Consider the following 70,133-nt stretch of genomic DNA (forward strand, 5'->3'; position numbering starts at 1 on the left):
CCTCACCTGATCACGCTCCTTACCTCTGGGAGGGAGGTGTAGGCCTCAAGACATGATGGTGTGTGCTTGTGTACCACAAGAGTAGGGACTCTTCAGATCCTGGCTAACTATGGGATTTCCCTCCTGAGATCCCGAGGGCTTTGCCTAACTAGGAGCACAGACACAGGAAAGAATGGAATGAACTTACACTAAAATGTCACATTAGGGAAGGCCGTGGCAGTGTACACCTAGAAGCTCAGCACTCAGGCTGACTGACGTGGGAGACGTTCTGTAGCTTGGCTACAGAGAGACATGATGCCCCCGCTTCCAACCTCCAGAAAAAGGTTAGGGATGTAGCTCACATCCTGCCTCACACATCTGGAGTTGGATCCCTTGAACTGCACAGGCTGTTGCACATCTGTAACTTCAACCCCCACGAGGCAGAAGCAGAGGGAGGATCTCTTCAAGTTCAAGGCCATGCTTGGTTTATGCAGTGGTGCTGGGATCGTCCCCAGGGGTCCTAAGAACTCCACCAGCTAAACTACCTCCTCAGCTCCCATCCCCGGTTTTCTTTTTTAGCTGGGTTCTCTGGAATGAGCTAAGATCACAAACTATCCACACCACCGTGTGGCCCAGCCAGGTAGAGAAGGGGTCCTTTGCCCAGACTTCCCTCTCCAGCTGACAAAAGGTTAGGTGCAATCAGCACTGACTCCTCCCTTTCCTTCTGGAACATTCCTCGCAGCACTCAAGGGCTTTCCTTGGTACTAGTCATCTAGCTTGGGCTTCCCCAAGTCCTGGGGGGCAACGTGGAGATCCCAGGACACTAAGAGCTTAGACCTCGGGGCCTGGCAAATGGAAGTCCAAGAAGGGAGTGTTCTCTCACGCTTAACATGGTGGGTGTCTAGAGCCAGGTTCTAGTCCCTCAGCAAGCCTCTCTCCTCCTCCTCCTCCTCCTGCACAGGAGCCAGGCTGCTGACTCTCCTGCCGGCTCTGACCTGTAGATCCTGACTCAGTTCCTGTCTCGGTCACCACCCTTTACCTCCAGGCTTCTACTTCCCAAGTCCAGAAGCCCAGGCAGGCAGGAGGCTGCAGGTCCTGGCAGAGCACAGGACTCCAACGGGGCTGTCTGAGTCAGCAGGACAGGAGACGGGGCTACAACACAGTCCAGGGGGCTCCTCACCCTGGTGGCCACTGGCCGGCCACCTTTCTGGGGTGGCCGGCAGCAAGAGGGATTCTTATTAGAGTCTAGAAAGAATCTACCACAACTGGCAAAACCATTTCTTTTCTAGTAATTTCTTAGGCAATTTCTCGCTTTGGAATGATCAAATTCAGCCGTTGACCAGAGGTCCTTGTGGTTGGTTTTAAGAGTACAGTTACGGAGCCTCTGGGAAGGGACAATGGAGGACGCTTAGGTGATTCAGCTGTTTGCCTATTTTTCTTCTCAAGTGTTGCTGTTTGAGGTAGCCCCCCTCTGCTAAACCAGTCCAGGGTATGAGACTATGGAATTTATAGAAACAGGCCCAAATGAGGTCAGCATGTAGAATTGCATTCCAGCTGGGTCATAAGAGGCCTTGGGCAGGTCCCTTCCTGCCCCTTCTGGGCTAAGGCCTCCCCACCAGTAACAGGAGGCTGGCAGCCCTGTCCTGGGTATGGCATTCTTCAAGTTTAGGGCTTCTTCAACCCCCTCCCTCTTCCTGCTGTGCTAACACAGCTCTGTTGGCTAGGTGACCTGGGCTCTCTCATTTGTAAGAAGGCTGAGATCACCTTTCTCTTTGGTTATGGGGAGAAAAACAGCCTAATACTTAGCAAGCCCTGATAAATTAAGTGGTAGCAGCAATACCGTCCACCTGGGCTTTTTTCTTTTTTTTTTTTTTTTTTGAGCTGAGGATCGAACCCAGGGCCTTGCACTTGTTAGGCAAGCACTCTACCACTGAGCTAAATCCCCAGTCCCCCACCTGGGCTTTTTTAAAAAATAATTTATTATTTGTATTTTGTGTATTTGGGTGTTTCGCCTACATGTCCGTCTGTGAGAGCATCAGATCCCCTGGAACTGGAGTTACAGATGGTTGTGAGCTCCCATGTGGGTGCTGGGAATTGAACCCCGGTCCTCTAGAAGAGTCATCAATGCTCTTAACCACTGAGCTATCTCTGCAGCCCGGCAATTTCCTTTTATGTCTACTTACTGTGTGTTTGTGTGTCCATGTGTGTCCGTGTGGAAAGCAGCTGGGGAATGGGAAGGAGACACTATGGACTACCTTGGGTTGGGCTCAACTGGGGAATGTCAGCTTCAGACTGGAGTTTGACACCCCCCACCCCACCCTTGTTTTGGACTAGGCATGGTTTTTCAAAGTTCAGAGTTCAGCTAAGCCTTGAAAGTCTCCTGGGAGGAAATGAGTTCTGGAGAGTGAGCCAAGAGGTCACTTCCCCATGTCCCTCCTGGCCTCTGTCTCCAGAGCAGCACTGCCCAGCCAGAGCAAAGCCAGAAGGGAGGCAAACAGTTGTTCTCACACGTCCACAGCAGGCTCCACCCACGGCCCCAAAGGAAAGTGGTGCGCACACTCCAGGCTAGAGGGGAGGTCTTTATTTCTGTTACAAAAGATAGTGGACAGCAGGTGAGCAGCCCCCATGCTGGGTGCAGTTAATCGCCCCAGGTCTGGCCCGTTTCCCTTTGGGTCCTTGGAAGAACATGGAGCTGTGTAGCCCTTGGTGCCCGGGGCCAAGGATACAGGCTCACACTTCACATCCTCCCAGGGGGATGGGGGCGTGGGAACAGTGTTGAGCCGGTGTGCTCAGAACAGTCGCCAAACCTGTTCCGCAGCGTCGTGACACCCAGATAGCTCCTGAAGAAACCTGCTTGGCTCCCCTATGGCTCTGCTGACTTGGGGGGGGGGGGGGGGAGGCTGTAAGGCAAGATTCCTGAAGAGTCTTGACACTTCACAAATCTGGGGGGCATGATGGAGGAGGGAGGGTGAGGTTCAGCAGCGGTACAGGATTGTATGCTGTGCTGAGGCTGCAGTATGGCTTTCTACACTCTGGCCAGCAAGGAGTGGGGGTGGGGGCCAAGAGGTCAGCACCTGCCCACTGTGGGGGGCTCTAGAGAGCACACAAGTAGGACAGGCTGGGGGACAGACCCTGTAGGCACAGATGGTGGCAGACGGGCCACAGGTTAGGCAGGTGAAGGTACAGGGTGCCCGGCTCCCCCCAGGCCACTCCTGAAGAGGCAGAGAATGGTGGTCCTCAGGAGCTCCTTCAGCCCCCGAACATACTGGACGATCCCGCAGGATGGCAAAGAAGGAGAGAGAGGGTTAGCGGATGGATGGAAAGAGGTAGCCTGCAGGGGCCCCAGTGGGGTCAAAGGCTACCACAGTAGCTGCCCCTCTCCCAGAAAAGGGCCAAAGCGCAGGCGGCAGGCAAGAAATCGAGCAGGAGAGAAACCGGCAGGCAAGAGAGCTTGGCAGGGACACAGAGCAGGATGCAGGGGTGTTAGTGACCTGACTGAGGGCCCTGCACACCAGTACACTAACAGCACAGGCCTAGGCCCCTCAGAGCACGTGGGCCACCCTCCCCAGCCCCACCCTTCCTCTTCTGAAAGGACGGGTACTCCAGTGCAAGAGCTTTCTGCTTGGGGGGCCCCTGGGGACCTACCACCAGCACACACACCAGCAGACACACCAGACAGATGGATGGACTCCATGGGTTGATGAGCATGCAATGAGGATGAGATGGTGTGTGAGGGGAGTGGGCAGTGCTGGCTGACAGGTGAGACATGGTCTTACCAGCTAACCCTCTGCAGAGAGGCCTGTTAGCTCCCCTCAGGCTGTGCAGGAGATGGCAAAGTCCTGACAAGTGTCCTCCTGGAGGAGATACCAGAGAGGTCGGCCTGTGTTAGCATCTGCTGTTCTGGCTACCTAGGAGGTTGGGCTGGGGCAGGGACAAGAAGCTCTAACTGGCCGCCAGGCGGTGGTAGCACACGCCTTTAATCCAGCACTCAGAAGGCAGAGCCAAGCGGATCTCTGTGAGTTCGAGGCTAGCCTGGTTTACAGAGAGAGATCCAGGACAGGCTCCAAAACTACTTAGAGAAACCCTGTCTTGAAAAACCAACCAACCAACCAACCACAACAAAAAGCTCCAACTGGGCTCTACTGTCTCCACATGGTTTTGGCCAAGTGATCGATCACTGGGATCAGGATGGAAAGTCAGCAGGGAAAGAGTTCAGTAGGTACCAATCCCTGAGGCCCCCAGCCCCTCTGCTGCAGAGTTCCTCCAGTCACCTGCCTGCCTGCCTGCCTCCCATTTCCCAGGGAAGACCCAAATGTGTCTGAAAGAACCCAGAGCTAAGCTGCAAGCCAGAGACTCCGCAAAACAAAAGCCAACAAAAACCAAACCAAAGGAAAGCAGCTCTTACAAACACAAGTTTTATTACAAGCGGGAACAAAGAATAGTGGCATCAACAAAAGGCGTGTTAGGGAGCCCTCCTCCAGCCCCTGTCTACCTCCCAGGGCCACTGCAGGGTGGCCTCGGAGGAAGCTGTCTCTCCCAGGCACCACTTTCCCTCTGCCAGGGACCCACTGGCCTCAGGAACAAGGAATGGAAGTTAAGTGACTTCCTCAGCTATGATCCCAGGGCTTCACCCACCGGAAAGGCCAAAGCGGGGCCCAGAAGAACAAGTCTCTATTTTGATTAGAAAGTACAGCTCCCAGCAGAAGGAGGATTTGCTATGAGTTCCTGGCCGACCCACGTGCCTCCTGGTCTATTCTATTTCCTCCTTCATTTCTAGTCAGCAGAAACGCATCGTCTCCTAGACCCTAGCACTGGGGCCCACATTCAGAGCAGAACACCAAGGAGGAGCTGTAGCTGGCAGAATGGCAGCTGTTCCCCAGACCCGTCACCCCACCCACCACACCTAGCCTCAGCCTGTTAGGGCAGATCACAGCTGGGAGCCTGGCCTGGGGGCTGGGTGGCAGAGTCCCTAGCCACTGGTTGCCTGTCTGATGGCCGTGGCAGAAGGGAAGAGGGCAGGAGCCCAGGGGTCTCTGGTGACTAACGCACATCCTCCCAGTCCCCATGCCTCAGGCTGCTTCTGAACACAGGGTCATAGGGTCATAGGGAAAAGCCCAGGGAATATGGAGATCAGCTGTATTTGTACACAGGCGGGGACACACACACACACACACACACACACACACACACACACACACACACTCAATCACTCACAGCTAGATGTGCTGTAAAAAATGTATTAAACCGCCTAGCCTTCTGAAAACCCTTGACTTGGCACTACACAGATAGTAACACATTAACTCCTATTTTTTAAAAAGGGTATGTAAAAAAGAGGTCTATAAAATTGTGCAAAATACCCAGCATTAATAAACCCGTTTCAAGTATTGCCAGCATGATCTAACCCACCCACCTCTAACCCTGACTTGGAAGAGATTTGGGGGGCACAGGAAAGGATCCTTAGCATCTCCATGGGCTGGGGAAGGCAGGATCCCCATTCTACTATGCTGCCCAGGACTCTGGAGGAGCTGAACTCTTGGGGGCCATGGCTGGTTTGACCTCCTCTGACACAGGCTGCCTCCCACCCTCTGCCCCTCTACTAGTACCCGGCTCTGTCCCATTGGTCAATTCCATATAACCCTCCCCGCAAAAAGCCCACCAAAGTAACCATGATCACCACAAAGGGAATGCAGGAGCCAAACAAAGCAGTTCAAGGAAGGACGCTGGCCTGCCACCTGTGGTGCAGGGCCAGTTGCTCAACAGTCCTGCTCCTAGAAGCCTCTTGACTCCCCAGGGCCCATGCATGCCTCCAGCTGGGAGGCTGTCCACTCAGTTCACACCGTCACTCACACTGGGCCTCCCTGGGCACAGGCAATGACTTGGCACGGTCCCCCTGGGGACTTCCAGAGGCTGTGGCTCTCTTCTCCTGCCACTGATCAGCTCAGGAACCTAGGGTCTGAACTGCGGGAACCTGGGTTCGGGGAGCAGAGGGCCCAGCTATGGGACAGTTCAGAGAAAGCCACGCAGGATGGGAAATAAATACAAAAAGACTGGAGTCTTTGGCAGCTCTGCTTCCCTCGGATGGTATGGGGAGGGTCCCGGCAGGCGTGGAGGGTGGCAGGTGGCAAGCACTGAGTCACATTCAGGGGTGGCCTCCTACCATGCTGGCGTCTGGCTTGGCCCCGCAGGGTGGCTCGTCACTTCTGATGGGCGAGGGCAACACAGCATCAGACTGCACGAATCCCCGCCGGTCAATCAGGCTTCCAAAACATAAGGACAGGACATGAACTCCCGACAAGGCTCCAGGCCAGGTGGTATGACAACACAGACATGTCTTCTGAGAAAGATCCAGCCCTAGGAAAGCTGGGCAAATGGAAGCTGCTTCCCATTCAGGAGTTCGAGACCCTCCCTCTGGGACCGGTGAGATGGTTCAGAGGGTGAAGGTGTCTGCCACCAAGCCTGAAGGCTTGAGTTCAACCCAAGGACTCACGGCCTCCATATACACACCATGTATGTGTGTCTGCACACACACAAGTAAATACATGGAAGATAAGACCTTCTGGACACTTAGCTTTTCCATATGATTCATTCACTAGTTTGGTTTTGTTGTTTATTTTGTTATTATTACTATTTTTAGACAGGATCTCATTATGTAGCTCTGTAGATTGTCCTGGAACTCATGATGTAGACCAGGCTGGTCTTGAATTCACAGAAATCGACCTGCCTCAGCCTCCCAAGTGCAGGAACTAAAGGCATGTACTACTATGCACAGCTTATTATTATTTTTTGAAACAGGGATTCACTCTGCAGCCCTGGCTGGCTTGGAACTCACTATATAGACCAAACTGCTCTTGAACTCACAAAGATCTGCCTGTTTTGGTTCAGATTAAAAAGGCAGGTGCCCCTGGGTGGTGGTGGCACATGCCTATAATCCCAGCACTGGGGAGGCAGAGCCAGCCTGGTCTTTATTTCTTTTCTTTTTTTTTTTTTCTTTCTTTTTTTTTTTCTCGAGACAGAGTTTCTCTGTGTTGCTTTTTGCGCCTTTCCTGGAACTCACTTGGTAGCCCAGGCTGGCCTCGAACTCACAGAGATCTGCCTGGCTCTGCCTCCCAAGTGCTGGAATTAAAGGCTTGTGCCACCACTGCCCGGCTGGTCTTTATTTTTATTTTTTTAAAGATTTATTTATTTATTATGTATACAGTGTTCTGCCTGCACGCATCCCTGCAGGCCAGAAGAGGGCACCAGATCTCATTACAGATGGTTGTGAGCCACCATGTGGTTGCTGGGAATTGAACTCACGACCTTTGGAAGAATGGAATAGCCAATGCTCTTAACTTCTGAGCCATCTCTCCAGCCCCTAGCCTGGTCTTTAGAGCGAGTTCCAGAACTACACAGAGAAACCCTGTCTCAAAAAAAAAAAAAAAAGAAAAGAAAAGAAAAGAAAAAAAAAGGGGGGTGGCCACACTTAGTAGTGTTTTTGGTTTTTGAGATAGGACCCCAAGTAGTCTTGCTACTTGAGGATGTAGCTGAGCATGACCTTGAACTTCTGACAGGCCTGCCTCTACCTCCTAAGTTTATTCATTGTTAATCAAACTGACTCAGCTGTCTGGGTGCCAAGAAGCCAGGCTGCAAGAGACAGAAAAGTAAGAAAGAACAGCTATTTGGAGGGAGGCCTTGTGCTCTGTCTCCCTAGAAGGGCACATCTGCAAAAGGTCCCCTCTGTACCCATGGCCATTTAATGCCTGTTCTGGAGCTCTGGTGCCCCCTGCTGTCAGCACCAACAGGGAGCCTCCCAGCATGGCTGAGACACTAAGGTTCCGGGAGAGGGTGGTGACTTCACCACATACAGGAAGAGCATGTCACCAAGTGTGGTCATGACAGTCACTGTGGTATCTTTGAGAAGTAGGGTTACACAGACTACCCTATGATCTTTACTATTTTGTGCTTTTTCACTGTGTCTCCTAGGCTGGCCTTGAACATGAAGCAATCTCCTGCCTCAGCTTTCAAGTGCGATTACAGGCATATACAACCATGCCTGGTTGTACTTATTCTTAGTCTACAAATGAGTACATGTGATTAAAACTAACAGCTAACAGCCTTCCTCAGAATTTCTGAGTCATCCAGCAGAGCAGAGGATGGCAAACAGGGAATCCATGTATGTGCAGGAAGAAAGGCCTGCCTGCTAAGGTCCAGAACCTCCAGAATTCCCAGGAGGGGTCCAGACGCAAGGCCACCTCCCCTGTGCCCTCTCTTACCTGGGAGGTAGAGGGCCACAGAGCACAGCACAGCAGTTGGTGATAATACTTTTATGGCTGTAGGGGTTGACAGACGTCTCACCGCCCCTCTTGCTGGACCAAGACCCTTTGATCTAGAAAGAGGAAGAAGCCTGGGTAAGCTCCCTTCTTCCAGCCTCCCTCCCTGGAGACGTGTTGGAGATGACATATTGAAGCATCAGCCACTGAGCCCCCTCCTTGAGCCCTCTGCACGGAGGCAGCGCTCTCCTGTGGAACTATCCCATCATGCCTGCCTCCTTTCTCTTCGACATCCAGAAATGGGACCCAGAGGCTGGGGAAAGTCCCATTTTGAAACCAGTTCTGGTTGGAACCGGAGGGAACAGTCTTCAGTGGAGGCTGTCAATGAAGATGTGGGGACTTCCAGGTGTAGGGAGCTCTCTAGCAGAGACTAGAAGGCTCCAGCTAGCACAGAAGACAGAACCAAAAGGAAGTCTCCAGAGGAGGATGCTTGGGTAAACCACCTCTCCCCTGGCTGCCCATCTGTGACGATAGTTTTACATCAACCGGATTCAAGCTAGCATTATCTGAAAGAAGGGACCCTCATTAAGAAAATGCCCATAGGCCGGGCGGTGGTGGCGCACGCCTTTAATCCCAGCACTTGGGAGGCAGAGGCTGGCAGATCTCTGTAAATTCAAGGCCAATCTGGTCTACAGAGCGAGATCCAGGAAAGGTGCAAAGCTACACAGAGAAACCCTGTCTCGAAAAAACAAAACAAAACAAAACAAAAAAACCAAAAAAACCAAAAAAAAAAAAAAAAAAAAAAAGAAAGAAAGAAAGAAAGAAAGAAAATACCCATAAGATCTGGGTGTAGACAATCTTGTAGGGCATTTTCTTAATTAGTGATTGATAGGGGAGGGCCCAGCCCATTGTGGGTAGGGCCACCCCGGGTTGGTGGTCCTGAGTTCTCTAAGAAAGGCTGAGCAAACCATAAGAGAGCAAGCCAGTAAGCAGCACTCCTTCATGGCCTCTGCATCATTTCCTGCCTCCAGATTCTTGCCCTGTTTGAGTTCCTGTCCTGACTTCCTTTGATGAACATTGCTGTGCAAGTGTAAGCCAAATGAACCCTTTCCTCAACTTGCTTCTGGTTGTGGTGATTTGTCACAGCAATAGTGACCTTGACTATGTCACCAACTGAGGGGGGGGCAGGATGGAGGGCACAAAGCCGCTGAACCACTCTGACCCTACCACTCAACCCCACGGCCTCAGACACATCATTTCTGGACGGTAAGACTCAGCACTACTGAACAGTCTGCTTCTGGGAAGTCCTCTGCTGCAGGCATGGAGCGGCTCAGCAGGAAGTTCCCCACTTGCTGGGCCAAGCACCCCTTTTTGCTTAGACTGCAGTGATGCCCCACAGAACCATTGCTGGGGACACCCAGCGGTGGTGGGGGCGGTTTGGGGCTGATGTCATTTCCGCCCTTATCAATGTGTTCAGTTTTGTTTTTCCAAACTAGTGTGTAAGAGGTCATGGGAATTTTTTTGGGGGGGAGGGTTGATGTTTTGAGACAGGGTTTCTCTGTGTAACAGCCCTGGCTGTCCTGGAACTTAGTTTATAGACCAGGCTGTTCATATGTGTCCTGGGATAGCCTCCAACTTTCTATGTAGCCAAGGATGACCTTGAATTCCTCGTCCTCCTGCCTCCACCTCTCAAATGCTGGGATAACATGCATGTACCACTACTCTTGGAGGTGGCTTCCTCCTTGTTCCTCTGTTTTTAAAGACTTTATTACATATTTGATGTGTGTGGGTGTCTTGCTGCATGTGCGTCTGTTTATCACAGTGTCAGGAGGCACGAGAGGGCACTGGATTAGAGTTACAGCAGGGTTATACAGACTGCCGTGTGTGGGCTGGGAAGAGCAGTCAGAGCTCTGAACCACTGAGCCTCCAGCCCTCCCCCCCTTCTTTGGATCCTGAGACTGAAGGCAGGGTCTGCTCCATTCTAACCTTGAATTTGCAATTCCTGTCCCAGTCTCTAGAGCAGCTGGGATTACAGCCCTGTGCCACCGGACTAACAGAGCCCCTTTCTTTCTCTTCCTTTCTTTCTCTCCCCAACCACCCTTTTACTTCTCCCCAAGTCAACATCTCCCCACATAGCCCAGCCGAGCCTCAAGACAAGGATCCTCCTGCCCCGGTCTCCTAAGTGTCGGGATTACAGGAATGTACCACCATACCCAGTCTGCAATGGATCCATTTTCTTTTGGATGGAGGATCAATGTTATGCAGCAACCCTGGGAACACACACACTGTTTTCTCTTTGTGGGCTGAAGGACAGTGAGAGGAGGGCATGTCTGGACTGGGGACAGCGGGTGCTCAGGTAATGCTGGCTGGTGATGGCTTACAAGTGAGCGGGTAGGAGGGATCAACAGAGCCACGCTGCTCTGTGCTCCTCTCAAGGCACGGGACCTGCAGCACATGGGAACCCTGGCTCTGACACTAGGCTCTGCCTGGGCCTCCCCAGCAGGGCTGCACTTGACCCCCCAGGCTCCCCAGCTTTACTCACATCTTCGTTCGTAGTCAGGTTGGAGGCGACGAGGTAAGTGTGGAACCCTGAGAGGCCCAGGATGGACCAGATGGAGAAGAAGCAGATGACCAACTCCAGCACAGTGGGACCATCAAGGACACATGTGTCGGGGAGGGTGGAGACCCTGGGACCCCGTGCTCACCCTTCCTCACTCACCCTTCCCTGGAGCCATACCCCTGAAGAGCACAGGAGTTCTAACCTTTCTGTGATGTACTCATCATTTCTCAGCGGATCACCTCTGCACCCACAAAACAGGATGGGAGTTCTGAGGAGCAAGTCAAGATGTGGCTAGGGATGGCATGGGGAATTCTAACCACAGGCTCTTGGCTACCACATGGTCCAGGGAGCTTGGCACCCTAAGGAACATGCAGGCTGGTGACATGACTCAATGGGTAAAGGCATTTGTCTCCAAGCCTGCTGACCGGAGTTGGAACTTCCAGTTCCTCTGATCTCATTTGTGTGCTGTGGCACATGCGTGTTCTCCACTGCCCCCATGCAAGATAAAATAACAAAGATTTAATTAAGAAACACACTTGAGGGGCTGGAGAGATGGCTCAGTGGTTAAGAGCACTGCTTGCTCTTCCAGAGGTCCTGAGTTCAATTCCCAGCAACCACATGGTGGCTCACAACCATCTGTAATGAGATCTGGTGCCTTCTTCTGGCCTGCAGTCATACATGCTGTATACATAATAATAATAAATAAATAAATCTTAAAAAAAGAAAGAAAGAAAGAAAGAAACACACTTGGGCTGGGTGGTGGTGGCACATGCCTGTAATCCCAGCACTCGGGAGGTAGAGGCAGGTGGATCTCTGTGAGTTCGAGGCCAGCCTGATCTACAGAGCTAGTCCAGGACAGCCCCCAAAGCTACAGAGAAACCCTGTTTCGGGGAAAAAAAAAAAAAAAAAAAAAAAAAAGAAGAAACACACTTGGGGTTGGAGAGATGGCTCAGCAGTTAAGAGCACTGGCTGTTCTTCCAGAGGACATGAGTTCAATTCCCAGTACCCACATGGCAGCTCACAACTGTCTGTTAACTCCTGACACCCTCACACAGACATACATACAGGCAAAAACAGTGTGTGTGTGTGTGTATATATATATGAAAAGAAAGAAAAGAAATACACTCTTTGCCAGGCCTTTATAGACAGGGACAGTTTCCTGAGGGTGTTTGCTCAGCCCCTCCCATGACAATCCATTCAGGATCAGCTCTAGGCTGGGTGTGGACACAGTACCTAGTAGAGTGGATTCTAGGGAACGTGGCCCCACCATCCCCACTTGGAGACCCACCCACGAAGAGGCCTCAACCCCACCCAGGGGACAACTTGGCAAAAGATATCTTGCTGGTGTCTCTTTCAGAGTGGAGAGAAAGTTGCTTTCTCGAGAACCTAGGAAGGAAGGACAGATACAGCTCAGGGTGGTGACCACTACCCCTTGCTAGGGCCAAGCTCACTGGCCAGCCCTCCTCCGCCCCTGTTGTCCCCCACTCACGCAGAGTCAGGTGGGTGACCACGCAGGCGAAGATGAAGGCCGTCAGGAAGGAGAGAGAGAGGATAAATGCATAAAAGAAGCGGTAGTTCCGTCTCCCGACACAGTTGCCCACCCAGGGGCAGTGGTGGTCAAACCGTTCTAGAAAGGGAAGGAGTCAGTGTGGGTCTCCAACCAGCATTGGTGCCCAGCCCTCCCCCAGGCTGCCACTGTCCCATCCTCTCGCCCCAACAGCAGCTGACCCCTGTCCCTCCCTTGGACACGCTCTACTTGTAGCCCTTGATCATCAGATCCCACCCACTGCCTGACACACTCCGTCTATTCTTTTAGCTCCACAGTAACTCCTTCAGATGTCAGCTACAAAGCCACTCCCTTAAAAACGTCTCCTATGGCCTCAAACTAGGTAGGGGTCCCCTGTCACCTGCTCTGTCACTCCTCTCATACAGCTTTGCCCTTGAGTGTTGACATCCATGCAAGACATGGATGGCCTCAGACCCCTGAAATCTCCAGGATCCAACGGAGTGTCTGGTTCAAAGATTCATAGACCAGGGCCTATTACCAGCTACATACCAACAACTCTGGGCCTAAGGCCCAGAGAGGGCTGGGCCGCTAGGTAACTCATGGAGAGCTGGCACCAGAGGCCAGGGCAAGGGACTGAGCTCATACCAGCGCTAAGTCCCTGGGGGTGGGAGTCACACCCAACTGATGAGGAAAGTCCCTGTGGGAATCTGGGTCATAAGCCCGTTGCGGGCCTTATGCCAGGCCAGTGCCCTCTAAGGAGGTGGGTGGGGCAGACTGGTAGGGATGAATAACACCCACTGAGTCACCCACTTCCCTGCCTGCTGCCCCAGCTCTCCTCTTGAGGGAGTGCTGAGCTGGCAAGATGAAGTCACTGCCCTGGGAACTACGCACTGTCACCATGGCTCAGCTCACTTGGGTGTCACATAGATTCTTCCTTATGATACCTCCCAAAGGACCATCCTGGGTCCTCATCAAGCTGTAGAGCCTCCGAAGAGCAGCGTGAGGGAACAGACCTAGCAGAGGAGGGTGGTTAAGAGCCACCTGCCAGTTCTGGTCCAGGCTCTCCACCTCACCCTCCAGATCCTAACCACCCCCACCTTCTTTCTCAGTTACATCATCCAGTCTTCCATGTTACTGCTCCAGGCTCTGGGGGTCACAGACCTACCGAAGAGTGGACTGGAGCCTTGGGACAAGTTCAAGGTCTCTGTCTGCCGAAATACATGGGGACAAGGGGGCAGGATATACTAACCCTGGGCCAAGAGGTGTCACAGCCAATCTGGGAGAGCCAGCCTTCCGGCTCAGCCCTAAGCATTTCAGATGCTGCCCTACATGTGACTTCCTGCCCCCAAGACTCAGTGTCTCAGGGGTTCCGAGGCCTCCCACTCACCCACACAGTTGTCGCAGACACTGCAGTGTGAGGTCCTGGGCGGCCGAAACATCTTACAGGTGAAGCAATACTTCAACTTCACCATCTGCCCGTTGATCATCACCTCCCGGGTCCGAGGGGGCGGGCGGTACGTGGAGCTGCCTGTGTTGTCTGGGGGTGGGAAGAGAGAAAGAAAGGAGGATGCCCAGATGGGAGTGGGGGACAACACACCAATGCAGGGTCAAACGTTATGAACTGTTTACAGGCCCAGCACTCCATTCAGGCCTGGGACTGTGTTCATATCTCACACATCTGCTCACACACCCACAGGCCTTCACCCTGAACAGGCCATCAGGGACGGAGTTCCTAGGAAGGTTTAGGGAGGTCATGTGCCTCTAATTAAGCCTAGATCCAACTTCTAAACCATGAGAACTTCTCAGTTAAAGGAACAAGATAAGCGTCCCGGGGAAGCAACTGGATCTAGAACTTGGACATCTACAATCCACTGATCTGACCTCTCACCAAAGCCAACGTTACTTATAGAGAAGAGCTGGACAGAAGGTGGCTCAGTGTTAGTGAAGGACGCTTCCTGCTCTCCCAGAGGACCCGATTCTGTCCCCAGTACCCATGTCAGGTGGCTCATCTCTTCTGGCAGTCACATGCACACCTCCCTCCCCTCACACATAATTAAAAACAAAATCTTGGGGTTGGAGAGATGGTTCAGAGGTTAAGAGTACTGACTGCTCTTCCAGAGGTCCTGAGTTCAATTCCCAGCACCCACACAGTGGCTCACAACCATCTATAATGAGATCTGGCGCCCTCTTCTGTGTATATAATAAATAAATAAATCTTTAAAAAATTAATAAAAACAAAATCTTAACAACAAAACAACATCAACCGAGAATGTCAGAGCTAGGATGGTAGCTAGTGCTTGTAATCCCAGATACCATGAAACCGGAAAACTGAGTTCAAGGTTAGCCTAGACTACAGTGTCTTTCCCTCCTCCTCCTATTTCTTTTTTTAGAAAAAGATGTTTACTGCAAGACAGAAGTAGGTAACAGAAGAACCACTTGTTGCCTCAGCCTGTTTTTTTTTTTTTTTTCCTTGTCTTTTAATGGAAGGAATAACAAATTTACCCAAAGTATACAAATTCTACATGTTCTATTGGTTGAGTGTTTCCCAACTGAACTCACATGATCTCAGAGTTCAGATCAAAACAGTTTGTAGCTGGGCGGTGGTGGTGCACGCCTTTAATCCCAGCACTCGGGAGGCAGAGGCAGGTGGATCTCTGTGAGTTCGAGGCCAGCCTGGTCTACAGAGTGAGTTCCAGGACAGGCTCCAAAGCTACAGAGAAACCCTGTCTCGCAAAAACAACACTGGGGGTAAGTGGATTTGCCTGCCAGGGTGCTGGAAGCACCAGCCCAGTTACTTACTGTTTTGATATGGGTACTGTGCTTGGGGGCATTAATCAACTGACTCCTAAACACTAGGTTCTCCTGCAGCCTCCAGTTTGGCTGCTTACCCCCAGTGACTGGTGTCTGAGTGCTTACCCCCAGTGACTGGTGTCTGACTGAGTGCCTACCTCCAGTGACTGGTGTCTGAGTGCTTACCCCCAGTGACTGGTGTCTGAGTGCTTACCCCCAGTGACTGGTGTCTGAGTGCTTACCTCCAGTGACTGGTGTCTGAGTGCTTACCGCCAGTGACTGGTGTCTGAGTGCCTACCCCCAGTGACTGGTGTCTGAGTGCTTACCTCCAGTGACTAGTGTCTGACTGAGTGCTTACCCCCAGTGACTGGTGTCTGAGTGCTTATCCCCAGTGACTGGTGTCTGAGTGCTTACCCCCAGTGACTGGTGACTGAGTGCTTACCTCCAGTGACTGGTGTCTGAGTGCTTACCCCCAGTGACTGGTGTCTGAGTGCTTACCCCCAGTGACTGGTGTCTGAGTGCTTACCTCCAGTGACTGGTGTCTGAGTGCTTACCCCCAGTGACTGGTGTCTGAGTGCTTACCCCCAGTGACTGGTGTCTGAGTGCTTACCTCCAGTGACTGGTGTCTGAGTGCTTACCTCCAGTGACTGGTGTCTGAGTGCTTACCTCCAGTGACTAGTGTGTCTGAGGACTTTCCAGAGCACTAGGCACTAGTCCAGGTATCCAGCATGCACTGGTGAGGCACATGCATTCTGATCTCAGTTCCAACCACCAAAGAGATTCTTACCATAACCTTGACCACACGTTTAAAATGCAATTAAGCACCTAAAGATTTCTTCTTTAGAACAGGAAGTACAAAAAGGCAGAGGTCGGGGCCCAGGAGACTGAGTCAATTGAACTCTGAGACTTAGCTTTCTAATCTGTAAAATAGGATTAACCAGTGGAATGGTGAATACATTTTGGTCCTTTGTGAGACACAATCTCATGTAGCCCAGGCTCACCTTAAACTCACTATGCAGCTGAGGATGACCCTGATACTTTCAACTTTTACATGTTGGAATTACAGACATGTAACTACCACATCTGGCTCTATGTGGTGCTAGGAACTGATGCTGGGCACGCACATTCTACCGAGTTACACACCTTGTCCTGTTGTTTGTTTGTTTTTTAAGATTTATTTATTTATTATGTACACAGTGTTCTACCTGCGTGAATGCCTGCAGGCTAGAAGATGGCACCAGATCTCATTACCGATGGTTGTGAGCCACCATGTGGTTGCTGGGAATTCAACTCAGGACCTCTTGAAAAAAGCCAGTGCTCTTAATCCCCCGAGCCATCTCTCCACTCTCCAGCCCCTGTTGTTTGGTTTTTGAGACAGGGTATTACTTCAGAGTTTAATCTGGTCTTGAACTCAGGCAGACACACCTACTTTACCCCGACACATGCTTTAAAGGTGAGATCGTTTTCAGCATCCCTACCTTACAGCCGTGACTTGCTCAGCATGTCAAGTGACTTGCCCTAGGCCACACAGCACACAGCAAAACCAGGATTTGAACCCAGGTTTCAAAGTTCAGGTGTGAGGTTCTTTAATACAATGTATAGCACCCTGGTAGGGTTGCAGCTCAAAGAGCACTTTGACCAGCATACCAGATCCTCAGGTTTAATCCCCAGTACCATCCCCAAATAAATAATAGAAATTATCCAGACTCAAGCTGAGCATGCCTACAAGCCCAGTGCTTGAGAGGTAGAGGCAGGAGAATCAAGAGTTCGAGGCTACCCTCAGCTACATGGCAAATTTGAGGCCAACATGGACTACATACAACTTTGTCTTAATAATAAACAAGGGGGGACAGGATGGTGGTGGTGGCGGTGCTCCCTTTAATCCCAGCACTCAGGAGGCAGAGTCAGGCAGATCTCTGAGTTTTGAGGCCAGCCTGGGCTACAGAGTGAGTTCTAGGACAGCCAGAGCTACACAGAGAAACCCTGTCTTGAAAAGAAAAGACAAATAAATGAAAAATCAATTCATTTCATTTCATGTGTGTGGGTGTTTTGCCTGCATGTATGGCTGGGACACCACATGTGTGCCTGGTGTACATGGGGGCCAGAGAAGGGGATTAGATCCCCTGAGACAGAAGTTACTGATAGTTCTGAGCTCCCACTGGGGTGCTGGGGATTGAACCCGGGTCCTCTGGAAAAGTGGCCAGTGCTTTTAACCGTTGAGCCATCTCTCCAGTTAAATTGATCCTCCCCTAAATTACTTTTCTTAGGCATTTGTGCAGCAACAAGTAACTACAAGAGCCTCTCTGCAGACCGCTCTCCCCTCATCCTTGCCTGGCCAGTCAACGGTCTGCGTGTCCTCTCCTGTTCTCTCCCTTGATCACCCTGATGCAGGCTAGACCCATATCACAAAGAGCTGCTCCAGAAAACTTCCTCTCCCATCCCTCTACACAGCCACATCCTTCCTAATGACCCTTCCAAGTTACTTCCTAGCTCCAAACACTTTCCCAGAGTCCTTTGAGACAAGACGAGGGCTAGAGAGATGCTCAGTAGTTAAGAGCCCTAAATTCAGTTCTCAGCACCCACACTGAACAGCTCACAACGACCTGCATCCAACATCCTTCTGGCCTCCTCAGACACCTGAAGACATATGGTGCACACAGACTCAAACAGGCAAACAGAAATTCACAGAAATCAAACAAATAAATGCTAAAAAATCAAACCAAAACCAAAACCAAACAAAGAAACACAAGGCTGGCCAGGCATTTCGCAATCCCAGCACTTAGCAGGTAGACACAGGAGGCTCAGGAATTCAAGCTCAGCCTTGGCTACCTAGCAAGACTGAAGGAAGCTGCGGCTGCATGAGACCCTGTCTCAACATCTTCAACCATTAAAAAAATAAACCTAGGGGCTAAAGGGCTGTCTTAGTGGTTAAGAGCATGTGCTGCTCTTGGACAGGTGCTGGGTTTGGTTTTTAGTACCCACATGGTGGGTATCAACCACTTGTAACTCCAGTTCTAAAGAATCGAACGCTCTTATCTGTGGTGGAGCACACCTTTAATCTCAGCGCTCAGAAGGCAGAGGCGGGCGGATCTCTGTAAGTTTGAGGCTAGCCTGGGCTACATAAAAATTGAGTTCCAAGACAGCCAGAGCTGTCTTGAAAAGCCACCACCACCACCCAAAAAAAAAAAAAAATTCGAATGCCCTCTTCTGGAATCCCCCGGCACTGCATGCATGTGGTACACAGACAGACATACATACATGTATGTGAAAACACCCATACACATAAAATAAAAATAAATTTTTTTAAAGATTTATTTATTTATTATATATACAGTGATCTGTCTGCATGTATACCTGCAGGCCGGAAGAGGGCACCAGATCTCATTACAGATGATTGTGAGCCACCATGTGGTTGCTGGGATTTGAACTCCGAAACTCTGGAAGAACAAGCAGTGCTCTTAACCACTGAGCCATCTCTCCAACCCATAAAAATAAATCTTAAAACAACAACAAACAGGGGTTGGGGATTTAGCTCAGTGGTAGAGCGCTTGCCTAGCAAGCACAAGGCCCTGGGTTCGATCCTCAGCTCTGGCAAAAAAACAAAAAACAAACAAAAACAAAAACCAAAAACCAACAACAACAAACAGCCAAGTTTGGTGGCACTCATCTTTAAACTAGCACTCGGGAGGCAGAGGCAGGCGGATCTCTGTGACTTTGAGGCCAGCCTGGGCTACAGAGTGAGTTCCAGGACAGCCAAGGCTACACAGATCAGCCTGCCTCCGCCTCCAGGGTGCTGGGATTAAAGACGTGTGTGTCACCACCACCCAGAAAAAAACCTTATTCTTTTGACAGGTCTCATTGTAGCCGAGGCTGGCCTCAAGCTTGCTGTGTATCAGGATGACTTAGACCTCTGATCTGCCTGCCTCTACCTCCTAAGCGGTACACCTGTCACAACTAGTTTTTGTGGTGCTGGGACTAAAACCAGAGCCTATGATGCTAGACAAACACTCTACCAACTGAGCTGCACCCCAGCCCACCCTCCCATCTCTCTTTAAGATTTAATTATTATGTATACAATGTTCCTCCTGCATGTATCCCTGCACACCAGAAGAGGGCACCAGATCTCATTACAGATGGTTGTGAGCCACCATGTGGTTGCCGGGAATTGAACTCAAGACCTCTGGAAGAGCAGCCAGTGCTCTTAACCACTAAACCATCTCTCCAGCCCCTTTCTTCACTTTTCTTCCTTTTCTCCTTCCTTTCTTTCTTTTCCCCCTCTGAGACAGAGTTTCCTATATATCCCCAACTGGCCTGGAACTCAGAGATCTGCCTACCCCTGCTTTCCAAGTGTTGGGATTAAAGTGTGCCACCACACCCAGCACTTCTCTCCCTCTGGGGTACTGGAGCGTCAAATCCAATCAATACCTTCTACATCCGAGGGAAATGCTTGCAGGGCCACAGCCCAAAGAACAAACTCCTGCAAGGTGCTCAGGGCCTTTCTCCCACATCCCTTCCCTAACAGGTTGCTGCTACTTTGATTTCCTGCCTCTCGCCCCAGGACACCCTAGCCACTTCCTTTATCTTCTCTCAAGAGGCTTCACCAAAGCCCAACCTCATCTCCACAGCCACCTCAGGCTTTGTAGACTCCTGCTTCTCACACCACATGGAACACACCTGTCACTGCATGATGCTGTAGTAGGACGTGTGTGTGTGTGTGTGTGTGTGTGTGTGTGTGTGTGTGTGTGTGTCTCCTCCCTCTAGCTAGACTAACAAGGCAAAACAAGGGCAGTCCTGGGGCTCAGAACTAGGAAGCAGAGAGCCGAGGAAGAAGACAAGCTTTAAGGCTGAGGCAGGCTGGGAGTTCGAATCCTGACCTTTCCACTTAGGAGCGAGTGCTTCTGGGTAAGTGACCTAACTGCTGCCTCGCAGAAGCAGACAAGCACCCCAACGTCCAGGGCTGTCAGGGTATAAAGACCAGACCAGGCGGTCGGGAAGTACCTACTTAACCGTTCACAGCAGAGCCAAGAGGCACAGTCTCAGAAGTCTGAGAACACTGAGCTTGAATCCTTTCCACCTGGAATTCTACCTGTTACTAAGGAAGTCCTTTCCCTTCTGAGCCTCAGTTTCTTCCTCAGGAAACAGAGATCAGGTGGTCCCATGCTGTGGTGAGGCTGGGAGGAGGAGTACAAGGCCCCCTGAGGCACGATGCTCGTGGCCCAGGAGTCTCTGACCTTGGTCCTGACCAACTGGCCAGAACATGCCAGCAGGTAAAAGGCCCAGCTCTTTCCAAGCTACTGGCATCGCTCCATACCAGACCCCAAATCCTGACCCACTGCCTCCGGGGCTCCAGCCCTGGCCAGCTGCCCACTGCTGTCACCCTGACTTGTACAGGAGTTTTCAAGCTGGTAAGATAGATATGTGGCTACACATCTCTGCCCAACCACTTACTGAGGTAGGCAGATCAAAACATTCAGTTTCTCTGATCCAAATGAATCAATAAAACGGAACAGAATTGACTCCACCCCAGAGGGTTGCTGGGAGAACTAGCTACGAATTTACTAAGTGGGGTTAACACAATGTCTAGTGTTTTTTTTTTTTGTTTTGTTTTGTTTTGTTTTTGTTTTTTCGAGACAGAGTTTCTTTGTGTAGCTTTGTGCCTTTCCTGGAACATACTCAGTAGCCCAGGCTGGCCTCGAAACCACGGAGATCCACCTGGCTCTGCCTCCCAATGCTGGGACTAAAGGCGTGCGCCACCACCGCCTGGCGTAATGTCTAGTTTTTAGCAAGAGCCTTGGGGAGGCTGTGCACCCCTATCTGAAATACTGGGAACCAGAAGTGTTTTAGATTTGGGCATTTTTCAGATTTTAGAATATCTACATATACATAATGACATGTACAGAGTGGAACCCAAGCCACACATGAAATTCTCTTACATACAGGTCTTTTACATATATCCAGAAGGCAATTTTTTTCATTATTATTTTGAGACAAGGTCTCACTAGGTAGCCCTGGTTGGTCTGGCTCTCACTTTGTAGGCTGGCTTTGAACTCACAGAGACCTGCTTGCCTCTGCTGGGATTAAAGTATGAGTCACCTCACCTGGCTTCAGAAGGTAATTTATGGAATATTTTTAGTGCACCTGTGTTCTGACTGCAATCTGCTGGGTGAGGTCTGCTGTGGAATGTTCTGGTTGTGGTCTCAGATTGTGAAGCATTTAGGAATTTCAGGTAAGGGACGCTGAGCATTGTAAATATAAGCTAACACTACTATTGTTGCTATAGGAACACTACAGATACATAGTGAGTTATAAAGAAACCTCTGGGAGTGAAGGGCACATCCAGACCCTCTTCAGTATTGTGAGAACCTCCTGGGAATCTCATCGGATCCCAGAGATCCCCCTCCCCCTCAGGGAGCCTTGGTCTCTCCCACAAGGGAGGGAGGGAGTGAGGTTCTCTCCCCTCCAGAGCTGTGACAGAGGAAGGGAGGCCGCCAAGAGGGGGGGAAAGGAGGGTTAGGGGCGAGATGGGGTTGGGGGAGGATGGGACACCGGACTGACGGCGAGCTGGTCAAAGGAGGCTGGGGGGGGCATAGCGAGAGGCGGCAGCTCCCACCAACGGCAGCTTGCTGCCCCCAGAGCAAGTCCACCGCTTCTCCCGACCAAAAGCTCAGTCTTTTAGGGGTCAACAGGGAAACGTGATTACCAAGGTGCACTGAGACTGTCTCCCTGAATCAGGGTACGCAGGCCGGGCAAGGACACAAGGCCACATTCTGCAGATGGGAAACCAAATTAACCCGGATTAGAAGGCGGGGCTGAGATTAGAATCTCTGTCTCCCAAGGCATCCATTTGTTCATTCCTCACACACAAGCATTTACTACATGCAAGACACATGGGTGTGGTGGGTAAGGGGCATACAGATAGATTGTCCAGAAATGTCTGTTCACTCTATGCCTGCTTGGCACACACCACAGTAATCTATATTTAAAAATGTTTGGGAGCTGGAGAGATGGCTTGGTGGCTAAGAGTACTGGCTGCTCTTCCAGAGACCTTGAGCTTCATTCCCAGCAGCCATGGTGGCTCCCAGCCGCCTCGAACTCCTGCCCTCTTAGAAGATCCAATGCCCTCTTGGGATCTCAGTGGACACACCTGACACACCTGACACAGACAAGGGTGTGGACATGCAGCCAGGTTGGCTTCGGCTCCTCTGGCCACCACCTGAGGGGAAAAAACACTCACTAAAGGAAGGAGGAAGTGGTCAAGAAATGCTTCCTGGCCGGGCAGTGATGGTGCATGTCTTTAATCCTAGCACTCGGGAGGCAGAGGCAGGTGGATCTCTGTGAGTTCCAGGCTAGCCTGGTCTACAGAGTGAGTACCAGGACAGCCAAGGCTAGACAGAGAAACTCCGTCTCAAAAAAAAAAAAAAAACCAGAAAGAAAGAAAAAGAAATACTTCCTGGCCGGCAGGGCCTCTAGATGTATCTCAGAGCTTTCTGCTGTGACCAACTCTTCCCCAGGAAAGTAAACAGATGCCCATACGCTGGTGAGCGCGCTGGCCAGTGTGCCTTCTAGACAGGAAACTCGAGAGGAAGTCATTTCAAGAACTGGGGCTCACCTCTCCCCATGCGTGCACAGCTGGGAGAAGCAGATCAGCTTCCTCCTGCCTGAGGTACTGCCAGGACCCATCACACCTTCAAAATAGTTTTTTTGGCTGGGGCTGTCAATGGGAGCCAGTACTGGTGTGGAACAAGACCTCATTCCGCCCAGTGGTGGTGATGCACGCCTTTAATCCTTGCAATTGGGAGGCAGAGCCAGGCGGATCTCTCTGAGTTTGAGGCCAGCCTGGTCTACAGAGTGAGTTCCAGGACAGCCTAATAACACATGGTGGAGATCATGTCTCAAAAAACAAAACAAAATAAAAATAAACAAACAAAATACCCTAAATGCCATCAGAAATACAGAAGAGAACCAGGTAAGATGTCACATGCCCGTGTTCCTGGCAACTGGGAGGTGAAGGCAGGCATGCTGGGAATTCAAGGCCAGCCCAGCTACCCCGAGACTCTGTCTCAAAACCTAAAATCAGGCTGGGGATGTAAGCGCAGTTGGTAGTGTGCTTGCCTAACATCACAAAGCCTGACTCTGATCCCCAGGGCCATGTGAACAGGGTGCAGTGGTTCCCATGCTAGTCACCTCAGCACCTGAGGGTGAAGGCATCAAACTTTCTAGATCATCTTTAGTGAGCCTGAGCTACATAAGACCCACCTCAGACAAAACAAAACAAACCCAAAACTCAAATGAAAACATAAAGTGGTAATATACTAGACAGAATCAGACACCAGCTCAGCAGGGGCGGGTGGGCGGCACCCAGGAGGGGGGACAGGGCAAGCAAAGGAGAAGGCCCTGAGGTCCCACATCGTGGGATGGGGAGTGGGAGGAAGTGGGGGGGCTGCTGCTGCCTCCTGGTGGCTCTGCCCCCGCAGGGAGTTTCCTGCACTAGGCTTGTGAATCATGGTCTGAGAAAGTGATTTCCCTTCCCAGTCTCCATCCTTGTACTCAAGCAAAGGGAAAAATCTCCGCTATAACGAGAACCTCACACACCTCCATGTACCTGCTTCAACAGCAGCCACAATGGCCAGGAACCCTGCAGCCTGGCTTTCTCTTTCTTACATGATCATGGTCTGTGCAGAGCAAATAAGCCTGGCTCTGTCCTCACAGGGCCTACATAAATTTCTCTTTTAAAATATATGGTCACATGTCATATAAGAGCAGTTTCAAGAAATACGTCATTGTGTCCGTAGGTGATTTCCCACGCAAATGTCACAGAAAGTACTCACACAAAGTAAGGAGGGGCTGGTTCCATTAGGTGGCTTAATGGGGACCTCAGTTATAAATGGAGTTTGTCAGTGACTAAAGCATTGTTATATAGCATAAGGCTTATTTAAAAGTGATTATTTTTTGGGAGGGGACTACACAGGGTCTCACTATGGTGGTCTGAAACTTGCTATGTTAGACTAGTGTCAAAAAATGAGTCATCTGCCGGGTGGTGGCAACTCACAGAGGCAGAGGCAGGTAGGTCCCTGCCACTTCAAGGCCAGCCTGGTCTACATAGCGAGTTCCAGGACACCCAAGGTTGTTACACAGTGAAACCCTGTCTCAAAAACAAAGAAACAGCTGGGTGGTGGTGGCGCATGCCTTTAATCCCAGCACTCGGGAGGCAGAGCCAGGTAGATCTTTGTGAGTTCAAGGCCAGCCTGGGCTACCAAGTGAGTTCCAGGAAAGGTACAAAGCTACACAGGGAAACCCTGTCTCGAGAAAAAACAAACAAACAAACAAAAAACCCCAAACAAACAAACAAACAAAAGTGAGCCATCTGAAGAAAAATGCTAAAGAAATGATCGGAGGGGCTGGAGAGATGGCTCAGCAGTTAAGAGCATTTGTTAGTCTCAAAAAGGACTCAGGTTCAGTTCCCAGTACGCACACGGTAGTCCATAACCATCCAAACTCCAGTTCCAAGGGATCCAATACCTTCTTATGATTTCTGCAGATACCGGGCACACACATGAATGGTGCACATATATTTATGCAGGCAAAACACTCAGAAATTTTACAAAAAAGTTGGGAGTTAGGTGGGCTAGAAGCCTGTAACCCTAGCACCCAGGAAAGACAGAGGCCGGAGGAGCCCTCGTCTGGTCTGTATATTGAGTCCATATATATCCAGGCCAGCCAAGGACACACAGGGAAACCCTATTTCAAAACAACTAACAAACAAAAGAAAAAAAATTAATAAAGGTAGGGCTGGGACATGGAAAGGGTAAAAATCATGCAAGCTGAATTCCACTGACTGCTACTCAGGAAAGCAAGCTGGGGGTGCCAGGGAGTCACCCAAATTCTAAGCTTAGGAAGGCCAGAGGTCAAACAATTCCAATCACAGAAAGCAGGAGTGGTGGCCTGGTCAGCAGAGCCCTGAACCAGCCCGGGGAGGAGATGAGGCAGGCCACCCTGGAAAGGGCTCCTGGTCGGCCAGGGATGGACACACAGAGCTGATGGGACAGGCTGTGAGCATCACAGGACACTAGAGAGCAGACCTTGTGTCTGTCCTGTGAGTGCGGCTGGGCCTCAGTGAACACCGTGGTGCGGGCTGTCTCCCATTGGACCAGGAATGCCTTAGGAATGAGTTCTGACTCTTGAGCAGCTGCCCTGGGGCCTTGGGGTGAGCTAGCTAAGCTGCCCACCAGCTGACCAGCCCAGACCTCAGATAAAGGTGACCAACTGCCTCAGTTTACCTCAGGTGCTCTCCCAAGACAAGGCTTTCAGTTCTAAAACCTTTCTGTTTTAGTGCTGGGCAAACTGGGAGGAGCTGATCCCTTGCTGTCCCTGCCCTGCCTCCCCAATCAGTCCCTGTTCCTCTGAACACTCACCTCAGAGCCAGAAGGGCTCAGGGACCTTAGACCCTGTCAAGAAAATGTGTTTCAACTCTGACAGAAGCTTCCTGGCCACATTTCAAAATCTAGTACAATTCAAGCAGGTTGCTACAATGCCACTCTCAGACTCTGCTGTCCTCAGAGGAGTCTTATTCCCAGCTCCACACCACCCTTCCAAACATGGCTTCCTAATGGCATGCTCCGCATGCTCGGCTAACATGCCCTGCCCAGTGGCCCCGCTCCCTCCTGCTCTGTCCTTCCTTTGCACTGCCACTTGCCTGGAGGGCTCCCTTCACACAGGTTCTCGTGCTGAAGTGCAGTGCGACCTCCCAACTACCTTCCAGTCAGAACTCTCCACCTGACACTGGCCTCTATCCCACAGGGTAGGCTTCCTATCAGACGCCTGTCTTTAGATTCTGGCCATCCAGCCGGGTGGTGGCGCACACCTTCAATCCCAGCACTCGGAAGGCAGAGGCAGGTGGATCTTTGTGAGTCTGAAGAGGCCAGCCTGGGCTACAGAGCGAGTTCCAGGGCAGGCAGCCAGGGCTACACAGAGAAACCCTGTCTTGGAGAAAAAAAAAAAAAAAAAAAAAAAAAAAAAAAAAAGGAAAAGAAAAAGATTCTTGTCATCCATTTGGCTGCCAGGAGGCATTGTATAGAGCCAGCACCTGACTGCATGAACCCACCATGTCCTCCTTGGGAGACACCGAAACCTCTCACATGTCCCCAGGGCAGCAAACAGAGTTCCCGGGGGTTCCCTTTCCTCAGCCATCCTTCCATCTATCCCTTTCTCCAGCTAACACCACTGAGCACACTTACCCTGCACAGCGATAAGGTAAACCAGACACCCATGTCCTCATCTCCCTTGCCGGACAATTCCATCATGACCGACATGTAGCCCCCTGGGAATGTATCATAGAAGGTCTAGCCCAGGATACAGAACATTAAAGTGGAGATAAAAGGATGGAGGGAGGGGCTGGGGACTTAGCTCAGTGGCAGAGCACTTGCCTAACAAGCGCAAGGCCCTGGGTTCGAGCCTCAGCTCTAAAAAAAAGAAAAAGGATGGAGGGGATGCATCCCTAAACACAAAGCCTGGTGTGGGAAGAGGGCACCTATTGCCTCCCTCTCTCTTCAACCCTTGGCCCTGTGAGCCCTTGCTTGGAGTCTGCATCTGGGATAACCCGCTGCAGATGTGAAGATCTGTGGGTAACAGTGGACGGTGCTGGACACACAGATCCCAGCTCCCCTAAACATGGGGATTGCTGCTGTTACTGGTCAAGCAGCTCAGGAGCCAGGGATTCCAGGCAGCCAGACACAGAGGCCTGGCTGAGGTGCACAATAATCCTGCTTCAGGATTAGCCTGACTGAAGTGGACGTGAACCCAGTGGCTGCTGAGCAGCCCAGGTCATACACTGAGGAGATGCATGGGGAGGCCAGAGCCCTGCAAAGGGGAAGGAAGCTTCTAGAGGAAGACCATGGGTGTGGTTGCTCCACCCCCAGGCTCCATCCCCTTCCTGGGCCGAGGAGGAGCCGTCAATGAACAGGCAAAGCTGAGAGGTATCCTCTCCTGGGCCCTCCCCAGCTGCTCCAGAATCAGCTGGGGATGGATGTGGCTGGGCTCTGGTATTTACAGGTCACTAGCTCTCATCAGGCCAGCTAGACAGTTAAAAGCCTGCCTGTATACTGCCTGCTTATGGCAAGGAGCCAGCCATGACCGGAAACCCTGGAGGTGTGCAAACACCCGAGTCACTTCTCAGCAGGAAGGAGCTGGGGCGGGGCCAGTTGAGATGAAGGTCCTGGTCCTGGGCACAGACAGTTCTCTCCTCCAGGAGGAATAAACAGCTAGCTACTCAGAGGCCTGGGAGGGCAGGTTCTTTTCTGAGCACCCAGCTTTCCCTCCTCCATGCTTTCACCTCTGTAGACAGATCCTTTCCTTCCTCACATAGCACCTAGGGCTTGTCCTGACCTCCTAGGCTAAACTAGCCCATGCCCCATGCTGCTGCACCCCTAGCCTGTTCCCCTGTCCAGGCCCATGCCTCCCTCTTTGCTCATACACCACCTCCCTTAACCCCCCCCCCCCCACCAGCCCCAAGTCCTGTGCCTCTTCCCTAATATCTTTTATTTGTTTACTGTCTTTCTTGTACCCTGGAATGTCACCTCGACCTCCACGAGGACAGAGATTATTGTCAGTTTCTTTCATCCCCTGTCACCAGCATCTGGAATAGCTCATGGCACACAGCAGGGGTTCAATAAATGTTTCATGATTGAATGAATAAAGAGTACACAAACATTTAGCCGAGTGTGGAGGAGCATGCCTGTAATCCCAGCACTTAGGAGGCAAAGGCAGACAGATCAGAAATGAAGGCCATCCTCAGCTACACAGTGAGTTCAAGGCCAGCCTAGACTACATGATACCTTGTTGGGGTGGGGGTGAGGTAGGGGGTATATGAACATTTAAGAGCAGGGCTCAGGCCAACCACTGCCTGGAGGTGCACCACAGGCCTTGCACTAACTGTGCGTTCTTTTTTTGTTTTGTTTGTTTTTGTTTTGTTTTGTTTTGTTTTGAGATAGGGTCTCACTATATAGCTCTAGCTGTCCTAGAACTCGCTTTGTAGAACAAGCTGTCCTGGAATTTACAGAAATCTGCCTGCCTGGCTCTGGGATTAAAGGCATGCACCACCGCCGCCTGGCTTCAGCTGTGTGATCCTGAACCATGTATTTAAACTCTCTATGTCTCCTTTCAATAAATGAATAGGAAAAGAGTGATAACACACAGAGTGACCTCACAGGCTAGTGGCCCTAACAGTAGTCACACATACAAGGACAGCTCAAAGCACTGTCCTGCACCCTGGATGCCAACATTTCTTGCTTACTTATTCGCCTGCTTGCTCATTATCTGCCTCCCTCTACTACAGTGTCAGCTCCAGCCTACCTTGCTCACGGCTCAATTCCTTAATTCCTAGCAAAGAGCTGGAGGAGGGAAGTAAGGCCTCTCACATCAGGACTGAGGGCTGGGGAGCTATCCCGGGCTGGGAGTGAGAGCTGGGGAGCTATCCCAGGCTGGGAGTGAGAGCTGGGGAGCTATCCCGGCTGGGAGTGAGAGCTGGGGAGCTATCCCGGCTGGGAGTGAGAGCTGGGGAGCTATCCCGGGCTGGGAGTGAGGGCCTCACCAATCTGCTTCTCCAGGGCTGCTGCTTCACAGATGGTCGCCCGGGGCAGGATGCCAGGGTCAGTGAAACTGGTCTGCAGGAGGCAGCTCATGACGAAGAAGAAGAGGATGGCAGCGATGATGGGGATGGCGAGGGTCAGTTCTCGGGCCAGGTAGGGACAGCTAGGAGAGAAGAGAGCTCAGATTACCCAGGGCTCCCTGAAAAGAGCCTCTCCCTGAAGGGCAGGGGAGGTGAATGCAGCTCCTCCCTGTAAGTGCCCAGAGCAGACATTACTAGTTAATCCTGGACTTTTTCCCAATGTCAGATGAGGTCAACAGATACTCTCCCTCACCCCACGCGAGCAGGCAGGTCCCCTTCCTCCATCCCTTCCTTCCAACAAGAACCTGCTAGATAGCCCAAACTGGCCTGAAACTTTCTTTTCTTTTCCTTTTTTTAAAGATTTATTTATTATGTATACATTGCAGAACACCAGAAGAGGGCACCAGATCTCATTGCAGATGGTTGTGAGCCACCATGTGGGTGCTGGGAATTGAACTCAGGACCTCTGGAAGAGCAGCCAGTGCTCTTAACCTCTGAGCCATCTTGCCAGCCCCAGGCCTGAAACTTTGTAAGTTGGCCTTGAACTCTTGATTTTTCTGCTTCCACCTCCTGAATACACACACACCACCATACCTAGTCTTCCTTTTTTTTTTTTTTTTTTGGTGGGTTTTTTTTTTTTTTTTTTTTTTTTTTTTTTTTTTTTTTTTTGTGGCAGCAAAAAAACAAAAAAACAAACCCAAGCCACTGAGATGGTTCAGCATATAATGCTCGCTATCCAGCTCGATGGCCTGAGTGTGGTCCTGGAGCCCACAGGATGAAAGAAGGAAAGTGATTCCCAAGGTGTCCTCTGACGGTCACATGCATGCCATGGTAACACCCGCAGTGGTGGCGCACGCCTTTAATCCCAGCACTAGGGAGGCAGAGGCAGATGGGTCTCTGTGAGTTCTAAGCCAATCTGGTCTATAAAGCGAGTTCCAGGACAGCCAGGGTTGTTACACAGAGAAAATCTGTCTTGAAAAAACAAACAACAAAATAAATAAATTGTAATTAAAAAAAACAACAACAACAACAACAAAGAGAGAGACAAAGAGGCAGAGATGGAAACAGAGAAGAACAGGGGCTTCTCGGGCTCGCTCTAAACCCCTGGACCCAAGCTGTCTTCCTACTAAGAGCTGGGACCGCATGTGAACACAACACTGTGTTCAGCTCAGTACGCAGCATTTAATATTTCCTGTCTGTGGGTATTTTGCCTGTATGCATGTCTGGTGCTTGAAGAGGCCAGAAGACACGCTGGATGCCCTGGTAGTCAGGTGGCTGTGCCCATGTGGGTGCTAGGATTGAGCCCGAGGCCTCTGGAAGAGGGGCCCGTGCTTTTAATCACCAAACCATCTCTCCAGACCTAGCCCAGCACTTAGCTGTAGCCTCAGCTCTCAGTCCTGTTAGCAGATGCAGAACTTTAGGAAGCCACTGCCAACTAAGGGGGCTGCTACTTGAGATAAGCATCCATGGCAATGTTGCAATGTCATTCATTCATTCATTCATTCATTCCGCCAGCCAGCTGCTACACAAATATTACTGAGTTCTTTTTTGTACCAGGCAACACTCTCAATAAACAGCAGGAATAATGGCTATGACTATGACGAGAGTCTCTCTGCCGTGTGGCTTACGGTCGACTGGGGAAAAGAGCCCCACAAACAGGGAGCTGCCACACATGGTGATGTGAACTGCAAACAAAAGATCCCCGAAGGAGATGATACTGCAGCCATACCCAGAAGGAGGAGGAGAGGCTAAGGAAAGCAGCATGTCCCTGCCCCTGCCACCCTAGACACTAACTCCAGGCTGACTCCGGGAACAGCTTGTGGGATGCTATGCTCCTTCCTCCCTCCCACAAGCTTCCACGTGCCTCCTGAGCCTCTCACTTCCATTTTAGGGCTGTAATGGCGGCGTGGCTTCAGGATGAAGTGGACCTACTGGGACGTGCTATGGCCAGTCTGTGATTCTGCTGCCCACTCCAAAGCCACAACCACTTTCTGTAAATCAATCTTGTCAGTTCCCTGCCTGAGACCCTCTGATGGCTTCAGATGGGATCCAGACTCTCCATCGGGCTACTAGGCCAGCCTTGCCCTGAGATTTGCTGGGGTTCTCCCGTCTCAACCTACAGAACTCTCCTCAGCCCTCTACCCGACATCACACCAGCAGTTTCTACACAACCCTGACTCTTTCCTACCTCAGGGCCTTTGCACTTACTGCTCATTTCCTCTGGAATGTTCTTCCTCCTCAGAGGACCTCCCTTGATAGTTCATACAAAGCAGCCCTCCTCCAGACTATTTTCTGTACAGCATTTATTAAAAATGTTAGCTGTGGGGACTGGAGATGGCTTAGTGATTATAAACACCTATTCCTCCCGCCAGCATCCACATGATAGCTCAAAAACATCCCTTGTGCCAGTTCCAGGGGTTCAACGCCCTCTTCTGAACTCCCCACATGGTACACGTATATACATACAGGTAAAATACTCAAAGACATAAAATAAACAAGCTGGGCTGTGGTGACTCACACCTTTGATTCCCGTGCTCAGGAGGCAGAGGCAGGCGGATTTCTGTGTGGTCTAAAGAGTAAGCAGCTAGGTTACACAAACAAACCCTGTCTCGAAACAAACAAAAATTAATTAATTTCAGGTATGGCAGCTCACACCTTTACTCCCCGCACTCTGAAGGTAGAAGCAGACAGCTCTCTGTGAATCTGAGGCCAGTTTGGTCTATACACTGAGTTCCAGGATAGCCAGGAGCATAGGGTAAGATCCTGCCTTTAAAAAAAAAAAAAAAGCTGGGGCTGGAGAGATGGCTCAGGGGTTAAGAGCACCCTCTGCTCTTCCAGAGGTTCCGAGTTCAATTCTCAGCAACTACATGGTGGCTAACAATCATCTGTAATGAGATCTGGTGCCCTCTTCTGTATACATAATAAATAAATAAATCTTTAAAAATAAAAAAAGCTAACTGCTTTTGTGGATGTTACCTGCCTTTGTCCTGCTAAGTGACAAGCTTCTCTGTTGGCACAGACAGCATCCCTCACATGTTACCCAGGAAATACCTTCCAAATGAATGGTGGACCCCTCATGGAGGGAAAGTAGCTACCATATTTTTTTTCAGTACTACAAACCAAACCCAATGCCTTGTACATGCTAGGAAAGCACTCTGCCTTTCTGCTGTCTCCAACCCTAACACCTGACGGACGCCTTCCGAAGATTTACTATATGCTAGATACTACCCTAGTCAATAAGTCATTATGAATAATCCCTACAGGCTAGGGATACAGCTCAGTGGTAGAACACTCTCTACCATGCACAAAGCCCTAACTTCAATCCCCAGTAGCACAAAGTCATAATAACAATAGTCATAATGACAATATCAAATCGGTATCTGAAGTACGAAGCAGACATGACGCTACATGCCAATATCACGGCATTTGAGAGGCTGAGAATCTGAAGCCAATCTAAGCTACAGAGGTAATGCTATCTTAAAAATATGAATTCTGGGGGTTGGGAATTTAGCTCAGTGGTAGACTGCTTACCTAGCAAGCACAAGGCCCTGGGTTCAGTCCTCCAAAAGTAAAAAATAAAAAAAGAAAGAAAGAAATTCTGTGGGGTTACAATATCGCATGCCTTTAATCTCAGTCAGCACCCGGAGACACAGGCAGGTGATCTGTGTGAGTTCGAGCCAGCTAGGGTTACACAGTGAGACCCTGTTTCAAAATTAACTAGTCAATTAAATGCCTGACATACATAACAGTTACTGAGTGCTAGATACGTTGCTGTGCACTTGACACCATTTCTCAAGACTTCACGGTGACCCTCTAACCTTATGCCCCAGACTTCACAGATGAGGAAGTTGAAAAGGCTTAAACCTAGACAGCACAGGTCAGGGGTGGTCACGTGACCGAGAAGTTCATGCTGACCAACCGCAGCCAGCCTCTGCCTTTCCACTGGAGCCAGAGGGGATGTGATGGGTTGGGTTGCTGCTTGGGCACTGCATCTGTTGGGAGGCTTGGGGCCAGAGCATGTGAACACTGCTTTTGAAGCCTACAGCGGCCTTCCCCGAAGGACCAGAGCCTGCCAAAGCCAAGGGCTGCAAGTGGGCTACCTCTGCTCCACTCATCTCCTCATAACCCTCCAAAAGAACCAGCCACTCTCAGTATCAGTGTGGACAGCTCACCTAGGTCATGTACAGGCCGAGCCTGGGGAACAAAGACTGGGACTTGGGAGACACCAACACCAAGCCGTAGGCTCTGATTTCCACAGCTGGATTCAAGGTCACCCAACCAGGATACCAATTACAAGCTGGATCTCAAGACTCCCAGCAAGTGATGTGTTCCTTCATTCATTCAACCATAACCTCCTGTGCTGAACACTGACTCCATCCCTCTCACTGGCTCCAGGCACCAAATATACAGCAGTGTGAATATTTACTATGCTCACGGAAAAGACAGGCACAAAATGACCAAACGTGTGTGTGTGTGTGTGTGTGTGTGTGTGTGTGTGTGTGTTAGCAGAAGGGGAAAGAGTGAAAAGAAATGAGTGAACCATGAGGGTGCTCCGAACAGTGCAAAGGCCCTGAGGCAGCAGGTCAATGAGCTTGAGAGGCTAACTCAGCAGAAGAGGACTGAGCCGGAGGACTAAGAGAGAGCAGAGGCTCTCACCTAGCCTGAGAACCAGGGAGCCTGCAATCTGGTGTCAAGGGGCTGTGGCTGCTGTGTGACGTGGGAAGTAGAGTAGAAGCTGGGAGCCCCGCTCGGAAGCGCTGTCACCACCCACCAAACAGGGAAGCAAAACCAGCAGGAAAGTTCCCCCAAGAGTCACCTGTACCTTCCCCAGAGCATCAGGAGTGAGCGCCTCCTACCATTCCTGTCCTCACTAAAAGTGTGTCCACCGCTCTGGCTCCTCTTTGGAGTCCTCCAAGCCCCCAGCACCCAGGACTATGAGATGTAACCCAACCCTGCTCCCAAAGTCACCACCCAAGAGTGAGAACAAGAGATGAAGGCCAAGTTGACTGACTGGTCTGTTCTCCCTTCCTGCTTGGCTGGGAACAACTCAGGACCACCATGAAGGCCATCCATCCGGAAGTCCAGAAGTTCACGCTCTGAAGTGTCCAAATCTTACACTGAAGGGTCATAGAGCAACTACAGCATTATTTCCTCCTGCCTGGGCCATAACCCTGGGCGTGAACACCCCGGAGAAGTGGCCCAAGGGGTCTGGAAAAAGCATTTCTACAGCACCCAAGAGGCATTGGTAAGGTGGAAATGAAACTTGGTCGTCTAAGGGCCACACTGGGGCCCCAGAGCTTCTCTGTGTAAACCACCCTGAACCTTTTTCCATCCTGACCCAGAATGAAACGCAGAGCATTTTGGGGGGACAGAGGAAAAGAAGGAAGCCCTCACCTTGCGGTTGCAGACACACAATCCAGGTCCTGGAAAGTGACCTGAGAACTGATCTTTCAGAAAACCACATGCCCCCAGGAAGTGATTTTTGGCGAATAGAGAATTAATAGCTGCCAACGCCAAGTGCTAAAAGCTTGCATGCAGAAGAATAAATAAGTGATAAATAAATTTGAAAAAAGCTAAAAGCTCACATGCATGACCGGGTATCAAGCTCAATAAGGCCTTTGGAGGTGGGTCCCCATTCTGTTAATGAGGAAGTGGGGAGTGGAGGGATGAAGTGATTGCCCCGGGTCACACAACTAGTGGGAGGTGGAGCTGGGATTTGGGCTAGGTTCCCTGCCTCCAGAGTCGGAGGTCTTAACTAGGCTCAACCCCAAAGAACAGAGAGAAGGTAGGAGGGAAAGGTGGGGCTTGCCCAGTGGGTGTGCGTGTGTGCGTGTGTATGCATGTGTAGGGGGGGGTGCGTGCAAAAAGTCATATGTCTGGTGGCTCCAGCTAGAGGCTGAGGGTGGGGTGGAAACTTTGGTTGCCTGAGTGGCCCTGATAAAGCCATAAGCAGCCGCTCCTCCATCCTTCGGTCCTGTGATGGAGATGCCCTGTAGGCCAGCCCTGGTCACTAGAAAAAAGGTCAAGAGCCTATGAGGGCAATTAAGACCTGTCATGTGAAAGTACTAAGGTCTTTTTCATGAAAATGAGCGGTGCGGCTGTCTGGGTGGGGGAATGGACCGACGGATGCTCCAGAGTGTCCAGAGGGGAAAGAGAGCCAGGTCAAGGTTGGAGAAACACCTGGGGTTCTAGGACGCTAGGGGAGGATCAGGAAGCAGCTTTGGAGAAACTAAGGAAAGCGCTGGAGCGGGAAGGGCCAGTCTGGGAGGCCCAACGATGCTTTAGAAAGGATGCCTTGGGGCCTAGGGCGAGCGTGACTGAGGGAAAGCGGGGCTGGGGGGACAGTCCGAGGGAGCCAGGACCCTGCAGAACCTTGGAGGGACTTGAGAAGCCGCCTAGGAGATTCAAGGTGTCCACAGCCAAGGGACACAAAAACTTAGTTGTCTGAGGATAGGCATAAAAGACGCCTAGAGGGGTCAGAAAGAGCCTGGGATGGGCAAGAACCGGCCAAGGCCGGTGACCGGGGCCGGGCCCCCAAAGTCCGGGTGCCGAGGAGGGGTGCGGGGGTCCAGGGCGGGCGGAGGCCCGGCGGTACACGGATGCGGGCCGGGAAGGCGCGGCGGCCGGGGGCCACAGCGCGCGCGGGGGCGATGGGGGCGAACTCACTCGAAGAAGAAGAAGAGGACGGTGGTGCTGAGGATGAGCAGCAGCGTGAGCGCGAAGACGCCGCCGTGGCCGGCCAGCATGAGGCGGCCGCCGCAGTAGAAGCGGTTGCGGCCCGGGAACACCTCCCACTTACGCCGCGGCCGGCGGCCCAGGCTCCCGCTGCCGCTGCCGCTGCCGCTGCCGCTCCAGCGCGGTGCTCCGGGCGCGGGCCCGGGGCTCGGGGCGGGGGGCGCGGCGGAGCCGGGGCGACGCGCCCCGGGGGAGGCGGGCGGCGGGGCGGCCCCGGGGCTGATCTGCTGGTACTCGCAGTCCTTCATGCGGCCGCCCGCGGGCCTCGGCTCCGCGCCCCGCGGGCCGCCCGCGCCGCTCCGGGACCGGGCCGAGCAGCGGAGGTAGCGGCGGCGCGCGCGGCGCGGGCGGGCGGGCTCGCTCGGGTTGGCCCCGTCCGCTGCCGCCCCGCCCCCGGATCGCTCCGCAGCGCCCCCTGCGACCGGCACGGGAACTGCGGGCGCGGCCTCCCGGGCTCGCTCCCTCCCTCCCGGGGGCCTTTGCATGGAGACCCTGGGTTAGCAGTGCGGGGTGCCAGGTGCTGGATTCAGGGGACCCCGCCCAGACGGCAACTCCAAGGCCAGGCTCGCCCACCTCTGAGGGCAGGCCGGAAGGGTGGTACGCAATTTGCTTTGAAAGTTCCGGGAGTGTCTAAAGGGGTGCGTGTGAAATACGCTTTGTCTTTCCCTCCAAGCTGTCTTAGACCTGGACGCAGGTCCAATCCTGGGTTACTAGATATCCCCTAAACGGGGATCATTCCCGAGGGCCCCAAGGTTTTTTTCAGGTGGAGGTATTCACAACACATCCAATCTAGTGGGGTGGCCCATGCGCCTGGAAGACGGGCAGTTCTTTGTAATTCTAGCATCCGAGGACTGAGACAAGGAGAGTTCAAGGCCAGCTTAGGATACAGGGTGAATTTGCACCCAGCTCGGGCCACAAGTGAGACCCTGACTCAATCATGAACACACACATACACACACTTTATCTCATATGGTCAGGAGTCCAGGAATAGTCTAGCAAATTCTTTTACATGCAGCCCCAAGACTAGTAGGGCTTCTACTGAATTCTCATCCAGAGAGTCAAATGGGAACCAGTCACCTTGCCAGCCATTCAGGAAGTTGGCAGAACTTCTTATGACATGACTTGAGGCCCGGAAGTTTTGTTGAAACGCCACCCAAACTCACTAAAGATTATCCAGTGACTCACCGTGGAGGGTTCTCTAAACGAGCCACGTACTTCATGAACCTGACAGGGATAATTTAACTTCGATGTGCTAAAACAGAGCTTGATTTGTTTTTGTGTGACTTGGGTATCACATGCTGGGCAACTTCACCAGCCCTAAGACAGAGCATTTGTGCTTGTGTGAGTGAATGTGTGCATGGGGAGGCAGGGTGTGCGGGCTCACACATGCATGGAGGCCTAAAGAAAGTATCAGATCCTTCAGAGCTGGAGTTCAGGAGCATATGCAGGATGCCTAAATTGCTCCATGGGTGCCAGGATCCAAACCCTGGTACTCAAGATTGTTCCAGTGCCCAAGCCAGAGCATATGTCACTTATTATTTGTGTAGCAGAGATGACATGTCATCACCTTTGCTCTAGTCTGTGATTGGAAGCAAGTCTCAGGTGTTACTGACAATTGAATCCTACAAAAGTGTGAGTGTCAGAAGGCGTGATCATTGGTGGTCATCACAGAGTCTGTCCATCAAGCCAAAGTTACCGCAAAACCCAAGGACAAGAGACCCAGGTGGGAGACTGGAGGGACTGAGAAAGGCAGACAAAATACACAACGGAGTGGATCACGGTGCATGACGCTGGGAATCTCTTCACGTGGGATGCTGGCATAGGAGGATTGCAAGTGTGAGGCCAGCCGGGGCTGCGCAGCAAGACCACGTCTACAAACAAACAATCACTAACTGGAGCCAGACACATGGTCATGTTGTCATCCCAACACCAGAAGGCAGAGGCAGGCAGCTTTCTGTGAGTGTGGGGCCAACCTGGTCTGCACAGCAAATCCCTCACCAGGGTGAACAGGGCTGAATAAGGAGACCCTATCTTATCACGCCACCAACACCACCCAAAAAATACAATGACACAGGTTTTTGTTGTTTTTTGACAGGGTTCTTCTATGTAGCTCTGGCTGGCCTGGAACTCAGAGAGATCCCCCTGCCTCTGCCTCCTGAGTGCTGGGGTTAAAGGTGCCACCACACCAGACTCCTAACCCTCATCTTAATCCTTGTCACTTTACAGAAGCCCAGACTGTTCTACTCAGTCCCCTCCTGACTATATCGTAATGTCTATTTGAAAACAGCCTTTCTGCACATCTTTTCAAAAATGAATTTATTTCTAATTATGTGCATGTTCCTGTGTCTTCCTGTGGTCATGTGTACCCGAGTGCAAGCACCCACAGAGGCCAGAGGCTTTGGATCCTCTGGGAGCTAACGTTACAGGCAGTTGTGAACTGGCCACTGTGGGTACTGGAAACTGAACTCAGGTCCTCTAGAAGAGCATTCTGGGAATCTCTTCACTTGGTATGCTGACTGAACTGTTGTAGAATATTATTTTAAGGTGTGTTACTTTTGTTTATGTTGCATTTGTTTAACTCTGTGAAGCTGTGTTACTGTGCCTGTCTAAACACCTGATGGTCTAATAAGGAACTGAACAGCCAATAGCAAGGCAGGAGAAAGGATAGGCCGGGCTGGCAGACAGAGAGAACATATAGAGGGAGAAATCTGGGAGGAGAGATCAGGTAGCCAGAGAAGGGGGGGCACTCCAGGGGTCAGCCACCCCGGTACAAAGCAAGATTTCTACAGACGTTAAAGAGAATGAGGGAAGCCAGAGACAAGTTAAGTTAAGGAAAGCTGGCAAGGAGCAAGCCAAGCTAAAGCTGGGCATTCATGATTAATCATGAGCCTCCGTGAGTGATTTATTTGGGAGCTGGGTGGTGGCCCCCTAAAAGAGTAAACAACACTGAACCATCTCTCCGTTCTGCTCACCTAAAAAGATGTGGGGCTGGAGATGTAGTTCATCGGTAGAACATAGCATTCATGAGACCATGTTCCACCTCTCTCTCTCTCTCTCTCTCTCTCTCTCTCTGTGTCTCTCTCTCTGTGTCTCTCTGTGTCTCTCTCTGTCTCTGTCTCTGTCTCTCTCTCTCTCTTACACACACACACACACACACACACACACACACACACACACACACGGGTTGGGGATTTAGCTCAATGGTAGAGTGCTTGCCTAGCAAGCGCAAGGCCCTGGGTTCAATCCTCAGCTCCAAAAAAAAAGAGAAGAGCTAGAGCCGTTAAGAACACTGGCTGCTCTTCCCGAGACCACATGTTCTATCCCAGCACCCACATGCACCCACATAGTGGCTCACAGCAGTCTGTAACTCCAGTTCCAGGGAATCCAATGCCCTCTTCTGGCTTCCACAAATCCTTAATCCCAGCACTTGGAAGGCAGAGGCAGGAGGATTTCTGAGTTGGAGGATGGCCTGGTCTACATAGTGATACCTTGTCTCAAAAAAAAGTCAACTTTGAACAAAAATTTGCATAATATGAAGAGAAAATGATGTGTATTCTTTATATGTTCACAATCATTATAATTATTTTATCATTCTAACATCGGTAAATCATAATTACATATATACACAATAAAGAAGGAGATACAAACGGCTTTAACAGCACTCTCCTCTGGAACTGGTCACAAGCGATGGTTGGTATCTGGAGCTTTCCCTGCTATTCACTCCATATTCCCTCTGCTCTCTGTCAGGATCTCCACTCTTTAGAATTCTTTCCCTGGTAGGGTAATACAAATCTCTCTTCAAGGGGAGTACACCGCTGTCCTTCAGTAGTGCCTCTGAGTGGAACTGTCATGGGTTAGCTGTCTCCTCCCATGCGGTGCAGAGCCATCTGTGACCAGGCTGGAGACAGCAGGAACTCCTTAGGAGGAGGAAGTGCGTCGGGAACAGAGGGCAAAGGAAAATTACCTGCCCATCAGCTTGCTCACGCCTTCACCTTCCACACACCTCATTTCTTTACATTTTATCCCCTAACACTTGGTCATTTGTTCTGTGTGAACATGCAGCGGCCTATATGTAGAGATCAAGGATGCCTTGTGGGAGCCGGTTCTCTCCTTCCACCGTGTGAGTCCCAAGGACCTCACTCAGATCCTCAGCGGTGGGGGGGGCGGGGGCGAGCACCTTACCCACTGAGCCATTTCATGGAGCTCAGGTCAGGTCACATGACTGCGGAACATCCTGTGGTTAGGCTTTCAGTCGCTACCAGAGCAGCAGCCAGGATGAAGAGAGAGGTCATCTCCAGAAAAGGACACAGATTTGTTCCAAAATCTGAGAGTTCTGTATGGTGATTCACCAAGTGGGGCTTGCCAGTGACTGCATACAGCATCTCTATCTGACAGGAAGACTTTAAACACCATTGAGTCTGCTGGCTTGCTTAGGTTCAAAAGCAGCTTGGAATACAGCCTGGATGTGGCCCCCAAGGGGTTCTCTAAAGTAGGAGAATCATCAAAATTTTGGTGGTGTTTCTTTTCTTTTCTTTTTCTTTCTTTCTTTCTTATTTATTTATTTTTTTATTTTTTATTTTTTATTTTTTTGGTTTTTCGAGACAGGGTTTATCTGTGGCTTTTGGAGGCTGACCTGGACTAGCTCTGTAGACCAGGCTGGACTTGAACTCACAGAGATCCACCTGCCTCTGCCTCCCGTGTGCTGGGATTACAGGTGTGTGCCACCACCGCCCAGCTTTTTTTTTTTTTTTTTAAGATAGGGTTTCTCTGAGTAGCCCTGGCTGGCCTGGAACTCACTCTGTAGACCAGGCTGGCCTCAAACTCACAGAGACTCACCTGCCTCTGTCTCCCAAGTGCAGGGATTAAAGGCGTGTGCCACCATGCCCGGCTCTCAGATTTATTTTTTTGAATTGTATGGGTATGAGTGTTTTGCCCACATGTATGTCTGCACTGTGTGTGTATGATGCTCAAGGAAGCCAGAAGAGGGTATCAGATTCCTTGGAACCAGAGTTGCCTTTAGTCACCATGTGGGCGCTGGGAATCAAACCCAGATTCTCTGCAAGAGCAGCAAGTGCCCTCAACTGCTGAGCCATCTCTCCAGTCCCAATTTCTGTGACATGACAGAAAACCAAAGACTTGATGGAGTTCTGAGTACAAAGGTGTGCTTTGGGCCTTGATACTGGTCCTCAAGGTAAAAGCAAATGGTTCCTGGCATGGCTTATAATTTATATTGAGGAAAAGAATCATTTGTTAGGTCAGTAGCCGGATCTCAAACAGCAAGAGTGCTACCACACTTAAAACATCGTCTGTAATTGGAGTCACTGCTTGATTAAATCCATGGCAGTTTGAAGTCATCTCCATGATCCTGCTGCCTCGTCTACAGACCAGACTCGTGGGTTAAATATGGATGCAGTGGGCTCCATTGCCTAGCAGCTCCCTAGACACCAGCACTTGGAGCTGTATTACCACGGGGGCGTGGTTTGAACAGCAGGATTCCACCTAAGTTCCAGGGGTTAGAACTTCAAGACTAGTGTGCCAGCTGAGCTGTTCTCTGGTAGGGGCCACTCTCTGGCTGTCGCCATAAGACCTGTGCACACGCCCCAGGGGCCTCCTCCCAGAGTGAGGATCTTGGGTCTGTTGGAGCAGGTGCCTCCTTAAAACCTCATTTAATTACTTTCTTCAAGGACCTATCCCTAGACACTCACGGAAGGGTTTGGATTTAATATATGAGTTAGTGGGAGACACAATTCAGTCCATAACACTCTGGAGTACAGACTCCTTCTGGTTAGCTAGTTTCATCTACATGTTCTGGGGGGCATCCTCTTGGTCTTTCCTACCATACAGTCCTTTTGCTCTGGGTCAGAATAAAAAGAACCAGATAATTTTGGGGGTTGGTGGTAATGTGTAAGTGTATTTTGCCGGTGTGAATGTCTGTGCACCATCTTTGAAGAGGCCAGAACAGGGTGCCAGATCCCCTGGAACTGGAGTTACATATAGATGATTGTAAACCATCAGGTGGGAGCTGGGAATCAAACCTTGATCCTCTGGAAGAGCAGCCAGTGCTCCTAACCTCGGGGCTACCTTTCCAGCCCTAGACTACTTGTTAAGTGTAGTAATTTATCACTAAATTATGGGAACTTGTTCTTAGAAATTTGTCACTGGGCGGTGGTGGCACACACCTTTAATCCCAGCACTCTGGAGGCAGAGGCAGGTGGATCTCTGTGAGTTCGAGGCCAGCCTGGGATACAGAGTGAGTTCCAGGACAGGCTCTAAAGCTACAGAGAAAGGCTGTCTCGAAAAACCATAAATAAATAAATAAATAAATAAATAAATAAATAAATAAATAAATAAAATTACATATAATAGAACAGTTATCAAGCAAGAATTACAGTTACAATACCTAGTCTATTTATATTTGGCAAAATGAAAAACATTCTATCATCTATCCTATTTTTGTGAGTCTAAAATTTCATATCTAATCATCTTTTATCATAAGGAAGGAAAGTTATAACTATATTGTATTCAACTCCATCAAAGACCCCAGAAGGATGTAATATTTCCTAAGAATATAGGAAATGCATTGTAAGCAACTTCCAGAATTCTGGAAATGATAGAGATAGCTGGCTGCCTAGACAGTCACCCAAAGTTCCTCTGAACACTGGGGCATCCATCTTTAGCCTATAGATCTAGAGTCTCCCAGTCACTTTTCTCTGTGTCCTGTAGCATATCTGGCAGTCTCCTCTGTGAAGCAGGAACCTGAAGGACCATCTTGCCTTGTTTTGGCAAAATTCAGTGGTCATTTTCCCATGGGTCCTGTATGTCCAGTTTATACAGCATCCTGCCAAGCAGTTGAGGCAAGGGCACTTTTTTGCCCAGTTTTCTTTTTTCCACAAAGAAAGTAAATTCCATTAATGGGTTTCTTTCTTTTTTTCTTTTTTTTTCTTTTTTTGGTTTTTCAGGACAGGGTTTCTCTGTGTAGCTTTGCGCCCTTCCTGGATCTCGCTCTGTAGACCAGGCTGGCCCCATTAATGGGTTTCTTCAATGCCCATCATCTTCTTTGAAGTAATTGGTGCTCCCAGGAGCAGATGTGTCTCATGGTCCAGAAAAGTCTAAGTTCTTAAGACATTTTAAATGCCATATTCTGTAGGCCTTTGAAGTATTTGAAGATTATCTGTCTATTTGAAATATATCTGTGTGTACCTAGAAAACTTAACTAACATAACTATGTTTGATTATCATAGGTGACTAATTATTCTGTATTTTTAATTATATATTACAATTTTAAATGAGTTTCATAAACATAATACCTTAAATAAGAGTAGAAATATATATACAGTATAACAAAATTAACTTTAAATTTGTATCAATAAACCAAAACCCATACTAATGTAAAATATTTTGAGATTAACAGTTGTTTTTTGGATTAAAGTAGATTCAATAATCTACCCTTTTGTCCTATCATTTCTATATCATATTCCCCTTTCTTCTTCTTCTTCTTCTTCTTCTTCTTCTTCTTCTTCTCCTCCTTCTTTCCCAAGACAGGGTTTTGTGTTGCTTTGTGCCTTTTTCCTGGAACTCACTTGGTTTTGTGTAGCTTTGAGCCTTTTCCCTGGAACTCACTCTGTAGACCAGGCTGGCCTTGAACTCACAGAGATCAGCCTGGCTCTGCCTCCTGAGTGCTGGGATTAAAGGCGTGTGCCACCACTGCCTGGTCCCCCTTTCTTCTTTTAGAAAGAGATTAACTATGACCAATAACAATTTGTAACCAACCCCCTAAACAGAAACAAACATCCATAATCCATTTTTGGGGAATGTGGCCATAGTATTCTAGGCTACTTCCTGATGCTTGGGGGTGCTGCTAATCTTATGGGGATCCTGATAAAATTTGAGATAATGGTCAAGTCCTGGGAAGACCAGCTATAACCTTTGTTGATAGATACCATCTGTCAAAAGGTTCAGGAAGTCTGGCTTGATCAAATCTGATCTGTCTTAACCTGGAACAAATCTACAGCCTCTTGCTTCCTGTGGAAACAAAAGCAGAGCCTCCTTTCCAAAGAACATACCCTTAGATACAAATTTTGAAGTGAAGACACCTTTACAATATTAATATTGGTTTATCTTAGCAGCCTTTACAATTAAATGTCTTTCTGCAGTTAAAAATCCCAAAGACAATATAATCCAGACTCTCTGTGTAATTTCCATCTTTAGGTGGCTTTTTTTTATATTACTTTACTCTCCTTTTTAAGGACTTAATTTTATTGTTTTAAAACTGTATATTTCATTTTATGATTGTCTATACTTCCTGACCATTGTTTTAAACTGCAGCCCCAGCTGCTGGCTCAGCCCTTGCTTGGCTTTTCAACAGGGCAGAGTTACATTTATCATGAACTCTGGGAAGCAGTATTAAGTAGCATGGAGCTGTACTCTAAATCCCTTGGCTGCACTCTCAAGCCTACAGGCAGAGGCAGGGGCTGGGAGAAGCCTCTCTGTACTACAGCCTGTGAGAGAGACTGTGGGAGCCCACCATGCCACTTAGCTCACAGTGGCTCGTGGCCAGCTCCATCTTGCAGGTCAGACAGACAGACTGCTGCTGGCCTGAGACTGCAAGACCAGGAGACCCATTGCAGCTCCATTTCTGTGTGTTAAGAATCCTTTTTAAAGCCCGGTGGAGGTGGTGACAGCAGTGTCAGCACACGCCTTTAATCCCAGCACTCAGGAGGCAGAGGCAGGCGGATCTCTGTGAGTTCGAGGCCAGCCTGGGCTACAGAGTGAGTTCCAGCAAAGGTGCAAAGCTATACAGAGAAACCCTGTCTCGAAAAACCAAACCAAACCAAACCAAACAATCCTTTGAAAGCTTTATCAGGTCTATGTGGATCAATGCCCGACTCTGGTCCCGCCTGGTCCCTTCAGTCTAGACAAATCTCTCTCACCCTTGGTCTGCAGCCATTTATAAAATAATCACTCAGAGACTTAATATTAATTACAAACTGTATGGCTTATGGCTTAGAATTCTTGCTAGCTAGCTTTTTCATCTTAAATTAACCCATTTCTATTAATCTATATATTGCCATGTGGCTGTGGCGTTACCAGTCTGCTGGCATGTTGCTCCTTGGGCAGCAGGCTGGCATCTCCTCTACCTCTGCCTTTCTTCCTCCTGTCCCTCTCTTGGATTTCCTGCCTGCCCATAACCTGACTTGCCATAGGCCAGAGCAGCTTCTTTATTATAGCAACCATAGCAACACATATTCACAGCATACAGAAAGACATCCCACAGCACAAATGCACATGAAATAATAAAATTAATTAATTAATTAATTAAAAAAGAACACTACCTGCTCTTTTAGAGGATGCAGGATCAATTTCCCAGCACCCACATAGTGGTTCACAATGGTCTGAAACTCCAGTCCCTCTTCTGCCTTCAAGGGCACTTGCGTACATGTGGTACAGACATGTATGCAGACAAAACACCCATGTGCATAAAATAAAAATAAACTTAGAAAACTTAAGGGAAAACACTGAATACATTTCTAAGCTATCTTGTAATGCTCCTAGGCTCCAAAACTCTACTGACTACTATAGGCAAATGCAACACAGTGTTGTTTGTGTATTTATCATAATTAGACACAGAAAAGCTACAGCGAATACAAAGGCTCATACCTGTATATCAGCCGTTGGGAGGCAACAGGCTCTCAGGAGACGCTTTGGCTATATAGCAAGTTTGGGTCCAGCCTGGGTTACATGAGGCCATATCTTTTTGTGGTTTTTGGGTTTTTGTTTTGATTTGTTTTATTTTGAAGACATGGTTTCTCTGTGTATCCCTGGCTGACCAGGCTGGCCTCGAACTGACAGAGATCTGCCTGCCTCTGCCTCCCAAGTGCTGGGATTAAAGGTACATGCCACTACTACCCAGCGGATCTCAACCTTTTAATGCTTGGTTCCTTTATATACAGTTTCTCATATTGTGGTGACCCCCCAACCATAAAATCATTTTGTTGCTACTTCATAACTGTATTTTTGTTATTGTTATGAATCATAATGTAAATAACTAACATTTGACCCTGATGGAAGGGTCATGTGACCCCCAAAGGGGTTGCCACCCACAGGTTGAGAACCATTGCTCTGCATTTAAGCTACATGAATTCATTAAAAATGTTTTTTTGCTGGCTGGTTGTGGTGAAAGCCTTCAATCCCAGCAGCTGAGAGGCAGAGGTAGAAAGGTCTTTCTGGTCTACAGAGTGAGTTCTAGGACAGCCAAAACTCTGCAAAGAAACCTTGTCTCAAAATTAATAAACAAACAAATAAATAAAATGAAAGAATGAATGTTTCCTTCTGGGCCAGTGAGATAGCTCAGCACATAAAGGCGCTTGATGCCAGGATTGATGCCCAGGACCACACGATCGCAGGAGAGACCCAATTCTCAGCTGTCTTTCAACCACCATGTGCTTGCGATGGCACATGTAGCTCCCGCACAAATAAATAACTCAATTACAATGTCCTTCCTGCATTTTTTTTTACACTTTGCTTTTTCTTTTTTCTTTTTTCGAGACAGGGTTTCTCTGTGTAGCCTTGGCTGTCCTGTAACTCACTCTGTAGACCGGGCGGGCCTTGAACTCACAGAGATCCACTTACATGGGATTCCCAAGTGCTGGGCTTTTAAAGTTTTTACTATTTATTTTATTTTATGTATGTGAGTGTTTTGTCTGCATGTATGTATGTGCATCACATGTATGCCTGGTGCTCACAGAGGTCAGAAGAGGGCATCAGATCCGTGGAACTGGAGTTACAGATGATGTTTTAGCTGCCTTGTGGGTGCTGGGAACTGAGCCCAGAGTCTCTGGAAGAGCAGCAAATGCCTTTAACCACTGAGCCATCCCTCCAGCCCCTGTCACAAGTTTGAATTGTTTTAAGTTTGGTGTATGTGGCAAATTCCAGATCCCATCTCAAAATAAAACAAGGTCCCCAAACAACAATCAAAACAGAAAGAAAGAAGAAAGAAGAAGGAGGAGGGAGGGAAGAGGAAACGCTATTTCTGGAGTGGGATCTCTGCCACTCTCCGATGGTGACTGCCTCTCTGTCTGACTCTCTTGCTCTGCCTTCTGAGCAATGCTCTAACTGTCCAGGCGGGCCTTGAACTCCTGATCTTCCCGCTTCAGCATCCTGAAAGCCGAGAATACTGATATGTGTTACCGCCATGCTTGGCATCTTCTTTGGTCTGCAGAGACTCAGATGCCATCCGAGGATGGTCAGCGGCCCTTACAGTTATCACTGTCAGCCCAACACACCTGCTTTAGTTGGTACCTTGTCACCGATAACCAGCTGATACTTGGTTTCTTGTGATGCTGTGTGGCAGGAACTGAGAGCATTGAATACTGCTTTGACATGGAGCTTAGCATTCAGACTCCGTGACACCACTAAGCCAGGTTCCAACTCTCATCTATTTCCTTGGGACCTTTCCTAATACCAGTTTTTGTAGCCACTGGGGCCTGGTCAGTGCAACAGAAACCACAGCAGTAATTTACACAGAAAATGTAATCTAGCAATTGATTAAGTACACAATTGTTAACTATAAGCCAGGTATGGTGGCCCGCATCTCTGTGACTTTGAGGTTAGCCTGATCTACACAGTAAGCTCCAGGCTAGCCAAGGCTACATGGTGAGACCCTGTCTTAAAAAAAAAAAAATAGGGCTCAGAGGTCAAGAGCACTGACTGTTCTTCCAGAGGTCCTGAGTTCAATTCCCAGCACCCACATGGTGGCTCACACCCATCTCTAATGAGATCCGGCACCCTCTTCTGTGTACATAATAAATAAATAAATATTTCAAAAAAAATAACTGTGACTGATAACTTATACAGATGGATAAAGGAGAAAACTAGAAGAGCCCATTTGGTAGAGTGCTTACCTAGTGTTCAGAGGCCTTGGTTCTGGGATAATGGCACATACCTATAACCAGAATTTGGGAGGCAGAGCAAGATGATCAGAATTTCAAGGTCACTGGGCAGTGGTAGCCTCTACCTTTAATGAAATTGGGTGGGGCTTTTATTGTCACTACATCCTGGAGATTCCAAATAATGTTAGTGATAAAATTGTCCTTTCTTTGAACTGGGCATAGTAGCGCACAACTTTAATCCCAGCACTTGGGAGGCAGAGGCAGGCGGATCTCTGTTAGCCTGGTCTACAGAGTGAGTTCCAGGAAAAGCGCAAAGCTACACAGAGAAACCCTGTCTCGAAAAAGAGAGGAGAGAGAGAGAGAGAGAGAGAGAGAGAGAGAGAGAGAGAGAGAGAGAGAGAGAGAGAAGCTTATGTAGGTCTAGACCAGAGAGTAAAGCCAAGAGTTTGGAATTGCTGAACCTGGGACGTCTGAAGGGGCTGGACGGAGCTGCTCCGACCTTGGGAAAGTCTGGTGCTCTTGCTACCTGTCTCTCCACTTGCGGTGGACCCAGACCTCTAAGTAGATTCTACCTAGCTGGTCGCTGCTGTCTGTAGGTGGAATGCTATGGGGCTGGTTTTGTTTCTGTTGCTGAGGAAACACAACTCCAAATTTCATTCGACAGCAGCTGCAGGAAGAAATTGCCACCAGCAACCACAGGAGACAAATGTTCGACCCTAGCCCTCACATCACAGGAAGCCAGCTCAAGGAGCAAATCGCTCCCTTCCTCCTCTGGCCTCACTATCGCCCTCTCGTGGCTCTTATTGGCAGAGCCAAACACTGAGGCTGCAGATGGCAGGTGCGTGATTTGCTCTGCAGAGCTCCAGTGTCTCACAGCAGGAAAGGGAACAGAGCCGGGGGAAAAAAAGGACTTGGCGAGCAGAGCTAAAAACGAAGTAATTAACAGCAGAGAGGTCTTTATAATATGTATATGGAGCTGGACAACTGGCTCTTCCAGAGAGCGTAAGTTTGATTCCCAGCACCCACATGGCGGCTCACAACTGTCTGTAACTCCAGTCAGCAGGGGAATCCGACGCCCTCTTCTGGCCTCTCTGGGCACTGCATGCACATGGTACACAGACTTACATGCAGGCAAAGTACTCATACACATTAGATAAATTTTAAAAAATTATATACACTTGCAATGAAGAACTACATTTTATTATTTGTTGTGTGCCTGCATACCTGCCCATTTGTGCCCGTGTGGCAGTTGGAGGACAATTATCACCATGTGAGTTCTGGGGATCAAACACAAGTCATCGGGCTCGGCTGGCCAAGTGGCCACTGAGCCATCTTGCTGGCCCTAAAACTTTGTTTCAACCCCCACCCCCACAAGGCACCAACTGACTGAGCCTTACAATTAACTGTGGATCCCTCCCCCATATAGGAAGCCAGTGGTGAAAGCTGAACATTTCCCAAGGAGGCCCTGCTCCTAAGGCCTATCTCAGGTGTACTCATGAGGACAGTCATCAAAGAGAGACTTCCAGTGTCCCAGGAAGGAGGAGTAGCCGAAACCAACAATGGACCAGGAGTCCTTCCAATAGGGAAGTCAGACTCTAATCAGGAACTTGCCCTAGCCTGGAAGAGGTTTGCTGTGCCTGACCAGTGAGAATTCAGAAGGGTTTGATCAGAAGCCCTGCCCCTCGCTTGCTTCCTTTTTCTGAATGAAGTCTGACCCGATTTTACCCTTTCTTGTCCCACTGGTGGACGCTGGGTGTATTAGTCAAGTGTAGACAATTCGTTTAATGTGTCAATTGCCACCAGCAACTGCCTGAGAGACTGTGCTCGGTGCAAGGGCAACATGGGACTCGAGGTAATGTATTCTGTAAGGAAAAACAGGTATTTGGCTCAGAAAGGCATTGACATACAAATATCTGAGTCTTCATCTTCCTGAATGCTGGGCCAAGCTTCACTTCCTCATAGGAACTGCCAGGTTTAGCAAGTAAAAGTACAGGATTTGAATTTCAGATAAACAACCAAGAATTTCTCAGCATAAGTGTATCCTGTGCAATATTTGGAACATGGTTAAAGTATGAAATTATTCATGATTACCTGTGTTTCCTCCATTGCTGTAGATGCGGCCACATGGCAGCTCTGCTCCATGGAAGGAAGGTTCATGAGAACAGTGTTAGTGCCCTCCAGGCTGACCCCTTAGTGTGGATGCTTCAGGAAGTAGAAGAATCAAGACATGCTTCCCCGTGTCTTGACAGGATGGGTCCTTGTCCCTAAACCTGTACTAGACCTCATCAATGTAAATAAGACAGAAACCTCTGGGCCAGAGAGATGGCTCAGTGGAGTAAAAGGTACTTACCACATGATGACCTGATTTTGATCCCTGGAACCTACTGGTGTTAGAAGAGAACCAACTCCCAGAAGTGCTGTGTGTGTGTGTGTGTGCGTGTGCGTGTGCGTGTGCGTGTGAGTGTGTGCGCACACGCGAGGCCAAAGAGAGAGAAAGTGAGACAGAGACAGAGACAGAAAAAGGCAGGATGTAGTGGCTCATTGCTTTAATCCTAGCACTAGGGAGGTAGAAGCTAGCAGATCTGTTAGTTCTAGGCCAGCCTGATCTACATATTGAGCTCTAGGCTGGACAGGACTATAAATGAGATCCTGTCTCAAAAAGGGACTTCTTATGAACCACTGAAGTATAGAAAGTTTTTTTTCTTCTTTTCTTTTTGTTTTGCGAGACATGGTTTCTCTGTGTAACAGCCCTGACTGTCCTGGAACTCACTCTGTAGACCAGGCTGGCCTTGAACTCAGACATCTGCCTTCCTCTGCCTCCCGAGTGCTGGCATTGAAAGTGTGCGTCACCACGTCCAGCTTTAGGAAGTGTCTTGTGGGGTAAGCTTCCCTTCCACTTCATTCCTAATCCGTAAATTCCATCTTTCTCTCTGTTCTTTCCTCCTCCTTTCTTCCCCCCTCTTTCTCCTTCTCTTTCTTCTTGTATTAGGGACTGAACCCAGGGCCTTTTAAAAAATTATTGGGGTCAGTCAGTGGTGGCGCATGCCTTTAATCCCAGCACTTGGGAGGCAGAGGCAAGAGGCCAGCCTGGGCTACAGAGTGAGTTTCAGGACAGGGTACACAGAGAAACCTTATCTCAAAAAATAAAAAATAAAAAATAAAGGTGGTGGTGGCGGCGGCGCACACCTGTTATCCCAGCACTCGGGAGGCAGAGCCAGGCAGATCTCTGTGAGTTCGAGGCCAGCCTGGTCTATAGAGCAAGATCCAGGACAGGCACCAAAACTACACAAAGAAACCCTGTCTCGGAAAAAAGAAAGAAAAAGTACTCACTGTACTATGTACCCAGTTCTGGCCTGACACTTGCCATTCTCCTTGTTAGCCTCCTGAGTGCTAGGATTAGAGGACACCGTGACCAGTGAGCCGCATGCATGCCAAGCGTACACGCTCCCACTTGAGCTGCCCCACATCTGCCAGCCTCTGCACAGCTTTTCTTTGCCTCTCCTAGCGCCTGAACCTTTTTCTTATTTGTGTTCACATATGACTGCACTGCACACCTGCACGCAGAGGCCAGAGGTCTACCTTAGTTCTTTTTCAGGTGGGAGTGATCCGGGTTGCGTCTCCATGATGCAGAGATGCTAAACGCACATCACTGAACTTCCAGCCATCATCCCCTATCTGCCCTGTGAAGGGAGGAACACATAAAGATCATCCCACCCCAGAGGATGTCTACTTTCTTGAAAGAAGGTTCCCCATGAGGCCATGGGGCTTGAGGACTCAGCTAGTGTCTTACATTTTTTCTCTTGCTGTGACAAAACACCATGACCAAGGCAACTCATAAAAGAAAGTGTTTAACCGGGTGGTGGTGGCACACACCTATAATCCCACCTCTCGGGAGGCAGAGGCAGGTGGATCTCCATGAGTTCGAGGCCAGCCTGAGCTACCAAGTGAGTTCCAGGACAGCCATAACATGTACACAAAGAAACCCTGTCTTTGAGAAACTAAAGGCAAAAAAAAGGGGAGTGTATATAAAGAAAGTGTTTAGTTGGGCTTATGGCTTCAGAGGGCTAGCGTCCATGATGATGAAGGCACAGTGGCAGAGCAGCTGAGAACTCATAACTTGATCTGAAAATAGGAGAAGAGGGAGGGGGGGGAGAGAGGGACAGAGGGAGAGCGAGAAGGAGAGGGAGAGAGAGGAGGAGGGAGAGGGAGAGAGGGAGAGAGAGAGAGAAGGAGGGAGAGGGAGATAGAGGGGGGAGAGAGGGAGAGAGAGAGAGGGAGAGAGGGACAGAGGGAGAGAGAGAAGGAGAGGGAGAGAGAAGGAGAGGGAGAGAGACTCTCTGTAGGAATGCCACAAGTCTTTTGAAACCTCAAAGCCTGCCTGTACCTCCTAATCCTTCCCAAATAGTTCTACTAACCAACTAGGAACCAATTATTCAACCACACGAGCCTATGGGGGTCATTGTCTTTTGAAGCACCACAGCTACGTTGTATGGACAGTGAGCCCCTCCCCGGGTCTCCATGTGCAGGCTTGCCTGTGCACACACCACCCCCACTAAGTCCAGCTTCTTACTTGTGGGTTCTCATCAAACTTGAGTCCACATACTTGTGTGGCAAGCATTTTCATAGAATGGGTTGTCTCCCCAGCTCATTTTTCTCCTCCCCAACTCAAGACTCAATGTTATTTGTATCTAGTGATGATGTTGTCATGTTATTAATGACAATGATGTCACTATGTGTTAATCCGATGTACTGTTCTCATGGCTACTCTATGGGATCCATGCTACCATGCTCTTACAGTCTGCTACATTAGCTTCCCCTGGGGAGATAAAAGCACATGTCTGCCCACCCTTACGGCAGGGTATCAGCAGCAAACCCAAGAGCCTAGCTTGGTGACCCAATGGGTTTAATTAGGTGAGCCAACAGGAGCATGGGCAGCTTCGGCACCAAAGAAAGTGCCCTCTGCTCCCAGCAACTATTAATGGCTTACATATTCCAAGGGAGGGGAAGGACCTTGAACAGCACCTCCCGAGAAGGCACCCTCCCTCCCCTCCATGGTGGAATGTTGATAGCAGCAGCCTTGCTGTGCCGGGATGACTTGCAGATGAGAAGGCTCATCTAGGGAGGGCCAGCCTTTGCCCAAAGCCCCTCCCTCACCTCTCTTCCTTTGGACAGTCCCATCCCAGCACAGCTTCGGTGTTCACGACTCTGTGGATGGCCCGACCCCTCCCCTTGGATCTGAGTTCACTTTTCCCAGCACATGAATGAGCTGATGGCATGATACACTCAGCATGCCCCAAATGCAGCTATTATTTTTTTGTTTGTTTTGGTTTTTTTTCTGGAGACAGGGTTCTCTGTGTAGTTTTGGTGCCTGTCCTGGACCTTACTTTGGAGACAAGGCTGGCCTTGAACTCACAGAGATCCACCTGCCTCTGCCTCCCGAGTGTTGGGATTAAAGGCATGTGCCACCACCATCCAGTTTATATGTTTATTTTTTATGTATATATGTATCTGTGTGAGTGTATGCCACATGTATTCGGGGAACTCACGAAAGCTAGAAGAGGTTAGATCCCTTGGGGCTGGAGTTCCTAGAGGGGCTCCCCAACAAGGTTGATGGGAGGCAATCTCTAGTCCTCTGGAAGAGCAGTAAGCACTTTTAACCACTGATCTATTTCTCTAGCCCTAAGTATTTTTTAATGTGTTCATGTATGTTTCTATGTAAAATGTGTACAGGAGTGCAGATTCCCCGGGTGCTACAGTTATAGGTAGTTGCTGGACTTGGGTCTTCTGCAAGAGTACCCCCAGCTTTTAACTACTGAAACATCTTTCCAGCGGCCCCCCTCCCCATTTTTTCCTCAGGGGCAGGGAGAGGGCTGAGGCAGGGTCTCACTGTGTAGTTCTGGCTGTCCTGGAACTCACAGAGATCCACCTACTCTACCTCCAGAGTGCTGGGCTGGGCTTTCCAAGCTTCCTGCACAGCCTCACAAGTGCAGGGGATTGTATGCGTATATCACAACCTTAATTAAACCTTTAATTCATCTTCGATGTAAAAAAAATTCAAGTAGAGCCGGAGGGTGGTGGCGCATACCTTTAATCCCAGCACTCAGGAGGCAGAGGCAGGTGGATCTCTGTGAATTTGAGGCCAGCCTGTTCTACAAGGTGAGTTCCAGGACAGCCAGGGCTGTTACACAAAGAAACCGTCTTGAAACAGAAACAAACAAAAAATTCAAATAGAGAGACAGAAAGCCAAAAGTGCCCTTTATGTCGCAGAATTTTCCACTTCTGGACAAGCAGTAGGGCTTGTCCAGTGAAGACTCTTGTCCTCAAGCCGGACAAACCAAGTCCGAGCTCCAGGACTCATACGTAGAAGAACCAAGGCCCACAGAGGGTAATTCTGACTTCCATGTGTGTGCTATGGAATGTTCGTGTGCACACATATTGAAAAGTGTTGCTTTGAAAAGAATTTACCACTTCCCTAATGAATGCATCTGTGTACCGGCCAGCAACTCACTCTAGACATCTGAGGACAGGAGGTGTGCCTGAGTCCCCTTTGTCCAAACAGGCATTAATAAACAACTGGTGAAGAAAATCCATTCAAAGTCTCCTAAGCCGGCAGCACACGTTACATTTTTAGATCCAGACTTCCGCTCACCCACCCCAGAGGGACGGCTCCTTCTTCTCCCTCCTTCATTAAAGAACAAAAAGACATGCACCTCTAGATCTGCAGTGTCTGGTTTGTATTTTAGCAGGGTCTTAGAAGGAAATGACTTTTCTCTAAACTGTGGCCGCCCAACCCAGCTGTGGCATTCTTAGACCTCGGGTAAACAGGAAGCTTCCTGCCTTGGGCCCTTCATGTTCCTCTCTCAAGACTATTAAAGACTGTTAATGGGCCGGTAAAAGGACAGCTGCTGGCCATAAAGTCAGCCCATTCCTTAGAACCTTAGCAGCTAGCCTCCATGGTCAGAGACCACACCCTTCCCCAGGTGTGGCTCCCCTAGCAGGGGTCCTCAGGTGTAGGGTTTCTGGGTGATGAGACAAAACAATAGAACACAGCCGCTCGGTGGGAGGTGAGTCACCTCTCCTAGGAGGGGGCCAATCCCTTTTAGTTACCCCCCAAAAGGAGGCCAAGTGATGCAGGGACCAAAGGACCCAGTGCTCCAGCAAACTGGACCCCAGTTCCTCCCACACATTTATTTTTGGGGGCGGAGGGAGCCCTAGGATTTGCAGCTGCTGAAGAGGCGCAGTCTTTGCCAGCTGGAGGACACTGGGGCAGAGGTGATCGTCTTTTGCCAAGAAGGGCACTCGGTGTCTTGGCAGAAGGCAGAGGGCTGCCCCAATCTGTGTGTACATTTTCAGTAGCATTTGACTCTGGACCAAATGCTTGGCTGTGCTAGTGTGGTGGTGATGGGTGGGAATGTTCATTGGCCAGGCTGGCTGGAGGCTCCCACGGAGGGTGCTGGGCCTGGGCCAGGAGCTTCCCTTCAGCTGGCAAGTTGAGCATTCTGTCACGGTTGGAGGGAGTGTGTCCAAATTCCAACTCTCAGCTTTCCAGAAGCCGCAGCTGATTGCCATCTGTTTTGAAGAATGCTGCTCATTGGAATTTCTGGCTCAGTGGGGAGTCAGAAGGCTAATGACACAAAGCCACACTCTTACCTGGCTTGAGAAGGAAGGGCCAGTGTTTTTAGTTAGACAGGGTCTTTCTGTAGCTGCCCCTCAAACTCACCTCCTGCCTCAGCATCCTGGAGAACTGGGATAGATGGGTCAGTGATATTACTATTAGCAACCAAGCAGAGGCAGGAAGCAGGGCAGATGCTGCGTTAGACAGCCTTGACCTTCGCTCTGATGTGCCCCATCAGGGCTGCGGTGCTGGTGCCTGTGAGTCATGCCTACCAATCAAGCGGAGCTTTTGAGGATGGAACCCAGTCATCCTGGGCGAGCCTTTTCCACCAGGTGTCATCACGCCCCATGGCAGCTCCTATTCAGGGTTGTTCCCGGGGTGGAGATTGTTTCTAATTGATCTAAGAAAATAGAGGACTTTCTCCTTAGGTCACATTTGAGCCTCCAGGTGTTTAGATTGGGATCTGTTTAAGGTAATTTCAGGTTTAAGGGCTAAAAGATCTAAACCATACCCCAGGGGACTAGTCCCTCCCTAAACCACATCCCAGGGAACAAGCGGGTAAAGAAGACTCTGAAAATAGTTTAGGATCACAGAGCTGGAACTTGAGGATTAGGATCCAGAGGCTCTAATCATGTGCTCTGACCCAAATAATTTATTATTGAAATTAGGGCCTCACCTGCTTTACTACTGAGTTCTAGCCCCAAGCCCCTATCATTTACAAAAAGTAACTCAGCAGAACCTGTGGCACACACCTTTAGTACCAGCACTCAGAAGGCAGAGACAGGTAGATCTCTGTGAGGTCAAGACCAGCCTCAGCTACATAGCAAATTCTAGGACAGCCAGAGCTACACAGAGGAACCCTGTCTCAACTTCCGTGACTCCCCCCAAAAGGTGATTCATTGCGAGTACAAGTTTTCAAATGTTCATAGTGTGTAGGATTTTTTATATAAATACACACACACATCATAAAGACAACTTCAGACACGTCTCACTCAGCAGGTGGTCCCTTTTCTCTCCTTTCACTGTACTGTCCCCATCATCTTGAGGGGACCAGGAAGTCAGCTAGAGCTTTGACCAAACACTTAAATTTATACATGGGGAGCCAGGTGGTGGTGTGCACCTTTAATCCCAGCACTTGGGAGGCAAAGGTAGGCACATCTCTGAGTTTGAGGCCAGCCTGGTCTACAGAATGAGTTCCAGGACAGCCAGGGCCACACAGAGAAACCCTGTCTTGAAAAACAAACAGTATGAAGTTTAAGATTGTCTGATACTTGTTGATCAGGGAGATCTGAGACAGCTCCACTCAGCAGGACATTCTCCATTCCTCTAGAGGAACAGAGGGAGATACCGATGGACAGTGCTCTCAGGGTGTGCTTGCAGTATATCTTGAAGCTTTCAGCCCATGGGTTAAATTAGCTTCCAGTTTGTCCCTTGAGACTCCAGGTCAAGTCCAAGGCAGGAAGTTGCAATGGAGGAGTAGTCCCAAGAGCCAGTAAGTCAGGAAGTAGCCTAGAATGCATCTTGTGACTGGAGAGCAGGCCTTCCAGTTGTATAAGAGTTTCATGATACAGTTTCTGGGGGTCTTTTGTCCTGGTGGGGAGTTTTCTGCAAGCTTCTCAGGTACTGTATCCACAGATCTCAACAGTGGTTCTTGATTCTGAAGCAAGTAAGCTGGAAACCAGTACACAACAGGAGTGGAAGAACCCAACAATCGTGTGAGAACCTGAAAAGAAAGCCATACTGATTGGAGCGCCAGTGATGCGGCCGGGTGAGCCATGCCTGACAACTAGGAAATCACACTGGAAAAACAAATCCAGCAAAGCTCAGGTCTGCCTGCAAGACTGATTGGTGGGCCACCAGCCAGCCAACCTTGCATTACCAATAAGCACAGTCTCAGGCTAATTACCACAATAATGGGCCAACCAATACTAACATCGCTATAGGATCTTATTTTAGGCCACGGCCTCGAAATTTTAGTCTGTTGGAGGTTAGTAACCAAAAGAGGCTCTTTCTCACACAGGCTGGGAGCAGAGAGAAGCAGCAGGGCCTGGTTCAACCGTCCTCATCTCTCAGTTCTGAGCCAATCTCCAAGGGCTCTCACCAACACTGCCTGGCACTCACTCCAGAGCTGATCCAGTCAGTGACACCGATGGCTATTTCTTACTTCCCCGAACCACATGGCTCAAAGACCACCACAAATTGTCAATATATGCCTGTGAGGGAGGGCAGGTCAGCATAGGGACAGGACTTTCTTGGAGACAGCTAAGAACTGGACATAAGACCAAATCCCTGGTCCTGTACTGCCACCACCAGCTCAAACACTGGACAAGATGTCTACTGCCTGTGCTGAAGACACCCTAAAAGACCAACGTGGGCAGTCTGTGTGCCAGAGAAAGGCCCCAAGAGAACCTGTTCACTCCTACACTCCAGTGAACCAAGTCCTCCAACAGCCTTCACACCTTTCTTGTGCCCATCCCTTCCCGAATTGGCCTGGAGCGGTTCTCTGCTGTTTCTTTGTTTTGGAGATAGAATTTCACATAGTGCAGGCTGACCTTAAACTCTGTATACGAGGATGGTTTTGAATTGACCTTTTGAGAACCTGGAGTTCACTGACTGGCTAAACTGTGTATCCAGCACAAGAACCACAGACTGTTTTTTATGTGGGTGGGTGCTAAGCTGGGGATGCAACCTCCTGTGTGTGTGTGTGTGTGTGTGTGTGTGTTTTAAAGATTTATTTATTTATTATGTATACAGCATGTATGCCTGCAGGCCAGAAGAGGGCACCAGATCTCATTACAGATGGTTGTGAGCCACCATGTGGTTGCTGGGAATTGAACTCAGGACCTCTGGAGAGCAGCCAGTGCTCTTAACCGCTGAGCCATCTCTCCAGCCTGCAACTTGTTTGCACTATAAGCATTCCAACAATTCAGCCATCTCCCCACTTATACATGCTTCTTACATGTTTTTTCCCTCTTCAGAACCCATTTTAAGTATGATGCCTTAGTAAGTTAACTACTTTTTCACATTCACAATAAATACACTAATTGATTGTGTGTGTGGTCAGCTCTCTTCTATCATGTGGATTCCAAGGACTGAACTCAGGTCAATCATGCTTAGTAAGAAGTGCCTGCCGGGCGGTGGTGGCGCACACCTTTAATCCCAGCACTCCGGAGGCAGAGGCAGGCGGATCTCTGTGAGTTTGAGCCCAGCTGGTCTCCAAAGCGAGTTCCAGGAAAGGCGCAAAGCTACACAGAGAAACCCTGCCTCGAAGAAATCAAAAATAAATAAATAAAAATTTTTAAAAAGTGCCTGTACCTTTCTTTCAGTGATGGGGATTGAACTCGGGACTCTCACATGCCAGGCAAGTGCTCTACCACTGAGCTAAATCCCCAGCCCCTTCTGCAACGTTTTATCTGCATTTCCTTGGATTCTTGAGCAGGATCACATGTAGCTCTGGTTGGCTGGGAATGTACTATAAAGAACAGGCTGGCTGGCCTTGAACTTGGGACGATCTCCATCTCTGCTTCCCAAGCACTGGAAGTACAAGTATGTATCATCATGTTTGGTCCCCTGGAACTGGAGTCACAGACAGCTGTGAGCTGCTATGTGGTTGCTGGGAATTGAACCCAGATCTTCTGGAAGAGCAGCCAGTGCTTCTAACTGCTGAGCCATCTCTCCAGCACGCCTGGGTGGATTTTACTTTTTGTTTTGAGACAGGGTTTCACTATGTAACCTGGACTCAAACTCAGAGACCCACCCACTGGACTTACTTATTTATTGAAGGGGTTTCTTTCTGTGTAGCTCTAGCTGTCCTAGAATTCACTGTAGACAACGCAGGCCTCAACTTTACACCTGCCTCTGCCTCCTGAGTGACGGCAATGAAGTCATATGCCATCACTGCCTGGCTATATTATTTTAAAAAATAACAACAGTAGTATAATTTGAAACAAATATAATCTCATATAACCCAGGCTGGCCTTAAACTCACTATGTAGTAAAGAATGACCTTAACCATTTTTGGTTTTTTGAGGCAGGGTCTCACTATATAGCTCCCCCTGCCTCTACCTCCCAAGTGCTGGGATTATAGAACGTTTTATGCAGTGTTGGGAAAGAACTTGAGATCTTCATGCATTCTAGGCAAGCAGTCTACCAACTGAGCTGCATCCCTAGCCCCTAATTTTATCTAATATGTCTGTCTTGGTGTTTATACCATGAGACTCATTAAGGCAGTAATTTTATCTTACTTATGTCCCATCTCAGAGTTCTAATTTAGATTCTGGTACAAAGAAAGCCCCAGGTTTGTGTTTGTCTAGCTATTTAGCCTATGCAGATCTGAAAACTGCTTTGTAGTCCAGGCTGACCTTTAATTTAAAACCCTCTGCCTCCTCCTCCTCCTCAGTGCTGGGATTATAGCTGTGCCTGACCACATCTGACTGCCCACAGTTGTTGACTAAATTAGGCATGGGCCAGTGAGTGAGAAAGTTACTATCTTCCCTGATTGTGAGGTTTTATGTTTCCACATAGACACTCCAGGGAGAAATCCACCTCACCTGAACATGCATGTACAGACTTCCAAAGAGCAGCAACACTGCAGCGTGGACCAGGTACACAAACACCTTGGGACTGAGGAAGCCAGGATGGGACTTCTCTAGGGTCTTACTGTCCTTGCTCCTTTGCAGCCCAAGTGTAAGGCAGAGCCAAGGGTGGGTGGTCACATATGTCCAGGTTGCCCACACAACCAGTACAGCCACTGGTGCAGCCAGTAGAAAGTTGGGTACCTGCCTGAGCTCGTAGTATCGCAGAAAGCCAACATGCCAGTAGACATCCTGGATATAGCCATATATGAGGGGAAGACCCCAGGAGCACCATGGAGGCTCGTTTTCTCCTGTGATCCTGTAGCCCTTGTCCACAGCTAACTGCACCAAGGGCTCAGGAATGGAGCGGGCAGAGCCTGGGAAACAGAACTGGCTGTAGGCATAATACTGAAAGAGGGCAAAGGGAAGGCTGACTGTGAGCACCGACAAGCAGACAGAGGCCATCAGCTTGCCGAGCTGTTTCAGCGGGTTCCGCACCACAAGAGAAGAGAGCAAGCCTCTGCACTGAGAATGCACGAGGAAGCCTACACTGACCAGCCCATTGGAGCGCACCCCAGCGGCAAGAGCAAAGAGCAGCCCACTGGCCCAGCTCCGGCCCCTCTCCAGCTGCCCCATGGCGCTGAATGTCAGGAAGGCAAACAAAGCTTCCGAATAGCCAGCTGCCAAGAAAACACTGGCAGGGCTGAGGCAGAAGAGCATGGCTGCATACAAGGCCTGGCGGGGACTGCGCAAAACCAGACAACCCAAGTCATGAAGTGCGACCGCGGCCAGCACGGAGAACAGGAGGTTGAGAAGCGCGGCTGAGAGCAGCAGGCAACTGCGCAGGCTCAAGAGGCCCCGCAAAGGCTTCAGCAGCTCAGTTCCCGTCATCAGGGCCAAGGGGAAGCCAGGCAGGAAGGCAAAGTTGTGCTCATAAAGGTAGCCGTGCTCGGCAATAAACAGGAAGTGTTCAGCATCCCATCGAGACAGACCGCCCAGGAGACCTTCCACAAGCTGATCCACAGAGCCCGAGGGGGCCGGGCGGGGAGGAGAGAAGGCATCTGCATGGTGGTCTGGGATGATGGCATTGAAGAGTGCCTGTGGGGTGAAGGAGAGCCAGGGCGTTGGTGAGTAACTGGAAGAAAAGAATTACCACCTAATAACATGAGAAAAACAGACTTGTTGCTATGGGGCGTGTGTGTGTGTGTGTGTGTGTGTGTGTGTGTGTGTGTGTGTGTGTAAGGAGCTCCAACGCTAAATAGTGAACTCTAGTGCAGAGGTCAACCAAGCAGGAGATGCCTGCGTCTACAAATGAGAAGCCAGATCGGGGTTCATATAAGTTGGAGATGGAAGCAGGGATGGTACCCCCAGAATGAAGGGGCCTGCCTGGGGAGAAAGTAGAAGTAGAGGAGAGATCTGAAGACAGAGCCCATCAAGGATGACGATGGAGTCCTCCTGACAAGGACATAAGGATCCAGCATGGAGAGAAAGCAGGAAGCAGGCATGCTGGCATAAGCCCTGAATCTCTGAACTCAGGAGCCAGAGGCAGGCAGGTATCTGTGGGTTCCAGGCCAACCTGATAGACATTTATAATGAGTCCCAGGCACACAAACAGGACAGTGAATGATGTGGGAAGCCCAGGGGAGAATAGAGTCTTAGAACCAAGTGGAAACCAGGATTGAGAAATTGTTGAATGCTGCTGATGGGCCCAGGTAAGACAGGAACTGAAAATGGATCACAGACTTCAACAATGTGAAGGTCACCAGTGACGGATGAGAGCTATTTCAGCAGGATGGTGGTGAGATGCCACCTCGCTAACAGAAAAGGGGAGGCGGTGCACACCAAGATTTTCAGTTTGCTCTGAAGACAAAGGGGAAATGGGGTAGTAGGTAGAGCAATGTAAAGTAAAAAGGACAGAGTCGAATGTACGTGGATGGGGCTCAAACTTGAAACAGAGCTCGGGATGACCTTGAATTTGGTCTTTCTGCCCCTACATGTCCCAGTGTTTGTTAGACAGGTGTGTGTGTGGGGTGGGGTGGGGTGGCTTGGGATGGGGAGATGAGAGAAATTTTGGCATATCACTGGAATAAGCCAGTGAAGAGAAACCACTGAACAGGCAGGAGGCTAGAGGGAACCCTGGGCAGGCAAGAGGGGCAGGACCCGCTGGGCAGATGGATGAGAAGAGGGTTCATCTCACTTTCAGGAGTGAAGCCACAAAGACACATGGAGATAGGCTAAGGACGGGATGGAGCATCTGGTTTTCTTGACTTTGTATCTAGGAATGAGAATTCCTACTTGAAAGTACTGGGAAAAGTTATTTTGGATTTGTAAAGAGCATAGAGAGATGACCCAGTTAAGAGGCCCGCTGTGTTGGGGAATATTACTTTAAGGCGTGTTACCTTTGTTCATGTTGCATTTGTTTAACTCTGTGAAGCTGTGATACTGTGCCTGTCTAAAACACCTGATGGTCTAATGAAGAACTGGGGGCTGGAGAGATGGCTCAGAGGTTAAGAGCACCGACTGCTCTTCCAGAGGTCCTGAGTTCAGTTCCCAGCAACCACATGGTGGCTCACAACCATCCGTAATGAGATCTGGTGCCCTCTTCTGGCCTGCAGTCATACATGCTGTATACATAATAAATAAATCTTAAAAATAAAGAAAAAAAAGAACTTGGTGTTTAAGAAAAAGAAATTGTCGAATGAGGAAAACACAAAATAAGTGTTGGCTGTAAGTCAGGTTGTGCAACTACCCGGGAGTTTAACAACACTGACAGTCACCAGGTCTTTCTCGTACTTAAAGTGAGATTGAACAGAGCCTGGGCATTTGATTTAAAAACATGTTATATTTTTACTGATTTTATGTACATGGGGTTATGTATATGTCAAGTCACATGTACAGGGGACAGCTTGTGGGAGCTGGTTCTCTCCTTCCACCACATGGATCACAGGGACCAAAGTCAGGTTGTCAGATTTGGAGACACGTGGCTACCCTGAGCCATCCCGCTAGCCCTGGTTATTGGATTTTTTAGTTTTCATTTTTATGTGTTTTTGAGTGTGAGTGTGAGTGTGTGTGTGTCAGGATATAATATTCAGAGCCTCACACATACTAAGTATTCTACCATTGAGCTATATCTCCATCCAACACTGCATTTTTAAAAGTCTCCCAGGTAACTGACATGCAAAAAACATTTGAGGGAACAGCAGGGTTAATGGGCTATGGGAATTCACCAAGATTCACCAGGTGGTACTAATGACGCACTTGATCTTGTACTTAAAAAAAAAAAGGCTAGGTAATGCCCTTGCACATTTCTGGTTTTGTTTTAAAAGGGTAGCTAAGCATGGAGGAAGCGGATCACTATATTAACTGAGACTAGACTTATCAGGTAACAGAAGAAGGGAGTTGCATGTCTGCCCAGGAATGATCACCATGAAGGAATAGACCAGCCGGAGAAGAAGAGGCTGAAAGCTGATGGGCAGAGGCCACAGAAACATGGTGGGTTCCATGGGTTACAAAGCCAGAAACTAAGATGCATGAGCGGACTCTCTAGCAGGTGTTGGCTCTGGAGCACCACTATGGAGTGGTGAAGACAGGGTCCCTGACAGCAAGTGGGACTGTGACATGAGGATCAGGTTGCTGAACGTATCCTCTTCATAGAGAAACCACAGACATCAACAGAAGCAGTGCCAGAAGAGTGTCAGTGAGGCAGGAGTTCAAACCTGCAGAGAATCAGTCACTGGCAAAGGATGGCAGGACCAGTGGAGGGTAGCTGGGGACAGAAGCTGATAGCTGAGCTTGAGAGCTGGAAGGGGTTATATGTCTTTCTGCCTCATTAGGTTGTCAGTTACTTGAGGAAAAACATGACCTTCACTCACAATTTAGCACAGTTTTGGGAATAGGTACTTACTATAATTTTGGTGGCTGAGCTTCAGGGATTTGAGGAAATATACTGTTTCCAAAATCACACTGAACGAGAAGGCAGCTGTCCTGGCTCCTCCCCCAGATGCTGCCTTGCCTCACTCCTCTCTCGGTTCTGCCAGGCACTCAGCTGACGCTGGTTCAGAGCCATCACTGAGGCAGACTCTCCGCCTAGCAACGCGAGTGCAGCTCACTTAAAGGCCCATTCTCTGCCTGGCCAATTTCTTTCTTTCTTTTTCTTTTTGGTTTCTCAAGACAGGGTCTCTCTGTGTAGACCTAGCTGCCCTGGAACTCACTCAGTACACCAGACTGGCCTAAACTCACAGAGATATGCCTGAGTGCCCCACCACTGCCTGACTCATGGGTCAGTTTCTTTATGAGGCCACTGAAACCAGTGAAAAGAAATGGGATGGGGTGACAATCACAGGTCACAGCATAGGCCTCCAAGTTAAAGACACTTTAATCCCCAAAGCCAGCAGAAGCTGAGATGCTTCGTTTAATAGGGGAGGAAAGATTCAGAAGCTCAGAGGGAAGAAAGAAAAGATCTCTACGAAGGAAACAGCTAGCAGTCCCACGTATGGGTGATACAGAAATACACATCACTATCTCAATACAGCAACTCTAGGTGTTGACCTGTGTTCATGATCACAAACTCAGGACCTACCAAGTATAAAGTACTAAACTAGGCACCAAGTAATTCATACATGTGTGGTTTTGATTAAAATATGCATCAAGGCAGCCTAGGGGGAGGGGCAGCAAAAGGGCAAACATACTGAGAACTGAGTGGCTAGGAGGGGAGCATTCCTGATGACCAGTCATAGGTGGTCTCAGAACTCTGGAAATGCCTCCTCTCTCCCAGTCCACTAACCTAGTACGCAAACTCCTGGTCAACACTGAGCTGTCACACACACCTTAAAAGTATCTCTGTTGGTGAGACTATCAGATAACCAAGGCCTGTGGGAAAACCTCTAGTTTGGGTAGGGAGTGAGGGAGCCTGGGGTCCATCCAGCTCTGGATGTAGCTTTGGACAAATCATTTAACCTGTCTGGGCCTCTGCTGCTTCGGGTGTGAGACACAAGATCAATACCACTACTTAGGCTGCTGCCCACTGTTGAGCTGCCAGGTCTAAGTGTATGGGCCCAACCACATGATGAGGCACAAGAGGAAGCGGAGAGATGAGGACCTTACTCCTCATTCCTACCTCAGTCACACAGTCACAGCATGTTCAGGGAAAGGATCAAAGACTGACCTGGAGTGTCAGAGTTAGGAGGCGGCATCTTACTGCGAATGTCAGCACCTCTTTCTGGGAGGGGTCCCGGGGCCACATCCTCTGCTCGCCAGGTCTGAGCTTCCGCGGGCTTCTAAACTCCAACACCCAAGGAAGAAAATGTCACATATGGGCCAGAAGAAAATCATAACAGGAACCACCCCTACAGCATTTCTACGGCATTTCCAGAGGGAAGACTATTTTGAAGGCAGATGGACCACTGGGTGTCACTCTGAAGCACTCTATTCTAGTCAGATAAGTAGTTCTACATAGATAAGCTTGAAGCTGGAAAGCTAAGCTCACAGAAGCTTTAAAAGCCTGTTGAATGCCTTTATGTAGGAGTCAAAGACCTGGGTTCAGGTCCCGATTCTATCACTTGCCAAGTGCTCATTCGGTCCCTCTGAGACTCCTCTACATGAAAAATGGGCTAAGACTTATCTCCTCTCACCCCATCTCACAAATTTGTCACCATGGTAAAATGGACTAAACTAAAAAGTTCTACACAAATCAATGTTGTGGCTATTATTTGGCGTGTGCCCTTTCCCCCTTGCCCAGAATAATAAACTAATTCCCAAACCAGAGTCCCCAAAGTGGGGCACAGAACCATACTAGAAGCCCGTAATAACTACACATGCCAGCTAGCGCTCTGATGTGTGTTCAGCTGGCCTGTTAAATTAAGTGGGGAAGGAAAAGAAAACCCCCGCTCAGCAGGACTTTGGCCAGCTCCCATTGCTAAAACAAACTTAGGGCAAAGACACAGTCTACCACTAGGGAAGGAGTAAAAGCTATTTCCTATCTCCACACTGTGGCAATAGTGTACAAAAACCCAAAGCCATTCTGAGGCGCAGAGAATACACTTCATGACATATTCTGTCTCTCTCTCATTTCCCTCTCTCATATTCTCTCTCTGTCTCTCTTAAACAATCTAAAAGCAGTCATGCCTCCTACTGTGCATAAGCAAGAGCTGCAAGCCTCCTCTTTCTTCTCTCGGGTGGCTAACACCATCCAAACTTTTAGATTTCACTGGCTTTCTGAAAATTTCTGATTCTCACTAGACTGGGCTATGTTCTCACTGCCTCTTACCCTGACATTCTGCTGTTGTGAGGACAGGAGCTTTTCATCCTTATTCCCAGGACCTAGCATGTAAACCAACATCTGTTCTGAACTAGAAATAGCAAGGGCAGGATACAGCATCGCCAGTTCTGACTCTGGATCTAAAAATCACTGGTCCAAATATTCCTCCCGTCATATTCCATATTAAAAAGCCCGATGGCCCAGGAGGTGAAGGCACTTGCCGCCATGGTGACCCACAAGGTTGAAGGAGCGACGGCATTCCCACAGTTGTCCTGACCTCCTCACACAGGTATGCCACGGCACCCTTGTAGCCACACACACACACACCAACACCTGCACACTAAACAACAAAACAAACGCGAAAGTCACAGAAACCCTGGGGGAAAATAAAAGTTCTGCGCCAAGGGAACAAGACTGACCGACAGCGACAGTACTTCCTTCCCGGCACCAGGGGGCACTCCCTGCTTACTTCATCCCCGGGAGGCCAGGAGAAAAGGAGGGCCCTTCACACCTCCCAACTCCACGTCGGTTTACCCAAGAAAGTTCAGTTTAAAGTTAAGCTTCTGAACACCCTCAGGAAGGAGTATTTGCTGACTATACACGATATCTCCAACAGTGGATTCACAAGACCCAAAGAAACTACAGAACAAGCACGCCCATCTCCTCTGCCCTAGGATAAATTCATTTTTTTTCTTCACTGGCTTCCCACCTGCACGCACAAGACAGGCAGGGATCAGAATCCTCCTCTGCACCTTGACCAGACTCGCATTCGCTTCCTCTTTCAAACTCTGGCCTCAGTGGCCACAAGAGATGCAACCCACACTTAATTTACAACTAAACCAAGTAAAATACAGTCAATTATCCCCCTAGATATTTGCCGACTTCCCTTTGAAAGAAGCCCCTTGCCAAATCACACTCTTAACTGGCAGGACGCTTAGAACCGACCAGTTTCATTCTTTAATTTTCCCGTGAGATAGGCTCCGGAGATCTCATTAGACGCGGGAGGCCGGTATAATTACCATCGCCATTTTATGGATGTGAAAACTGAGGCTCACTGGAGCCAAGTGACACGCCCACGACTTAAGGCGCCTCATGCTCTGCTTCCTAAAAACCTTTATGCCCAGAGTCATGAGCGCGTTCTGCCAGAAACACAAAGGGTATGCAATCCTTTCCAGCCAGGACCACCAGGTCTCCAACACTAGCCCAGGACTTCCTCCAACGACAGCGCATGCTGTTGCTGGAAGCTTATGGTGATGGGCTCTATCTGGGAAGCCTGCTGAACTGGAGCCCTGGACTCTCTCGGGAAGGCTCTAACACCCTCGGTGGGGTGATGCGCTCGGACCCCGCGGTGCCGGGAGCCCGTTCCAGCCTGTTCTTTTCGGACACAGTTGCTACCCGGGACGGGGTACCGACCCTCACCCCAAGGGAGCCGCGGCCCAGGACTTCGTCCCGAGGGAACCGCAGGGCCGGGCCGGGCAACAAGGCCGGAAGCAGACGAGGCCGGAGGCCGCAAAGGAAGAGGCGGCGCCGGGGGCCCCGCTATGGCGGAGGGGCGGGGCGGGGCTCCTCGCTTCTCTACAGCCTCCGCCTTATTTCTCTCGTCCTCCGTTTTGACAGCTTCCCTCCCCGGAGAACTCCAGAGCGGCAGAGCTGGCGCCGGGTGCTCCTCGCCCGCGCGTCCAGACCACCCCCGCGGAACTCCAACCTCAGCACCTCCATCCGGGTCCCGAGCGTCCCGCGCCTGCGCGCTGGCGCCGCCGACGGCGGCCCCGCCCAGCTCCTGCCCGGACCCGGAGCGCCCCGCCTCCCTGCGGGGCGGCCATGTTGGCCCTAGCTGGGGCGGGGGCCGGGCTGTGCGTCGCACCTTCCCGGCGCGCTGACACCTGAGGAGCTTGCCTCCCGCTCGCCGCCAGTTTGTGCGCGGGCGCCGCGCTCTCAGCCGGCGCGCTCGCCCCAGTCCCACCCCGCAAGCGGCCGCTGACTTGCCGCCGTGGGCCGGGGTGGCCCCGGGAACGACCCCAGGCCGTCATCGCTGCAGCCAGAGCCGCACGTCCTCTCCTGTCCCGCCACACCAGCCCAGCACAGGGCCTGGCACGCAGTAGACAGTACGAACAGGCAAAAGAAAGCCCTGTTGGGGTTTTCGTGGCAAGCAGCGGTACGCTGCGCCTGGGCGCGAAGGAAGTGGGGCACCCCCTTGACTTTCCCCTCCTGGCCAGGGACGGGCTCTGCCCTGCTTCAGTCCAGTCCCCCCGCGGGTGCTGGGTAGGACGTGGGCCGAGGGAGGAAGCCTCAGGACACCCCCAGGACCTCCGCCCTCAAGCAGCTTCTGTCGTAGGAAGTGGCGCCAAAAGCAGAAAAAAAAAAAAAAGGAAGCTAATTCAACAAAACCGTCTGTTGGGGAGGAGCGGCCGGTTGGTACCCCAGGAACGGAAACTGTTAGAACGACTTTGCACCCTCCCTTGAAGGAAACAGATAATAAATCCTTCTCCGTTGGATTTCTTGTTTCTCAGGATTCCAAGGCCTTCTGTGGTTTCAGTTATCTGTCCTCTCAACGTAGCTTGGCTCTGGGTTAACCTCTGGCCACAACCCTGGCTGAGGGAGGGGTTGATCTTCTGCAACAGCCACTGGTGTGGGTGGGAACAAAGAGATGGTCGCTGGCTCTCCAAGCAAAGAAAACTAGCCCCACATCAGTCTGGCGGCGGCCAGGTTCACTATCAGTTCAGGGCCCGGAACTTAAAACTGCCCCTGGATATTTGTGTGTAGAGTGGATAAAGTATAAAGCATATTTTAGTGGTTGGTAAAGAGCGAAAAGGAGTTTTTTACAAAGTTTTTTTACGAAGTCATCCCTCCAGGCTTTTCCGCGTGGAAACAACGCGTTCCTCTGAGTGGAATGGCCTCTCTGGGCACGCTTGTGACTAGGGCCCAAGGTTGGGACTTGAATTTCTAGAGGCTCCCCAACACTCTGTCTTTAAAGACAAAACAGAGACGTGAACTGTCCTCGCTTTGTGAATGAATTCACGGGGGAAAATGCTCAAGGTTCTGTCTGTCCACATGGAATTCCCTCAGAATGTATTTGTCAAAAAGGCAGGGGTCCTCTTGTGAGAAGTGAGAGTATTTGCAGGAACACCGTTTGGAAGTAGAACACCTCGTCTAGCTCTTCAGTTGCACTTGGCTGCAATTTCTCCTTCCTTCCTTCCTTCCTTCCCAGCTACCCAACCCCCTCCTCTTCTCTGTTTCCCGTTTCATTTTCTGCTCCTGCTCCTACAGGAAAACAAGGAAGCTGAGTCTTGGGCTCCCAAAGCCCTGACACTCGCGCTTGCTTTTTAGACTGGAGTGGGGCGGGAGGGGAGAGGAAGGGTGCTGGGGCCCCAAGCCTCCGAGTGAAAGGTGAAAGAGGCCGCGCTGGAGTTTGCCTGCAGTCTGCAGTTAAAATGGAGCCTGCAGCAACATGGCCAGCTGAGCCACTAGAAGTAGAGAAGGCAAGGGAGACAGCCAGCCCCGTCCCCCAGGCTCCGGAAAGACGCCTCCTCCCACCTTGCATTAAAAAGGAAATACCCCACACCATCAGGGAAGAGTTTCACAATCCAGAGTCCTCGGCTAATCAATGCAAGCAATGTGCCACTATTTCTAGAATCCTAAAATTCAAGAGGGTGACATCATTTTTGTTCTTTGAACTTGCCTGCCTCTGCATTGGCTTTTTTTTTTTTTTTTTTCTTAAAACATCACACCGTACCGGGCGGTGGTGGCGCACGCCTTTAATCCCAGCACTCGGGAGGCAGAGGCATTCGGATCTCTGTGAGTTCGAGGCCAGCCTGGGCTACAGAATGAGTTCCAGGACAGGCTCCAAAGCTACAAAGAGAAACCCTGTCTCGAAAAAACAAAAGAAAAAAAAAAAAAGAAAGAAAGAAAGAAAAGAAAACCATCACACCAGACCACCCTCTGGCTTCAGGGACAAGGCATATCCATACACTTACACCACCCTGTTCTGTCATTTCAGTACCTGTTTTCCTCTTTTGGAATATTAACTTCTGAAATACAATGGGAGACCAGGCTAATCTTTCACCCACATGTTAGAGTACTTGGAAAGGCAGCTTGCAGCTTGGGCAGGGAGTGTAAGTCAGTGCCCGAGGGCTGGTCCTAGACTTGACCCCTAGGACCACAGAAACAACATCAAAACCCCCACAGTGCCTTGCATGATTTGTGTGTGGTGAATACATTAATTTAACGTGATGCCATATTTTATACTCAAGGAAACCAAGGCTTACTAAAGGAAGTCCTCAAGGTCACATAGCCTCAAACCCATGATCTTCCCTGCTT

At 49.8% G+C, this 70,133-nt stretch overlaps 2 protein-coding genes across 6 annotated transcripts; both read right to left on the reverse strand.

Moving 5' to 3' along the window:
• Window positions 1-2,545: 2,545 nt before the first annotated feature.
• Zdhhc18 (zinc finger DHHC-type palmitoyltransferase 18) lies at window positions 2,546-35,841 on the reverse strand. 3 transcript variants are annotated; one of them, XM_036177436.1, is made up of 10 exons: window positions 35,415-35,841; window positions 28,671-28,831; window positions 13,683-13,832; window positions 12,278-12,415; window positions 12,126-12,174; window positions 10,771-10,873; window positions 8,232-8,344; window positions 6,137-6,236; window positions 3,756-3,833; window positions 3,182-3,244 (listed from the first exon to the last, which is right to left on the reverse strand). In XM_036177436.1, exons 1-9 carry the CDS (start codon window positions 35,729-35,731, stop codon window positions 3,792-3,794), a joined length of 1,173 nt encoding a protein of 390 aa, XP_036033329.1. In that variant the 5' UTR covers window positions 35,732-35,841; the 3' UTR covers window positions 3,182-3,244; window positions 3,756-3,791. The 3 variants fall into 3 exon arrangements, with proteins under 3 accessions (XP_036033328.1, XP_036033329.1, XP_036033331.1); XM_036177435.1 differs by lacking the exon at window positions 3,756-3,833 and having other exon boundaries at window positions 2,546-3,244; XM_036177438.1 differs by lacking the exons at window positions 3,182-3,244; window positions 3,756-3,833 and having other exon boundaries at window positions 4,379-6,236.
• Window positions 35,842-56,182: 20,341 nt separating this feature from the next.
• Pigv (phosphatidylinositol glycan anchor biosynthesis class V) lies at window positions 56,183-67,643 on the reverse strand. 3 transcript variants are annotated; one of them, XM_036177432.1, is made up of 4 exons: window positions 67,236-67,643; window positions 64,725-64,836; window positions 59,537-60,658; window positions 56,183-56,709 (listed from the first exon to the last, which is right to left on the reverse strand). In XM_036177432.1, the coding sequence occupies exons 2-4, from the start codon at window positions 64,800-64,802 to the stop codon at window positions 56,431-56,433; spliced, it is 1,479 nt and encodes a 492-aa protein (XP_036033325.1). In that variant the 5' UTR covers window positions 64,803-64,836; window positions 67,236-67,643; the 3' UTR covers window positions 56,183-56,430. The 3 variants fall into 3 exon arrangements, with proteins under 3 accessions (XP_036033325.1, XP_036033326.1, XP_036033327.1); XM_036177433.1 differs by having other exon boundaries at window positions 67,522-67,633; XM_036177434.1 differs by lacking the exon at window positions 59,537-60,658 and having other exon boundaries at window positions 67,522-67,564.
• Between the last annotated feature and the right edge of the window lie 2,490 nt (window positions 67,644-70,133).

This window comes from Onychomys torridus, chromosome 2, assembly GCF_903995425.1.
Source record: "Onychomys torridus chromosome 2, mOncTor1.1, whole genome shotgun sequence".
NCBI classification, from domain to species: Eukaryota; Metazoa; Chordata; class Mammalia; order Rodentia; family Cricetidae; genus Onychomys; species Onychomys torridus.

What these genes read in the sequence shown, in the direction of transcription:
- Zdhhc18 (XM_036177435.1), bottom strand. Translation starts at nt 35,731, where the DNA reads ATGAAGGACTGCGAGTACCAGCAGATCAGCCCCGGGGCCGCCCCGCCG. An exon ending in AGCCCTGGAGAAGCAGATTG is followed by an intron (nt 13,833 to 28,670) that starts GTGAGGCCCTCA and finishes TCCCACCCCCAG; the next exon opens with ACAACACAGGCAGCTCCACG. An exon ending in TGTCTGCGACAACTGTGTGG is followed by an intron (nt 12,416 to 13,682) that starts GTGAGTGGGAGG and finishes TTCCCTTTCTAG; the next exon opens with AACGGTTTGACCACCACTGC.
- Pigv (XM_036177433.1), bottom strand. An exon ending in TCCTAACTCTGACACTCCAG is followed by an intron (nt 60,659 to 64,724) that starts GTCAGTCTTTGA and finishes TTCACCCCACAG; the next exon opens with GCACTCTTCAATGCCATCAT. An exon ending in GTCTGTACATGCATGTTCAG is followed by an intron (nt 56,710 to 59,536) that starts GTGAGGTGGATT and finishes CTTTCTTTTCAG; the next exon opens with GTTCTCACACGATTGTTGGG.